This window comes from Nuphar pumila, chromosome 4 (assembly GCF_984573655.1).
Source record: "Nuphar pumila chromosome 4, dmNupPumi1.hap1.1, whole genome shotgun sequence".
Taxonomy (NCBI): domain Eukaryota; kingdom Viridiplantae; phylum Streptophyta; class Magnoliopsida; order Nymphaeales; family Nymphaeaceae; genus Nuphar; species Nuphar pumila.
This window is the reverse complement of record NC_143252.1, coordinates 106657943-106730031: the sequence shown is the minus strand read 5'-3', so window position 1 is coordinate 106730031 and position 72089 is coordinate 106657943. Positions and strand designations below refer to the sequence as shown.

Below are 72089 nucleotides of genomic sequence, written 5' to 3'. Positions count from 1 at the left end.
AAAGTTTTCTTCAGGGCGAGTTCTCTCTTTACATAGAGTGCACCATGTGCCTGTAGTTAGAAGGAATATTTTAAGTGGTTCATGTCTAGTTAGAGAGGGTTATGAGTTCAATTTTAAATGTAATAAAGTTATTATTTTGCATTCTAGAACATTTGTTGGCAAGGGGTATTTAGATTATAGTTTGATTAAACTTCGTGTTGAACATGTTTGCAGTAATAAATTAGCGAATGATATTTCTTTTGATTCATTATCTAATGTTGCTTACAATATAGAATCATCTGAATTGTGGCAAAATAGAGTGGGTCAGGTGAATTTTAATTTTGTAAAACGCATGATGAACTTGAAGATGATTCCTGAACATTCCATAGATAAAACTAAAAAGTATAAAATTTGTGTTCAAGCAAAACAATGTAGAAAACCATTCCATACAATTATTAGAGATTTTGAAATATTGGATTTGGTGCACACATATATCTGTGAGTTTAATGGAGTGTTAACTAGAAATTATAAAAAGTACTTTATCACTTTTATAGATGATGGCACTAAATATTGTTATGTGTATCTGCTAAAATCAAAAGATGAAGCTTTTGATAAATTTTTTATTTTTAAGAATGAAGCAAAAACACAAACTGGTAGAAAACTTCAAAGATTGAGGTCTGATAGAGGAGAAGAATATACATCTAACAAACTTGATGAATATTGCAAATCCGTTGGCATAGTTCATGAGTTTACCACTCCATATTCTCTTCAATGTAATGAGATTGCAGAAAGAAAGAATAAAACCCTAACTAACATGATAAATGCTTTACTTGAAAGTTCTGGATTATCTAACTATATGTGGGGGGATGCTCTGAATACGGCTTATCATATTCTGAATAGAGTTTCCAAGAAGCATAAGGATAATAGCTCATTTGAATTCTAGAAAAATAAGAAATCTAGCTTAAAATACTTCAAAGTATGGGGGTGCCTTGCAAAGGTTCTAGTCCCAGAGCACAACAAGAAGAAGCTGGGTCCTAAAACCATAGATGTTATCTTTTTGGGTTACGTAGAGAACAACTATGCCTATAAGTTCTTAGTAATTAAGTCTGAGATATCTGGCATAGATATAAACTATATTGTTGAACTTCGAGAAGCTACATTATTTGAGGATGTATTTCCCATGAAGTTGGTGTACCTCAGAATCTTACTTTTTTAGATATACCTTCAACTTCTGGTTTCATTCCTAAACATGTGAAAATGATGACAAATGTGAGGGTTGAGTCATCTTGTTCTCACTCTAGACCAAATGAGTTACAGGAAGTGGTTGAACCAAGAAAGCGCAAGAGGCCACAGATTACCAAGGATTTGAAAAGTAATTATATCACTTACCTGATCGAAGATGATCCTCTCACTTTTTGAGATGCAATGGCTTCACCTGAAGCAAGGCATTGAAAAGAAGCCATAAAGAGTGAAATGGACTCCATTGTCTCTAATAGAACTTGAGAACTGGTTGACCTCCCTCGTGGTAGCTCTACTATTGGGTGCAAATGGATCTTTAAGAAGAAGTTAAAACCAGATGAATCCATTGATAAGTACAAGGCTAGACTGGTTGCCAAGGGGTTTAAACAAAAGGAAAAAATATATTATTTTGACACATATTCTCTGGTTACTCGGATGACCACAATTAGGGTGCTTATTGCACTGGCCTCCATTTATGATCTCTCAGTCCATCAAATGGACGTGAAGACTGCCTTTTTGCATGGCGATCTTGAAAAAGTGATTTATATGGATCAAGCTAAGGGTTTTGTGGCTCCTGGTAATGACAATAAAGTTTATAGACTTGTTAAGTTATTATATGAACTAAAACAAGCCCCTAAACAATGGCATAAAAAATTTGATAAAGTTATTTTATCATTTGGCTTTGTTGTGAATGAATATGATAAATGCGTTTATTGCAAAGTTAAAAGTGATGCATGTATCATTTTATGCTTGTACGTAGATGACATTCTATTGTTTGGTTCCAATATAAGAATTGTGAATGAGACGAAGTCATTTCTTATTAGTAAATTTGATATGAAGGATATGAGTATTGCAAATATGATCTTAGCTTAAAGCTGACTCGTTCAGCTGATGAAATAGTTATTTCTCAATCTCACTTTGTTGATAAAGTATTTGACAAATTTGGCTATGACAAAGGAAGATTTGTAGCAACTCCATATGACCCCTCTACTCCTCTTTATAAGAATACGACTAATGTTCATATGTCTTAATTAAGGTATTCTCAGATTATTGAAAGTTTGATATATCTTGCAAATTGTACGAGGCCAGATATTTTATTCTCTGTGACAAAATTAAGTAGATACACAAGTTCAAATCGCACTTATTGGAAGGCATTGGACATGGTACCTAGGTACCTGAAAAGAATTATTTCTTTGAGTTTGCATTACAAGAGATTCTCTGTCGTTCTTGAGAGATATAGTGATGTGAGCTAGATAGCTATGAACTCTGAAAGTTGTGGCGTAACAGGGTATGTATTTACCTTGGGTGGCGACGCAGTCGCATGGAGATCAGTAAAGCAAACCATCTTATCACGGTCTACTTTTAAGGCTGAGCTCTGTGCATTAGATATCACAGGAATGGAAGCTGAATGGTTAAAGAGACTTCTAGAGAAACTTCTTTTAATAGACAAACCAATTCCTGCAATATCTGTGCATTGTGACAATATAACCATAATTGCAAAGATTAAAAGTACAAAATATAATAAAAAATAGAGAAGACACATCCAAGTCAGAATAAAATTTGTAAGGGAACTAGTATTTCAGTTAGTGGTTGTTGTGGACTATGTTGGATCCAAAGAGAACACAACTGATCTATTAACAAAATGACTAAATAAGCCATTAGTCCTGAAATCTAGATAGGGGATGAGACTGAAACTCATTAGTAGTTCATCTACAGTGGCAACCCAACCTATCAGAGTGGAGATCCCACAAAGTAGGTTCAATGAGATAATAACAAGTTGTAGGGTGAACTGAATAACACATTCTTAATGTGATACTATGTATTTGTGTCGTTTTCCCTGATTACTCTGAAAAAGTGCTATAACTGCCAGTAAAGAAAGAGTTAAAACTCTGAATGGGTTCAAAGCCTTCTAGGCAAGATGTTAGCAGTGCATCTCTGGAGAAGCCTACTTGTGTGAGTGTGAGTGTGAGTGTGAGTGTGAGTGTGAGTGTGTGACTGCAGTTGAAGGAATTGGGTTATTCCTGAAGTCACTCATGAAACAGGATTCGGGCGTATGGCCATTAACGCGCCGCCCATAAAGATTACAACCAGAACCTTTATCATGTTGTTGCTAATGGATACACCTAAACCAAAGGTTCAAGTTCAAGACTTTAGTTTACTTCATTCCTATGGGGATAAAGTTAGTCAACTAAGGTAGTGGTTCAAATCGGAAGGTACCATTATTGAAAGTATGATATGTCTTGCTGTAGATTACTCCATCTTGCATTTTTGTTTCCTCCTATTTTTATTCTTTGAATTTATGGGGGAATGTTGGATGTAAGAATAGATGAGGAGTTAATTCAAAAGAGAAAACAATTTGGGGACCACTCTTTTATGGAATATTTTTGAACTTTAATGATGTGGAATAGTCCCATATTGAAGAATCTCAAAAATGTTGTGGGGTTTATAACCTACATGAAGATTCTATCACTTATTACAAAGAACAAGGAGATATGATGGCTACCACACACATGTGCGCGCGCCCGCTACGCCGTGCCGAGCCAGGTCGGGCTCGGGCTCGGGCTCGGGTTCGGGTTTAGGTAATTGCCCCTTTAGGGCCATATCCATTTTAAGTCTGATGTTCTTTTTGTCCCACATTTATTGTTTTTATTTAGATTAAATTATGGGGAAAGAGAAATGGTAACAGATCATTCCGTTGATGGGTCACGTTACTTCGTAAATGGTAACAGGTCTCTTTCACGTTTTAGTACTCGTTCAGGAGTTATAAAACATGGTTAGAGGGTTGCGGTTACACATATACAGACGCAAGTGACTCTCGAGTTTTTGCTCCTCTCTCTCTCCCTGCCCTGTTCTTTCTTGTTGTCCTGTGGGTGTTTCTCAGAAATGAGAGTTCTGCAGTAGTCGTTCGTTGATGTTGTCTTCAAAGGGTGATCTACCATCACAGTGCACCGATCCAGATCATCGAGGCTATTGTATCCTAAGGAAATGACGTCAAACCTTTTTTGCACCGTATGTGAGGGCAAATATTCTCTAAAGAGAGTATTTTTATATGCCTTAGCCTGCATAATATTAACATGATTTTTTTGTTGTTCTTATTCTGTTTTGTGTATATGTTTGATTTGTTGCCTTGGATTTTGGTTTAAAACCGAACATGACATGCTTGAACCCTATTACGATTTGAATCAAATGTATTACATGTATGTCATGTTGTATTGTAATTTGATGTACATCATGATATTGGTTTTGATTCTAACACTATGAACATGCTTATCATGCCTGATCAATCTTGGACTCAGATTGTTGGATGCCACTCATTAGAATCGAATCCGTTATGGCTAAGCCAAGTAGGGAGGAAGGGAAAATCGTTTTTCATATTCCTCAAGGTTTATATGGTAATCATATGAAGTATTGGATATCTTTGTTTCATTCTTTTGAGTTCTGTTATTAAAAAAAAAAAAGAGCTGATTATATGTCAAATTCTTTGGTACGAGTCAAAACCATCCAAAATTTCATCAAATTCATTGGTCCCAAGTGTGTAAACCTTGTTTAGAGGGTGAGTTTGGCATCAAGTCTACGATAATGAGCAAAATCTTTCTTGTCTAGCCAAATTAGGATGGTCTGTTCTGTCATTGAGTAGTCCAATCCTTGGGTCTCTCTCATCCACCAAAACTACTTGCAAAAATTCTATATTTGGTACCCAGATTTTTGTGCGTCTGGATCTTATGGATGGAAAAGTTTAGGACGTGTCAAGGTAGTGACTCTTAAGGTACGTTTGTGTGTCACGGAAAATGGCTGTTTTTCGTGGAAATGCATCGACTGGCATGCATTTCCACAGGGCCCACCATGACAACACAAACAGCGAAAATGGCCTCTTTCCACAAAAAACCCTCGTATGGCATGCCAAAATACACGCTCGATGTGGGTTTTCTGCAGAAACGGTTCCTGTGAGGGGGGGGGGGGGGCAGGGTGTCCGATTCCGTTTCTGCGGCAACGGTTTCCACTGAAGGGGGTGACATGCAAACGCCCCCTAAAGTGTCATTGGTACGTAGGAAAATGGTTGTCATATCTGATTCTGGTTACATCCTTGGTTGTCCAACCAACCTCTCGTAGAGTCTCTAGATATTCCAATCACTAAGTCTCTTATTAGGTATACTGTCCGCGTAGTGGATATCTTTGGTTCTGAGTCAGGTCTTGACCACTTCGCTTTTCAGGTTCTTTCTAATGCAGGATTCCAACCTGAAGTTATAAGCCTTGACAGGGACCCATATCCATCGATCCATACCCATTTCATAATTGGCACATCTTTCCACATTAGGATTTGTTTTTCTTTCCTAGGTAAATAGTTATGCATGCCATGCAGCCCATCAGGCCAACCCGATCTGAATCACATTGGGCCCAGTTTGGGTCCAGGTTTTAGGCCCTAACTCATTTGGAATTGAGCCAAACTCCAACCCACAGGTCGACCCGAGTTGACATGCAGGCTACCAGGCTGACCTAACTGGCCAACTGTGAAAAACAAAGGCTACGTGATTCCAACTCCAATTTGATTTTTTTGTGATGTGATTCAGACTCACATGAGACTCCTTTGATTTTGATTCTTATTTAATTGAGAAATCAAGTCTCATTTGTAAAGGAAAATGAGAATAAATTTCTCACCACTTATTTTCTGATGTTTGTTTAGACAATGCTTATGAGATTAATTCTCTCATTTGCATAAGAGTCCAAATCTCATGAGACTCAACCAAACATGACATAAATGTTTGGTTACATCTCATAAGATTTGGGAATCTCACCGGCACATCTGAACAAAGAACAAAAGATGAGTGGGTGAGAAACCTACTCTCATTTGCCTTCCCAAATAAGTCATTTTCATGTTTACTTGAGAATCAAAATAGCAAGTGGCCCCTTGTGATTCTGAATCATATGACTCCAAATCAAATTTGATATGTATATGCTGAATGGGTTTTTTTTGGACTTTTTGTTTTATTTCTACGTTCTGACCGTATAGATGTGATCTACGTGCTTGCTTCTTTTATATGGATCAGCCCTTGAAACATTCAATAAGACACATGGGTGGGTGAAAATATTTGTGCAATCGTATTGCACCTGAATTTTCACGGTACGCCTAACCTAGGGATGGCAGTGGGGCGGGGCGGGGCGGGGCGGGGGACAAGGTTTCCACCCCCGCCCCGCCTCAAAATTTTATCCTCCACCCCCGCCCCGCCTCCGCGGCGGGGATGGATTTTATCCTCCACCCCCGCCTTCATCCCCGTTTCATGTCCTCCACCCCCGCCCCGTCCCCGTCCCCGTCCCCGCCCCGTCCCCGTCCCCGCCCCGCCCCCGCCCCGTCCCCGTCCCGACCCCGCCCCCGTCCCCGACCCCGCGGGATGAGCGTGCTCGTCACCGGCGCCGCTGGCTTTGTCGGCACCCACGTCTCGCTCGCCCTCCGGAAGCGCGGTGACGGTGTCGTCGGCCTCGACAACTTCAACGACTACTACGACCCCTCGCTCAAGAAGGCCCGCCGTCGAATCCTCGGCGACCACGGCGTCTTCGTCATCGCCGGCGACATCAACGACGCCCGGCTCCTGGCCAAGCTCTTCGACCTCGTCGCCTTCACCCACGTGATGCACCTCGCCGCCCAGGCCGGAGTCCGGTACGCTATCGAGAACCCGGCGTCCTACGTGCACAGTAACGTCGCCCGGCTCCAGGGTTAGGAAATTAGGGAAGGGAGTTAGGGTTAGTAAACAGTTCATCTGAGTTGGGGGCGGGGATGGGGCGGGGCCGGGACGGGGATGGGCCGGGGGCGGGGCGGGGATGGGCCGGGGCGGGGATGGGGCGGGGCGGGGCGGGGCGGGGCGGGGGAACGTGCCAGTCCATCCCCGCCTCCACCCCCGGACGGGGATGGATTTTAACCTTCATCCCCGCCTCCATCCCCGTTTCATACCCTTCATCCCCGGTCCAAACGGGGCGAGGCGGGGCGGGGCCCCGCTTTCCCCCGGTCCACTGCCATCCCTAGCCTAACCCCAACTTTCTTCGTAAAAAAAAAATCAGTCATTTTAAAGGGTAATTCAGTCATTTTAAAAGCATACGGCACGCAGAATGCGTTGTGGGCACGTCATACGTTTGTCGTTTTCTGGACCGTGTGGACTCAGACGAGCCAATCACGCTCCCCACGCTCTTCACGCTAAGACAATCATCTCCTCGACTACTTCTACAATGATGAATATGTCCTAGAATAGTTCACACTGACCATCATGTCCCTGACTGATTTCGGGAATTACCGATTAAGTTCCCCGTGTGCGAATGCAAACAGCATTCAGCGTTTCAGCGGTATTTTAGTCATTTTGAATATTACTTAATATGGAATTATGCGCCGCTCTTAACATACCCAAGTTTGGTTAACTTTTCAACCTTGGGAGTTAAATAACTTTAGGCTTGAATGCACTCAGCGATGTCAAGGGTCCAGATTTAGGTCATATATCCGGATCAGTTTAATCCAATCCAGTAATTAAAGTAATAAACAATAACTCGATTTGAATTCGATTTAGAGTTTTTATATGAATATAGTAATCTAGTACTTGTAAAGACATATCCGATTAATCCATATCAAATTGTGTATGGTCCAGCAACGCCTACATCCCAACCGAATCCGACCCGTTTATGTGGCTTTTTTATGCAATTGGATATTAAAGGGGATCACAGGATCCTGCTGAATGATAGTGATGGGAAAACCCGGGAAATTAAAATCTAAAAAATTAAATAAAATTTATTTCATTTGAATCTGCTCATGTGTTCCCATACAATGGATTCAATGCCTGCACCTACAATGTTATTATGAATGAAATGTGGGTCCCACCTTGCACCCACAGCACCGGTTTCTTAGTTTGATGGTGAATGCTGCAACAGGACCTTTGTGACAGTCGGGGATGCAAACGGTTCGGATTTGGATCAGATGTCAATGCCATATTCGACTAATCCGATGTTGGTTAAATGGATTCAAATTCGAATTCAAACTCTGATGGTGAAAAACTCATACCAGATCCACTTTCATGCATGTAAACGGATTCTGATATTCATCAGATTCGGTAACAAAAGAACAAAACCATATCCGCACTTAAGAAAAGAAATTAAAGTCAAAGATAGTGTTGGTTTCTTTTCATAAAATATCCAACCCCAAAAACTAGGTACACCCCTTTATTAATTTTTTTTCTGGTAAGATTGTTTTTTGGTCCATGACTCCATAGTAACCTTTATAAACAACTTTATTTCTAATTTTGTTTTTTATTTAAAAACAAAAATTAGGTTGGGTATGTCAGTCAAGTACTTGATAACCTGCTTGACTCGATGCTGTTGGTATTAGTTGGTCCACGAGTTACATAGGATCAGAACGGGTTCTCACTAGGAATGTCAGCAGGCCTGGTTTACCTGGACCCGACCCAAACCAAACCCTCTAGGGTCTAGGTATGATGATAAATAATAAGACCCGATTAAGACCCGAGCCCGGACTTAAAGGTCCGATTAATACATGGACCTGAGTATAGTTTGTGAAATTTTATACCAGACCTCGGACCCGACCCGAGTTCCGATTAAGACCCACAAATTTTCAATGTAAAAATGATATAAAATATAGTTTTACTGGGTATGGACCGGGTCTCATTCAAGTAGTTCTTAACGGGTTCAAGTATAGTTTTTCTTATAGTGGACCCTAATAAATCCAGGTCCAGACCTGATACCATACCCAAAACCGGGTCCAAGTCTGGTACCACCCGGCTCCCAACCAAACCCGATCCGTTGACACCCCTAGTTTTGCAATCAGGTTCACAGCATTATATGAGTCAAGTGATTGACGGCTGTTGAAAAAGGCACTAGGGATTAGGTGGTGTCAACGGGTCAAGTTTACCTATACCTGACCCGAACCAAACCCTATAGTGTCGTGTATGGTGATAAATAATAAGACCCGATTAAGACCTGGTCTGGACCTGGAGGTCTGATTAATACATGGATCTAGGTATAGTTTGTAAAATTTTATACTAGATCTAAAGACCCGACCCGAGTTCCGATTAAGACCTGCAAATTTTCAATATAAAAATGATAGAAAAATATGGTTTTACCGGGTATGGTTCGGATCTCATCCATGTAGTTCTTATCGGGTTCAAATATGTTTTTTCTTATAGTGGATCCAATTAGACCCGAGTCCAGACCCGATACCATACCCAAAAATCTGGTCTAAGTCTGGTTTCACCTGGGTCCAAATCAAACCCGACCTGTTGACAACCCCTACTTGGGATGTAAACTGTTTGGATTCGGGCTGGATGTAGCTAATACTAAATTTAATTAATTTAATATTGTCTAACCCGTCTCAGATTCAGATGGGAAAAGCTAACACTGAATCCCGAAAAAATGCATGTAATCAGATTTGGATATCTATTAGAATCGAAAACCTTAGGAGTGGGTCATGAAATCCTTAAGCCAAACAGAATCGATCTAATTATTAATTGGATTCACTTTTTTAACCAAATCCGACTAATTGAACTCAGAATCTGGTCAGATATTGGATATATGAGATGCCCCATGGTAGGTATCCAACATAGACAAATATCACGCATCTTTTCAAAATTTCTCGATTTTATCACGAGATGTTAAAAAAACCATACATAACCCCAACAAAACCATGATCTTTTTAAAATATCATGTTTCTGTCATGATATTAGCACATTATTCATGTGATGTTTGTATTTTTATATATCTTTTCATATTAAAATTTTTCATTCTATTTTTTATATATTTTTAAAATTTGAATGCAGCGGTATTTTCCTGAGAAGAACAATTTTGTAAAATTTATTCTGATTTTTTTTTGTCAAGAAAATATTGATAACAAGATTTATGACTATGGTTTCAAACACAATCAAGAGGGTCTCAGCTTGTGTGGCAAGGGCAGTTAGTGCATGTCACCTTGTATTGGGAGGTTGCAAGTTTGAATCCCTATGGTATAGTTGTATGTCTGCCTAACCCCAACTTTCTCTGTCAGAAAAAAAAAATGGTTTCAAACACCAAATGCAGGGATGTCTCTACCTACCTCTTGCAACCACCCTTAATCATGCTATTATTTCTTACTTTCGTTAGCTTTACTTTTTCCACTTCATACTATATATATTTTTAAAATTTCTCTTTCCTGTTTTCTACCTTAATATAAATCCTAAAAATTTGCAGATCCCACTATAATTATAAACAATTCTTGTCAAACTAAGTAAAATCTTTGTTTTTGTCCTTTTGCTTTTTTTGTATTTGTTTTTGTATGTTTGGTATAATTTTGTATTGTTTTTGTAACATATACTTCACTGTGCCTCTCCAATCCATTTCGTTTTTTTTGTAACTATGGTTGGGCACCATAAATTTGACAAACTTTGAAAGCTTAGTCTTTCTTCATACTTGGTCAAAACCCAAATTCTTTCTATCCTGCTAGTTAGTTGATGGTTGCAACTACTTATAAAAAAACAAAAAACCCTAGGATAAATTTGGATATTATATTGTTCTTGGAAATGCATTTTCCCAGCATATCCCATTAAAATCCCCTATTGGTGAAGGACTTGAAAAATCTGCATCTTGCTTAAGGAATTTTGGTCATTCACATGATAGGCTTAGTGGGAATACTCATGCCTTGACTTAGGGTATTTTGTATTATATGCCAAAAGTCAATGACGAATATGTCGTCCTTTTTTCTCATTTTCCAATGCAGTCATGACCGAGAAATTAGAATATTGGTTTTGTCTTAATATATTAAAATGCAAAGTCAAATTCTAAACCACATGCACCACGAGTTGAATGAACACGTTTTCCTTTAATAAAAAAGAATAAGATTATAACGTATCTTAGTCAAATATAAAATTCATTTGGATGTACAAGCCTAGATTTGTCACATATTTGGAAACTAGGGGTAATGGGAGAACATGTTTTTTTTCGTATCTATATGACATAGGTTTTTCACCGTTAATTATTTCATTTTACTAACGTATTATTTTCTTTTTTTTACCAAAGGAGAATCCTCTTGTCTGCTAGGAGCCTACAACCATAGTATAGTATAGGGATGGCAAAACCTGACACGACCCCCCAACCCGCCTCTTAGGCGAGTTCGGGTTTGGAAAAAACAAACCAGTTTAATAAACGGGTCGACCCGCCTAACCTGTTTATTAAACGGGTCGGGTTCGTGTTAGGGGTATGCCAACCCGCCAACCCGGCTGACCCGTTTAATAAATGGGTTAGGCGGGTGGGTCAACCCGCCAACCCGTCGACCCACCAACCTGACCCACGAACCTGAGAACCCGTTTACCCGACCCAACACATTTATTAAATGGGTTGGCGGGTTGTGTCGGGTTACCCGTTTATTAAACGGGCCGGGTTTGTGTTTGCCACAGCTGACCCGTTTAATAAACGGGTCGGGTTTGGGTTGAGGTATGCTGACCCACGAACCCATCGGGTCGACCCGCCAACCCAACACGATTGCCATCCCTAGTATAGTATGCCCCGCCTGCTAACGTCAAGCCTCAATGTTTTACGGTTTTTCAGTCAAACAACAAGTAGGAGCAGCATGAGCATAGCATGCAATTTTTAAGCAAGCTTTGCACGGTGGACGTTTATTAAGTCAAAGCCAATTTCAAGCTTTGTCAGCCCTTTGAAAGAGGATTTGAGCTTAGGTCAGTTATTCATATTAGGGTTTATGTGAGATATATACACTAATAATTTTTAGATGTTAAATTGGAACCCCTCTTTTTTTTCTAACCCCATCTCACATCAATAACTCCACCTCTTTCTTTTATAGGCAACTTTGGACAAGTTTCCTTTGCAGTAATCTATCTTTTGAGGCATAAGATTATTCTTTCGATGTCTAAGACGTCTACCTTGTATTGGGACGTCACAAGTTCGAACCCCAAATGGTATAGTTGTATAACTGGTAGGGGTCTGACTAATCCTAACTTTTTTTGTCAAAAAAAATTGTATTTTTTTTTTTTTACTATAGACATGTTTACATGCACTTGGTGTAGGTTGGTCCAAGATTCAACCTAAGAAGAACTATTAACGGAACGAGCCTAGACCTGCCTAGTTGGTCCAGTAGGCATATTTGGTTGGTTGAGTAGACCATTTTTGATAAATATTTAGATAAATCCTATTTATGGTAAAAAAAAAGACTGAAAGATCTGAAAAGATTTCTTTCAGGCCTCTTTCGCAAGGTGGGAGCTTTGTGCACTAGTCAGTGGGCAAGGAAGGCCTCAAGGGTTTTACAAACCAGAGACCTGTCAATGTGCGGCCAGTGATTGCGGGGTTTTCCTTTTCGTAATTTTAAAAACAGAAGACAAATTCCCTTTAAATGTTTTTTTTTTTTTTGACATAGAAAGCTGGGGTTAGGCGGACCGCTACCAGTTTATTGAAAAAAACAGAATTGAAAGAAATTTACCAAGAATTTGTATATGAGACATTTTTATACATTTGAAACGAGAATGTGATTTCGTTTCACATTGTTGCTCACATCATATGGAATCACACCAAATGTGTGTAAACAATTCAGATTCGATTAATTTACACACAAATTCACATGTTTTCAAACTAGTGTGAAAATGACTGTATGGGTATCATATAGGGTGTGTTTGCATTGCGAGACAAAGACACCGGATGCGCCAGTCGCACCCATGGGGGTGCGACTGGCGCATCCCGCCAAATGCAATTGTACAGGACACAGTGTGTATTGTTCGTTCATATCAAACACGAGACACAGCACGAGCAGGGGCAGGTATGTTCGCCTCCCGGGCGCATACCCTGCATCAAACGTGACCTTACAGATTGCAAATTTTCACATGTTTGTGAATGTATGTGAAATGTTGCCTTGTGGATATCAAATTCTCACAATTGGGTGAAGTCTCGGGCATGCATGACTGGTAGGGAATGACAGTGGACCAGGGGAAAATGGGGCCCTGCCCTACCTCACCCCGTTTGGACCGGAGATGAAGGACATGAAATGAGGATGGAGGCGGGGATGAAGGTTAAAATTAAAACCCATGTGGGGATAGACTTATGCTTTCTCCCGCCCGACCCCATCCCCAATCCTTCTATAAGGATGGCAATGAACCGAGGGAAAACAGGGCCACACCCCGCCTCTCCCCGTTTGGACTAGGGATGGAAGACATGAAACGGGGATGGAGGTCCGGATTTTGAGACAGGGCCGGGGTGAAGACCTTGTCCCCCGCCCCCACCTCCACCCCACCCCCACCCCGGTCACTGCCATCCCTAATGACTGGATCCAACTTCCCATACGACTTAGAGCCCAATCAAGGACCCAGTACTCAGATCTCGACCTACACTCATCTGGTTCGGACAGTTTATTGTCCTAATTTGAAGTCTTGTAAAATATTGACAATCATGTCCTTTTATGACTGGTTTGACTTCAAAGGACAGTTCAGTCATTTTTCACATGGGGGGGGGGGGGGGTGTAGGTTGGGATATCTGAACCAAAACCGGTTCTTAGACTGATCCGAATCATCATTCGTGGTCTAGGTCAACCCAAACCTGATTGCCAGACCCTGCTGAAGCCTAGTAAGCGGGACCTAACAGGATCGAGTCCGACTCGCTCTGAACTAGTTGTACTAAACCTCTCCGCCGCCGTCCCGGATCAGTTCTCTAAACTAGTGACTGGGGTATACAAACAAACGTGAGAAATCTCATTCTCGAGAGAATCTGTGGATTTTTTTTGCGATATATATAATTTTTATAGATGATATCAAAATATTAAAAAGTGTTTTATCACATTAATAGCATGATAAAAACCTGATGCTTTTAAAAAATAAAAGATATTTTAAAATTATCACAATTTTTTTGATATTATACTAGCTTATGAAAAGTATCACAACAAAATCATGATATTTTCACAATATCGTTGATGCATAAATACAAACCATAGTCAACAATTTAACAAATATTTTGAAAATATATTGGAATATTATTGGTATTTTAGGTAAGTCAAATTATTGGTAAAATATCACAATATGTTTGAAATAGCATTAGAACACCCTATATTATTGTCATATTTTTATGATATTAAAAAATTTATTTTTATATTTCAAACTTTTTGCATTTTAAAACTTTTTAAACTTTTTCTTCAATTTTTTTGAAGAAAATAATAGAAAACTTATAACATTTCATTTTATTGCGAATATATTTTTTCTTAGATTTTTTTAAAAATACTTTTTGAAAATCTTCAAAAATCTCTGATGATACGAACTACCCTTTCGTTCCACCTCAGGTCATATTCTTCAGAGCACAAGACACTGAGTTGGTTGATGTTACTGAAGTGGGTCGAGCCAACCGTCACTGGGTCAGGTTCACTAAACCCTAAAACCAAACCGAGTCGTGTCCTCAAAATCGAGTCACTTACCAGCCGCAAAACAAAAGCACATAGAGACGTGTACACATTGCAATTCCCCAAACTACCCCCGTTATTATCAGAGATTCACACGCAGAAAAGAGAGAGAGAGAGAGAGAGGCTTGTTGCATTCTCTTTTTTATTTAGTTATTTGTTTATTTAAAAAATTATTTACCTTTGAATTTTGAGTGGGGAAGGGTAGTGGTGGGGAGGATGCCGTGAGTACATGCTTACTTTGATTCGATTCTTGAATGTCTCTAAGAAGAGTATTTAATCGCTCATGCTAGCGAATTTAAGGCAGGTTTTGAGTCTTTAGGGGAATTGCAGGCGATGGGTGGATAGATAGTGCCGCTGCAGTCGTGGTTATCTGGCTTGGTTCATTCTGTATTGGGAGGAAACGGTTCCAGGATGGGTTGTTTCCCTTGCTTCGAGTCGAAGAACGAGGAGTTCGACGCCAAGAATGGTGAGGCGGTCAGGAAGGAGCGACCACTATCCATAGCGTCTCACGTTTCGAGGATTTCTGCAGGTTGGTATGATTCAATTCGAATCTTTCGGCGGAAAAAATGGTGGAATTTTGTTGGTGTTGGGATTAGATGGGTTTTGGATGAGAATTTTGTGTTTTTAGGTGGAATTTTGTTGTTGGGTGGGATTGTAATTGATTGATTTCTGGTTGGTTTTCGTTTTTCTTGGGTATGATCTAACGTTTTCGATTTCGTGTCTTAGGTGGAATTTTTTGTTTGTGGGTAGGATTAAAACTGATTGATTTCTGTTTTTTTTTTTTAAGTTTTGGTCTGATCTGATGCTTTTGAGATTCGATTGAATGACAATTTTGTGCTTAGTGGTGCGATTGGATGTGCAGTTTGCACAACGAATTGCAGTAATTCCTCTGGGATTGGTTTGGATGAGTTGCATGGCTGTTTTGTGCGGTCATGGTGGTTTTTTTGGTGTGAGATGGCAATGAGCAGTGGTATTGAAATGCGTTTCTTCGTGATCGGTTTGTGAATCTGTGTTAGTTTTTGTTTGTGGATTAAAGGGACTGAGAAGCTCAAGCCGAGTGCCGGCCCTGTTCCAGCGAAGCAAATTTCTGCACCCAAGGATGCCCCTGAAGCGAAAATTGCAGCGACCACCTTCACTTTCGGCGAGCTTTCGGCCGCCACAAAGAATTTCAGACAGGATTGCCTCTTAGGGGAAGGCGGATTCGGGCCGGTTTATAAAGGTCGCTTAGAAAGTACAGGCCAGGTATTTGCTGAATCCAATCGGCATTTGATCGCGATCGAATATGTTTTTCCCATTTGATTTAATATTTTCTTGGTGATTTTACATATTTTTTCAGATGAAGTTATAATATGGTTGTTTGGTTTAGATTATTTTCATTGTATGATTTCCTTAAAGGTGGGGTGATGTTATTTGTAACATCAGGTTGTTGCTGTAAAACAATTGGACAGAAATGGCCTCCAAGGGAACAGGGAGTTTCTAGTGGAGGTTCTCATGCTTAGCCTTTTGGATCATCCTAATCTTGTCAATTTGATCGGCTACTGTGCCGAGGGGGACCAACGCCTTCTTGTGTATGAATACCTGCCGTTGGGGTCATTGGAAGATCATCTGCATGGTATGATTGCAATCTTCTTCATAAGCTTCATCAATGAATAAATTTGGTGTTTCTTTTCTTTTGGATCTGGTTCTTCAATGTGGTTTGATCTGTTATAATTTTGTTTCTTGATATTCTCAGTGGGGAGAAAAAGCAAATATTTGAATAATTTTCACTGGCAGTGTGGATTTTTTTCGCATGAACGGCATTCAACAAAATTCTCATACTAAAAAACTATTATTTCTTTTCTTGGTTGATCAAGTCTCTAGATCAGTGATATCGTGTTTATTTTATGATGTTCTAGCTGTCATCCTGTAATGGATGGTATTCCTTTTGTTTTTTGTGTACCCATGCTGAGTCTCCTTAGATGTGCTATCTCTATATGAATTTAAGGGAGTATTTGCATGCCAAGAGGCTGTCTCGTGGTTTACCTCAGAAAGTCCTCATCAGATGCATAAGAATTTCTGTCATGGTAGTCTGAGACATGGCTGATGGAATTATATTATCTTAATATGGTTAACTGGTGTCATTCCTTTGATATCTTGATAAAAATATCATTTCAGAGTTTAAGTTTTAGTATATATATATATGTAGTTGTCATCATGGATATGAAGTATTATAAGATGTTCTCCCCATGTTTTAAATCCATCCTTAGTATGGAGTTAGAAATGTTGTACAATCTCTAATTCTAAAGTTGACCATGAAATGGTGCAAGCCTTTTTTTTAATTACAATAACTTCTCTTATTAATTCTTAAAAGGTCAAATACACATAGATTTGTAATGAAATGGTGGTCTTCCACAAATATACGAAAAACTCATAAAGGGTGTCTATTGGAGACACTACAAGCACAACCCATAAAAGGGTATAAATGGAAGAAAACTTTAAAAATAATAATATTTTATTTCATACACAAAATGCTTAAGAAGCATTGTTACATTGTTGAAGGGGATCACCCCTATTTATACTAAATGTGAGAGAAGGAGAGCTCATTTTTGAGCTCTCCTTAGAGTCGTTGGACCCTAGTCCAACGGATCTAGATATAGCCGTTGGACTAGGGTCCAACGACTGTATCTTAGTCAAGTTCCAACTAGGAACTTGACTACTTTATAAATCTAGTTTAAATTGAACTAGATATTAAAAACAAAAATAAAGAAAAGTAAAAATAAAAAAAGAAAATATATATATATATATATATGTTACATTTTACATTTTAACACTCCCCTTCAAACTTACGATACAATGAGAGAAAGTTTGTCTAAGAGGAAGTGAAATCTGGGAGCAGTGAGAGGCTTGGTGAAAAAGTGTGCTAATTGATACTCTGATGTAACATATGGCAGATCAATAGTTTTATGTAAATATTCCTCTCCGACATAGTGACAGTCTATCTTAATACGTCTCTCTGACATAGTGACAGTCTATCTTAATACATTTGGTGCGCTCATGAAATGTCCGGTTGCTTGCAATATAAATCGCACTCTTGTTGTCACAACACATTCTTAAAGCTTGTGTTGTTTTAGCTCCCATGTCAGCTAGCAGTCGCCTGAGCCAAACAACTTCCATTGTAGTGGTCGTCATGGCTCTATATTCAACTTCGATGGAGGAAAGAGAGACCTTATGTTGCTTTTTGCACCTTCACAAAATTAAGGACTCACCTAAGAAAACACAAAAAGTAGTGGTTGAGTGTCTATTATTAGGATCACCTTAAATCTAATGACGATGATGCAAACAAGAAGAGGCCTCGTGAAAGAGAGGTATTTAAGTATCTAATAATATACAAAATTGCTCCCATATGCACAAAGGTGGGAGCATGCTGAAACTGACTAGCTGTGTGTACAACGTGTGCTATATCTGACCTAATAATGAAAAGATAGGAAAGTGCTCTGATAAGCTATCTATAAAGAGCGGGATCATCAAAAAGCTCTCCATCATCAATTCTCATTTTAACATTGACAACTTCTGAATTGTCCACCTTATCATCTGTAATGCCAGACCTGGAAACAATATCAAAGGCAAATTTAGATTGAGATATCAAATACCCACGAGGGGAATAAACAACTTCAGTTCCTAAAAAATATCTTAATAAGCCTAAGTTAGTCATTTCAAAGTGAGTTTTAAGAAGAGTTTTGATATTTGCAACTCTTTGTTTATCGTCTCTGGTGATGATCATGTCATCCACATAAAGAAGAACTATAACCCTTGCATTAGAATTCTTAATAAACAAAGCAGTGTCAGTCAAACAAGATTAAAAACCAATATCAAGCATCACATGACTAAACCTATCATACCAAGCTTTTGGTGCTTGTTAAGCCCATAAAAAGTTTTTTCTAAACGAAGAGCTTTGCCCTTAGGAATATTCATACCAGGATGGGGTTTCATGTATACTTCTTCAACTAGATTTCCATTGAGAAATGCATTTTTGACATCCATATGAAATATGGGTCATTTCCTAATGGAAGCCAAGGTTATTAATGTTCTGACAGTGGTCATACGAGCAACAGGGGCAAAAGTTTCTTCATAATCGATGTCATATTCCTGGGCATACCCTTTGACTACTAATCGGGGTTTATACCTTTCAAGAGTTCCATCACTCTTGGTTTTAACTTTGTAAACCCATCGACAACCTATAAGTTTCTTACCTGGTATCCTTTTCTACTGCATCCAATTCAGTCTTCATGACTTCTACCCATTCTATATGATTTTTGGCTTGAGAATACAATGATGGTTCAACATATGATTGTATTAATGCAATAATTGCCTTGTATATGGGTGTAAAGGATTAGTAAGAAACAAATTTTCCTGGAGGTCTAGAAACTCGGGATGACCTCCTAGTTGGCATTTAAGAATACTTTTCTAATGCACATGGAAGCTGACTCTCTTCGTCTTGAATATTGTAGACCAACATCCCTTTGTGTTTGCTCTTCATTATTAGGTTCAAAATCAATGGTACTTTGATCATTGCCAAAGTCACATTCATTGGATTTTAAAGTTAATTCTATTAAGAAGGAATACTCAGTGGCTTAGATTTTTCAAATTCAAAGAAACTTTCTTTCTCTAGAAAAGATACATTTCTTGATATATATAATTTTTTATTTTGAAAATCAAAACACCTATAGCCTTTTTTATTATCGTAATATCCTAAAAAGGCACAAGGAATCACACGAAGAGAGAGTTTGTCATTTTTGTTAGTGAAAATAAAACACTTACATCCAAAGACTCTTAGCTTAAAATAACTAGGAGATAGTTTAACAAGTTTTTCAATTGGAGTTACATTTTTTAAAGAAGAAGATAGCATTCAGTTAATAAGATAGGTAGCAGTTAGGACAACTTCTGCCCCAAATTCTTTTGGAACTTGATTGGCTATTCATAAAGTCTTAGTTGTTTCAATGATGTGTCGATGTTTACGTTCAGCCAATCCATTTTGCTATAGTGTGTGCGGACAAGACCTTTGATGTGTAATGCCATGTAAGCCGAGATAGTATGTGAATTCTTTGGACATAAGTCCTCATAAATTAGTGCAAAAAATAGAAATATCATTTTGAAATTTATTCTTGACCATGTTGTGAAAGGTTTGAAAGTGTGCAAAAACTTCAGATTTATGTTTAAGAAAGTAAATCCAAGTATGCCTAGAAAAGTCATCGACAAAAATGACAATCATATCCACCTTTTGAAAGAACTGTTGCAGGACCCCAAACATCCGAATGTACTAATTCAAGTGGTCTGAAAGAAATAAAGGTTCTATCATGAAATGGTAATCTTTTCATTTTGCCAAGAATACAATCTTTACAAGTGAAACTTTCAAAATTATAAAATTTTCCTAAACTTGAAAAATATTGGATTTTTGCCATATAAGGATGCCCAAGTCTTTTATGCCATAAATCCAACTCTATTTTTTAAACATTATAACAAAAAACATTTTTAGGCAATTCCAAAAAGTCCATGTAATAGAGTCCTCCTTCTCTATGGACTTCCCCAATCAGCTTCCCTGACTGACGATCCTGTACCCAACATCCATGAGAAGAGAATGAGATATTACATCCGTAATCAGATATTTGGGAAATAGATAAGCGATTTAAATTTAGTTTAGGAATATATCTAACTTTTGGAATAAAAAATTTCTTTGCTTTTTCAAAATTTTCTATTCCTTCTATTTCAAGAGAGGTTCCATCAACCGTAAAAACTTTTGACATACTTGACTTATTTTTAAAACATTTGGATAATCTATTGACATTCGAGGTCATATGGAAAGAAGCATCAAAGTTAAGAAGCCAAGGAAAGTTACTTGGATCGGAGAATGATGATACAACTGCTCCAGTTGAGGCTTCAGATAAGGAGGAGGCTCCTTTGAGAAGAGGTTGGAGAATCTTCATTAATTGAGCTATAGATACTGGTGCATCTTGATCTTTTGATTCTGATTCAACAGATGCAACTTTCTTTTCTTCTCTTCGTCTTAGCTCTCTTAACTCTCTTAGTTTAGGACACTGAGGCTTATAGTGCCTTGGTTCATGACAATGGTGGAAAATGTCATTTCTTTTGTCAAAGTCACCATTTTGTCTATTAAAATGAGGTGGCCTATAAGAACGCACATGATTACCCGGTCTAGACACAACTAGAATGAAATCATCTTCAGATTTTGGAGTATTCTTTTTAAGTCTGTTTTCCTCCATAGTCAATTCCTCTATAATATCAAGAATGAAAGAAACTTTTCCTCGATGAAGAAGAGCCGATTTGGTTGATTCAAATTTTGGTCTTAATCCGTTTATAAATTGATAAAAATGTTCCGTATCGAGTTGCTTTTGGCGAAGCTCGATGTCTTCGGAATAATGCCATTTTGGCTCTAGAAGAGCCAATTCCTCCCATATTTTGGATAACTCGTTGTAATATTCTCTAATAGTTTTATCCTTTTGAGTCATTGTCCGAATCTTGTCTTGCAAATTGCTCACATGTGCAAATATTTTTAAGGAAATACATATTTTTAAAATATTCTCGAGCTTTATCGGCATGCTCAAATTTAGCAAGGCTAGAGCATTTTTTAATGTCAACGCTATTAATTAGCCATGACATAATTTTAGTGTGCCCTATTCTTCATTTTTTCCATTTTTTCTAATAGGTCGTCAAAGCCTTATTCTTCTCTCCTTCTATGAGAGGTACTTCTTTGTCATTCTCAACTTTTGTGAGAATTAATTTTGGTTCTGAATCAGAACCATCTACTATACCCCACAACCCTTTTTCCCAAATGTGGTGCTTCATGATTGAAGCCGACATTACATAATTGGTGTCATTTAACTTCATGGGTATGATGGTGATCTTATCATTGCCATTCATCTCTTACAAGGGTGAAAAAAAAAATTAGATGAGAGGAGAAAAAGAGAGAAAGAGAGGGGTAAGAGAGGAGAAGAACGGAAAAGATACAAATTTTTTGAATCCAAGCTTCCTCCAAGTCTTTCTTTCTTCAAAACAAGTCTCTAGAGTCACAAACAAGCGGATAAGACGCCCTTTGCAAATGAGGCACGAAAAACAAGGCAAAGATTCTTCAAGATCCAAGGTCTTCAAGGCTCTGATACCATGTAATGAAATGGTGGTCTTCCACAAATATACTAAAAACTCACAAAGGGTGTCTATTGGAGACACTACACGCACAACCCATAAAAGGGTATAAATGGAAGAACACTCTAAAAATAATAATACTTTATTTCATACACAAAACTCCTTAGAGTCGTTGAACCCTATCCAATGGCTCTAAATATAGCCGTTGGACTAAGGTCCAACAACTATATCTTAGTCAAGTTCCTAGTTGGAACTTGACTACTTTATGAATCTAGTTCAAGTTGAACTAGATATTAAAAACAAAAATAAAGAAAAGAAAAAATAATAAAAAGAAAAAATATATACTAATAATATAATATAATAATATTATTATATATATATGTTACATTTTACATTTTAACAGGATTAGCATATGGTGTATTATTTTTCTTATATTTGTAATTTGACTTGTGAATTTGTGGTACTTTAGTTTCAGTTCTCAGCTTTGATTCTGGAAAATGTGTAGAATTTTCTTTATAGTTTCAGTAGAATTAACAGTTTGTGTAATATTGCTCACCTGTACATTATTTTCAGTGGTTTGCTTTGCTTTTTGGGAAGAAAGTAGATAAAGACAATAGCAAGCCTAGCTTGATTTGTGATATTGTTCACTTTCTAAAGAAGACAGCCAACACAAGCCGTTGCAACCCTAAGTTTGAAACTGTATTGCAGTTTCAGTAAATACTCATAGATACATAGAAGTCTGTGAAATCCTCCTCCAATCTGGCCAGACATGCTGTTCCTGTTACCCCTGCCTGTGTAATTTGCGCCCCTATGCATGTACACGCTTATCTGAACTTTCATCATTTCTGAGAATATGCCGAGTGATTTTATGTACACTGCTGCATATGTTGAGACAACAATTACGTAAAAATGTAAATTTTTTTCACAGAGGTGAGTGATTTGACATATCTTTTTTAAGAAGCAAAGCAAACAAATGGTGGAAAGCATATTCTGTCATTTCTAGCTGAATGTTAGAAGTTATATGTTCTGCTACAAGGTACTAACATTGTTAAAGGGCCCGTTCTACACAAAGAAGAGGTACAAGGGCAAGAATACTTCCATTTGAAATACATAAACAACTCTTCTATGAGCACAACTCTACTTAAGCCTTAACAAATGCTTCCTATGTTTGTATGTTTGTGAAACTAGAACTTGAACATAAATTCAATACTATTCTCATTAGGTGAATGAATAAATTATGCAACTCAAGAGTGTATGTGAGCCACAAAAGAACATAAAATAGAATACCTGATCTATACATACTGGTGACAATACATCATGGGAAATAAGTGGCTAACATGTAACCCCCAATATATGCATGTAACATAGATACAAGGAGACTTTGATGAGTTTAATGCATCAAGGCAATAAAAATCAGAGTTACCGGAAGCTTCTTAGATAGGGGAAGCTTGCTTTCTGGAAACTCGCTTTGGAAGCTCGATATTCTTCGCTTCTGAAACTTGATGAGAACCTCGATTCCTCAACGCTTCTCCTATGCTTTCCACACGCTTCATCTTTTCTTCTTATATGTTCTCTTACTCAACTTTTCATATTTTTTATGTGTTTTCTCTCACTCTTCTCACTCACTTTCATGTGCTTTCTCTAAATTGGTAGTCATCATTTTTAGATTTTGTTAAAAAATTATTTTTTAAAATAAAAAATTATGCAATTTAATTTAGTCACTTTTATTTTTATGTTTCATTTTGATTCCCATTCAATTCTTATATTTCTTTTTTTATTTCTCATTTGCCTGCTTCCTGTACATTTTAAAATGCATCGCTTCTCGCTTTCGCTTCCCGTATCGTTTCCCACTTCCGCTTCCTAGTCTAGCAACCTTGATAAAAATCCATTGTAACAAGACCTCCATTGAATGCTGACTATTTATTGCCAGTGTAAGTATAGTTATTCCACTTGATTATGGACATTAACATTAACCCAATTTGGTAGTTTCCTATTTTTCCTCTATAATAGGTTGATCATGTTAGAAAATAATACATATATGTATATACTTGAATATATATATACTCTTCTTAATACAAGAGTATGTATATGTATAAGTATATGTATATAAATACATATTTAAAGTATATACGTATATTCTTGTAATTTTTATTTTCTTATTTCTGTAATTTCTCATTTTATTTATTTTTCTTTTTCAGTTTTTGTTCCTTTTTTGTACATAGTCAGTAGCTGACTGTGTACAATGTACAACAGTCAGCCACTGACTGTGTACAGAGTCTGTCAAATAAGAGCCGATGGGCTGATTCCCAACAACTCTAATTAAGGGCAATGAGCCCATTGTATATATATATATATATATATATATATATATATATATATATATATATATATATATATATATATATATGAATGAAAGGGTTTTATCCCCTCATTGCAATAACACAGTGCATTTGAAGCACTTGTTCTTTCTTGTGGTGTGAAGCTTTTTAATGCTATTTTGTGTTGGCATATGTTTTGAATATCAAGTTATTTGGAAACTTGATTGTGTGTGAGACTTTTCACATGGTATCAAAGCTTGGTATATGATCAACCGTGCATTGGTGGGTTGCCTCGAAAAGCGTGCTTATTCTCCTTCGTGGTGGTGATTAATTTTTCTCTTCTAATTCACTATGGGTGAATTTTTCCCACACAATACAAGCAACTCCAACTTTATTTCACCATTCAAACTTGAAGTAAGCAACTATAACATTTGGGCGGGACACTTAGAGACATTTATCAAGGGTCAAGGTTTGTGGGGATTCGTAAGAGGTACTATTCTTGAACCTACTCCCAAAATTACATTAGGTGAAAATGGGATTGAGACTAGTCTTGACGAAAGAAACAAAGCCATGGAAGAATATTACAAGAAATTGGATGAATGGAAAATGAAAAACCCAAAAATTCTTTTATGGATGCTAAGTGGAGTTGAGACAAAAATTGTCTCAAATCTATTAAGCTACAAAAAGGCAAATGAAACATGGGAATATCTTAGAGGTATGTTTACCGAAAAAGATAAGGCCTACAAGTATTATCTCAAAGAAAAAGTTAGAAATATCAAATAAGGAGATAAAAATATGAGAGATTACTTTATGGAGTTATCTTCCATATGGACCCAACTTGCCTAATTTGAACCCAAATGAGAAGGTAAGTGTATAGAAATGCGAAGAGTTCAAGTTTAAGAAGATGGACTCTTCGCTTTTCTCTATGGTTTGAGACCCGAGTTTGAACAAACAAGGGCCTCCTTGCTATCATCTTCGTCTCCTCCTCCTATTCATGAGATTCTCACTAAACTTAGTGGAGAAGAAACTAGACTAAATATGAGTAAAAATGTTAGTGTGCTTGCTACTTCTAGCAATGGCCAAGAAGAGGATTGCGCACTTGCCGCATCAAAACCAGGGCATCATATAAAGTCATATAAACCTCCTCATTTTAGTAAGAATATAGGAGAATAAAAAATTATTTGCCATAACTGTAATGAACATAGTCATATTAGGCCTCAATGTCCTAGATACAAATATAGGCCTCAAGAAAAACGTGTTGCTGCTGCACCATCAAAACAAGATGAGGATACTCTGAATCTCAAAGACCTCACCAAATCATTATCCCAACTAACGGAAGCATTGCAACCATTACTCAAAGGATCTACTTCAGGAGCGGCCATTGCATCCTCTTCTACTCCTGATATGTGCTCTTGGCTTATTGATTCAGGAGCTTTTTTCATATGACCCCACATAAGTCTATATTATCTGAATGTCAATCTAATTCGAATGCATCTTTTGTTTCCACTGCCGATGACACTGCCTTGGAAATAGTGGGTGTTGGAACTTTTAAAAATGATTTGTGAAAACATAACAAATTCTACATTCCAAAAATAAGACTTATACCAAAACGTCATCTTAACCTACTTTCAGTTTCTCAAATCTCGGATCATGGATATGATGTCATTTTCTCATCAAGTAAATGTTGGGTGCAGGATCGCCAGTTCGGGAAATTGATTGGGGAAGGTTCTAGGCAAGGAGATCTATATTATATGGATTTTCTTTGTATTCTAAAGAAATCATTCTGTAACACTGCCCAAACAAAAGATATACGGACTTGACATCATAGACTTGGGCATCTAAATATAAGGAAATTAAATTTTGTACCGGTTACCAAGAATCTTTGTAAAGATAATTTTGAATGTAAAGAATGTTTACTCGGTAAAATGATAGCCTTGCCTTATGGTCAAAGAATTTTTTATTTTTCAATGCCTTTTGAATTAGTTCATTCAGATGTGTGGGGTCCTGCTCCTGTTGCTTCTAAAGGATGATTCTCCTACTACGTTGTGTTTATCGATGACTTCACTAGATATTATTGGATTTACTTTCTTAAGTTTAAATCAGATGTATTTGCAATCTTCAAAACATTTCATAACATGATTAAAAATCAATTTGAAAGTAAGATCAAAATTCTTAGAACTGACTCTGGAGGAGAATATTTCTCAAATGAGTTTAAACAATTTTTAGAAAATGAAGGAATTTTACATAAAAAATCATGTCCTATAACCCTATAACAAAACTAAATTTCAGAAAAAAACCCCAGACATATTATGAAAACTAAAAGAACCCTTCTTATTGCTAGAAATGTTCTTAAAAATCTTTGGACTGAAGCTGTATTAATCGCAGTATATCTCATAAACAGGATGTCTTCAAAAATTTTGTCAAATGAGATTCCTTTTGAAAAATTATTCAAATATCAACCTGACTATCAAAGACTGAGAATCTTTGGTTGTAAATGTTATGTTTTAAATGATAAAGGAGATAAACTTGTAAAAGTATCTCCAACAAGATACCAAGAACAATATTATAATATTCTTGGAAACAAAAGTAAGCATACACGCACAACAAGAACACTTGTGCATAAAGAGCACAACACAAACTCACAAATGCGTAAATGCGAATCCAAAAGTCATAAGTTTCACTAAAAGAGCTTGGGCTATAATCCCACAAGCATACAAATACAAGGGAGGAAGCCCTTATTTATGTAATGAAACAAGGTACAATGGAACAATAGGGAAACAAACACAATGCCAACAAAGGGCTTTAATAAACTCACTTAAAGTTGGTCACTAATGGACCAAATACAATCTCAAAAGAGATAAAAATACCAAACAGCATAAGAGGCATACAAGCCTATAAGATGAGAAAAAACTCTAGAGAAAACCCTCAAATGCTTCTAAAAGCATTGAGGAATAACAAGGGAGTGAGGCTCTATTTATAGCGCCTCACTCCAACACATGGGAGGTAGTCCAGCTCTTTGGACTGCCTTCCAACAGTCAATATTATGACTGTTGGGTGGCAGTCCAACATCTAGTTGGACTGCTGCCCAACAGTCGTATTTTGACTGTTGTGCACAACAGTCATATTTTTGTCTGTTGTGCCTAAGCTGTACAGTTTATTTATTATAATGTTAAATTACATTTCAGTCTCTAGTGGACTGTATTATATGATAAAAGACAAAAATACCCTTATCGGGTATTTGGATACAATTTTATTTTTAACACTCCTCCTCAAACTTATGGGGAAATCACCGAAAGTTTGCTAAGAAGATACAAAAATTGAGGTAGTGGAAGAGCTTTGGTGAAGAAGTCTGCAATCTGAAATTCGGACTGAACATATGGCAATGTAATGGTCCCCTTCAAATATTCTTCGCGAACATAGTGACAATCCATCTCAATGTGTTTTGTTCGCTCGTGAAATGTGTGATTGCTGGCTATATAGATGACACTTTTATTATCACAACATAGCTTTGAAGGTTCTGAGACATCAACACCCATATCGGAAAGTAGTGCTCTCATCCACACAACTTCAATGGTTGTGGTAGCCATTGCCCTGTACTCAGCTTCCGTAGAGGATAAAGACACTTTCTGTTGTTTTTTGCATCACCAAGAAATGAGAGAATCACCTAAAAACACACAAAAGCCAGTAGTTGAGTGACAATTATTGGGATCTCCTCCCCAGTCAGAATCAGTGTAAGAAATAAGACTTAAAGATGAGGAAGAGGATAAGAATAGTCCTTTAGATATAATTTTCTTGATATATCGAACTATTCTTAATACTGCACTCATGTGGACGATTGTGGGCGCATGTTGAAATTGACTTGCAGAATGTACAACATGCGCAATATCTGGCCTTGTAATGGACAGGTACATCAACGATCCAATAAGTTGTCGATAAGGGGTTGGATCATCTAATAATACTCCATCTTCAGCTCACATTTTCGCATTTATTACTTCAGGAGTATCAGCATATTTTGTGTCCGTGATTCCTGAACGCTCAACAATATCAGCTGCAAACTTGATTTGAGATAAAATATATCCTCTTGGTGAGTAGGCTACTTCAATTCCTAAAAAGTATCTCAAAAAACAAAGATCAGTCATATCAAAAGATTTTTTAAGCAAAATTTTAATATCTTCAATTTTCTTTTGATCATTCCCTGTGATGATCATATCATCAACATACAAAAGAAAAATGATCAATGAGGTATTTGTAGATCTCACAAAAAGAGCAGTGTCAGTGTAACAAGATTTAAATCCAAGTTTTAATATCGTACCACTGAACCGATCATACCATGCTTTAGGGGCTTGTTTAAGCCCGTATAGGGCTTTTTGAAGACGAAGGACCATGCCTTTTTCAATATACAGACTAGGGGGAGGATCCATATATACTTCTTCATTTAAGTTTCCGTTCAAAAATGCATTTTTAACATCTAACTGATATATCGGCCATTTTCGAATGGATGCTATAGCAACTAGAGTTCTAACTGTAGTCATACGAGCTACTGGGGCAAAGGTTTCTTCATAATCTATACCATATTCTTGAGAATATCCTTTTGCAACAAGTCTTGCTTTATATCTCTCAAGAGACCCGTCACTTTTTGTTTTAATTTTAAATACCCATCTACACCCTATTGTCTTCTTTCCGATAGGAAGAGGTTGAATTGCCCAAGTGTGAGCCTTGTGTAATGCATCTAATTCAATTTTCATGGCTTCAACCCATTCGCTTATATTTTTGGCCTCGTTATAGTTGGATGGTTCATGATAGGAATGAATGGCTAGAAGACATGCCCTGTAGTTTGGTAAGAAGGATTCATATGAGACAAACCTACTCGGAGGCCTATGTGTTCGTTCTGACCTTCTAACACTAGTTTCTTCAGTATTTGTTAATTGATTATATCTGTCAAGGGCACATGGATGCTCCCCAGTATTTCGTCTAGAGTATTGAAGAAGATCTTGAGATGGTTCACTACTTGAGTCATTAATACACTCGAAGGTTTTAATATCATTACTAATACCTTTATTGGGTAACAAATCAAATAAGAAAGCACACTCAGATTCTTTCTTAGGAACTTCAAAATCAAATCCACTGTCATTTTCTAGAAAGGTAACATTTCTAGAAACATAGAGTTTATCATTTGTTTTATTATAACATCGATATCCTTTTTGATTATCAGCATAACCAAGAAAGACACATTTTATGGCTTTAGGAGAGAGTTTGCTATATTTTTCAAGAAGCACGAAGCATTTACAACCAAATACCCTTAGCCTTTTTAAATCAGGAAAAATTTTAAAGAGTTTTTCAATAGGAGACTTGTTTTCCAAAGTTTGAGAAGGCATTCTATTTATCAGATAGACTCTGGTTAGGGCAGCTTCAGCCCAAAATCGCTTTGGAATTTCTTTTGAAATAAGTAGGGTTCTAGTAGTTTCAATGATATGACGGTGTTTTCTTTCAGAAATCCCATTTTGTTGAGGTGTCCTAGGGCATGATTTTTGATGCACAATTCCATGATTTTTTAGATATAATTGAAATTCATTTGAAAGAAACTCTCCCCCAGAGTCGGAGCGGAAGACTTTAATATTTGTTTTAAATTGATTTTTAACTAGATTATGAAAGTTTTTAAAACATGAAAAGACTTCGGATTTGAGTTTTAGAAAGTAAATCCAAGTATGTCTACTAAAATCATCTATAAATGTAACATAGTACGAATAACCACCTTTTGACATAACAGGGGCGGGACCCCACACATCCGAATGCACTAATTCAAAAATTTTATGTGTCACAGAGGTTCTAGACCCAAAAGGTATCATTTGCATTTTTCCAAGTATACAATCTTCACATACAAAATTTTTATCTTTAAAATTTTTTTCCAAAAATGGAAAAAGAGATAATTTGTATATACTTGGGTGTCCTAATCTTTTATGCCAAAGATCTATATTAATGTCTTTGACATGATTACAAAACGAGTATTTTGGTAAACACAGGAAATCCATGTAGTAAAGGTCTCCTCGTCTGTGGCCTTGCCCAATCAGCTTCCCTGACTGGAGATCCTGCACCCAACACGCCTTAGATGAGAAGAATATTTTACAACCATAGTCAACAATTTGAGAGACCGAAAAAAGATTCAAATCCAGTTTGGGAATGACTCTCACTTTTGGAACAAAGAATTTTTTTGAAATATCATCAAGGTTTCCTAAGCTTTTGACTTTTAAAGAGGTACCATCGGCAGTTGACACACATGAAAAATATGATTTAGTGCAATCAGATAATAAAGACTTATTATGAGTCATGTGGAAAGAAGCACCTGAGTCTAGAATCCAAGAGGTCTTACCTGGAGGAGACGAGGAAGAGATGACAACTTCGGATGTAGAAGGTGCAGCCTTAAGAAGTTGTGAGACGGCTTCTGCTATTTGAGCAAGATTTAATTCATTGAAGTTGCCCCCTTTTCTTGATTCTTGAGGTTCTTCACTTAAGGCGGCCACCTTTTTAAATTTGGGACATTCCGGTCTTATATGTCCGGGTTCCTTACAATGATACAAATAATTTTTCCTTTGTATCCTCCCTTGTATCCTCCTCCATTGTGTCCTTCTCCATTGAACTTCTTCTCAAAGTGAGGTGGTTTATATGTTTTCACAAAATTTCCGGGCCTTGCCATGGCAAGGACCTCATCATTAGACTTGTGCATTCCAAGTCTTGTCTCTTCTTGACAAATTTGAGCAAGGGCCTCACTTATAGAAGAAGAAGTGGTCCTATGAAGTAAGGAAGATCTTACTTGCTCAAATTCCGGTCGAAGGCCATAAAGAAAGGAGAAAAGATTTTCTCTTTCGATTTGGGTCCTTCACTTATAGAAGGAGGTTTGTGCATTGTTTGCCTCCCAATCTTCCAATTTATTTTGGAATTCTTCCAAGGCTTTTTCTTTTTCTTCTTCGGACAAGGCTTTGACTTGATCTCCTTCTCTTCTAGTCAATTTGAGTTGTGGTTCACTAGTAGAACCACTAACAAAACCCCACAATTTTTTTTCTTTGATATGATTCTCCATAGCCGTCGCCCACATCAAGTAGTTGTTTTCATTGAGTTTGTAGGTGATGACGGTGGCGAACTCTCTTTCTCCCATAATGAATACTTGAGTTTAGACTAAAGGAGATAGGGAATGATCAATGATCGAAAACACTTCCTTCACGAGATTCTCCTTCTTTCAAGAACCTCGCTCTGATACCATGTAATGAAACAAGGTACAATGGAACAATAGGGAAACAAACACAATGCCAACAAAGGGCTTTAATAAACTCACTTAAAGTTGGTCACTAATGGACCAAATACAATCTCAAAAGAGATAAAAATACCAAACAACACAAGAGGCATACAAGCCTATAAGATGGGAAAAAACTCTAGAGAAAACCCTCAAATGCTTCTAAAAGCATTGGGGAATAACAAGGGAGTGAGGCTCTATTTATAGAGCCTCACTCCAACACATGGGAGGCAGTCCAGCTCTTTGGACTGCCTTCCAACAATAATTATTATGACTGTTGGGTGGCAGTCCAACATCTAGTTGGACTGCTGCCCAGTTGTGCACAACAGTCATATTTTTGACTGTTGTGCACAACAGTCATAAATATGACTGTTGTGCCTAAGCTGTACAGTTTATTTATTATAATGTTAAATTACATTTCAGTTCCTAGTGGATTGTACTATATGATAAAAGACAAAAATACCCTTATCGGGTATTTGGATACAATTTTATTTTTAACAATTTATAGGGCAAGAGAGAGCCTTGGGAGGGGCTCCACACATAGTCGTTGGAGCCCCTCCAATGGTCACATTTAGGGGGTCCAACGGCTAGTGTGTTGCCCCCCTCCCAAGGTAAAGTACATAAAAAAGAAAAAAAAAGGAATTAAGAAAAAGAAAAAAAGGAAATTGTAAAAATAAATTACAATCATATTCAAGAAATTGAATATGCATAAAAAGACTAAACTACCCCTACGACTACTATTAGGAAAAATATATATTATATATATATAATAAGTAGATACATATACATATATATTAATATATGTATTACCTTATATATATATAAAATATATAAAATAGATTACATGGTTGAATACATAATTTAACACCCCCCCTCAAACTTAGGGTAGGATGACTGAGAGTTTGTTAAGGAGGAAATTGAAGCGCGGAGCACACAAAACTTTAGTGAAGAAATCTGTCAATTGATATTCTGACGTGACATATGGAAGGTTAATGATTCTTTTGAGATACGTCTCACGAACATAGTGGCAGTCCATCTTGATGTGTTTAGTCCGCTCATGAAAAGTGTGATTTTTCATAATATAAATTGCACTTTTGTTGTCTCAACACAGCTTGGTGGGCCCTTCTATTGAGATCCCCATGTCTTTTAGCAACTGATGAATCCATACAATTTTCATGGTAGTAGTTGCCATGACACGATATTCAGCTTCAGTTGAAGATAGGAAAACTTTTTGTTGTTTCTTACATCTCCACGAAATCAGTGAGTCTCCTAAGAACACACAAAAAATAATGGTGGAGTGACGGTTATTTGGGTCACCTCCCCAATCAGAATCAGTATAGACCAGAGTTACCGGAAGCGCCCCTACTATCGGGGAAGCGCGCTTCCCTGATACGCGCTTCGGAAGCGCGAAACGCGGCGCTTCCGAAGCGCACGCTTATGACAGGAAGCGCGTCCCCCTTTAATGGGGGACGCGTACCCCATTAAAGGGGACGAGTACCCCATTAAAAGGGTACACGTACCCCATTAGAGGGGTACGCATACCCCATGAAAGGGGTGCACATTTTACCATTTTACCTTTTTTTTTAAAAGAAAGATTTTTTTATTAAGGGTAAAATGGGAAATTTTAAAAAATCGTGAAATAAAAACTCGAAAGGGCTTAGGCTTTTTGTTCACGCCTCTCCTCCTCCCTCTCTCGCTCAGCCGATTTAGCAACATTCTTCGACGACCTTCTCCGACGTCCGACAATCAGTTGAGTGGTTGATTTTCTATCGATTTTTTGGTGATTTTTGGATATTGAGGTTTCTTATGTCCAAATTTGGTTTTTTGTTTAATGTAATCCAATCAGTGAGTGTTTGGGTCTCGGATGGATTGTATTTTGGTCGTTTTGATGTATACCATCAGACATACGTGATTTGGGTTGATATTATTCATGTTTGGCTGAGTTCTCGTGATGCTTATGAAGTGGTACTAGAGGCAGTAACCTGGATTTGGCTTGATGCGCTTATCGGCATTGTGAGGTAAGTTCATCTCATTGTATTGATGGCTTGGATATCATGTATGATATTTGTGGTAGTATGGATGTGATATACTCAGTTTGGATGTGAACTTATTGTTAGTTCTCGCTTACTTTTGGTGCCTATAGTTGAGTATTCATATTTCATATTCATATGAAGCTAGTTGTATGATATTTTATTGGTGTTATCGTGCCGAGTTTTAGATATATTCTGCATATTTTTTCTTGGTGTTCTATTTGTGTGTAGGGACATTAACAACAAATACAATATCTCGAACCTCCAATGCTCAGCCAATTTTACAATGATGAACACTAAATTCATGTATACGATCTGGCAATCAACATAAAAAAAAATTTGGGAATCATATCCCAAAATCAATTCCCTTTCGCTTCTCATTTGAATCCTATGTCGCTTCCTTTTTCGCTTCTTAGGTCGCTTCCGGTTCGTTTCCTATATCGCTTCCGAGACGCTTCCTAGGTCGCTTCCGAGACGCTTCCCGGTTCGCTCCTAAGTCGTCCCGCGCTTCCCGCTTCCTAAAATTTTAGAAGTGCCTCGCTTCCCGCTTCCGCTTCCCGTATCGCTTCCCGCTCCCGCTTCCTCGACTGACAACTCTAGTATAAACAATTAATTTTAAATCTGAAGAAGAGGAAAGAAAAACTCCCTTATTTAGAGTACCATTTGTGTATCTTACGACTTGCAAGATGGCACTCATGTGGACTGAAGTTGGTGCGTGCTGAAACTGGCTTGCAGTATGGACTGCATGAGAGATATCTGGTCTGGTAATACTCAGATACATCAATGATCCAATCAGTTGTCTGCAGGGAGTAGGATCCGAAAGAGGAACACCATCATCAATCTTTATTTTAGCTCCTACTATAGCAGGAGTTTCACAAACCTTTTCATCTGTAATACCTGACCTATCAATGATCTCAAAAGCAAGCGTAGTTTGAGATAAAAAATACCCTCTATGAGAGTATGCTACTTCAATTCTCAAAAAATAAGTTAGAAAACCCAAATCAGACATTTCAAATTTATTTTTTAAGATTGATTTTATACTCTTAACCCCATTAGAGTCACTTCCGGTGGTGAGCATATCATCCACATACAACAACAAAATTACAATCCTTGCATTGAATTTTCTAACAAACAAAGCAGTGTCAGTAAAACAAGAAGAAAATCCATTTTCCAACATTACTGAGTTAAACCTGTCATACCAAGACAAAGGGGCTTGCTTTAGGCCATAGAGTGCTTTCCTAAGACGAAACGCTTTCCCTTTGGGAGTCTCGATTCCAGGTGGGGCATCCATATAAACTTCCTCATTCAAATCACCATTTAGGAAGGCATTCTTAACATCCATTTGATAGATGTTCCAATTGTTAATGAATGCAACAATGATGAGACAACGAACAATGACCATACGAGCTACTAGGGCAAAGGTCTCCTCATAATCAATTCCATATTCTTGACTATACCTCTTTTCAACCAGTCAGGCCTTATATTTTTCGAGGGATCCATCACTCTTAGTCTTAACCTTAAATACCCATCTACATTCTATTGTTTTCTTACCTCTAGGAAGGTCTTAAAATTCCCATGTCTTGGCTCTTTTCAGAGCTTCGAGTTCATTATTCATGGCAGCTATCAACTCAGGACATTTTCGTGCTTCCTCAAAGTTTCTAGGTTCTATATATGAATGAATGGCGCTTAGACATGCTCTATGTTTAGGTGAGAATGAATCATATGAGATGAACCTAGAAAGAGTTTTTCTCTGTCTTTCGGTCCTACGAAGGTTCTTCTCACCTTGAGGAGCAGTTCTACTATCATCATCATATCTTTCAAGGGCACTTCAGAAGGTGTTTCTATCTTTATGGGTATAGGTGATGGGGTCCCTAGGAGGTTCTTCATCAACACTTTGAAGAAATGGGAAAGACACCGGATTGGTTTCCCTGGTTTCATTATCACGGGAGTCATTCAGATTTGTCTCATCATCACTAGTATCATCACTTTCAGTTAACAGATCAAATAAAAAGGAATAATCTATGTTTCTGACATTAGATTCAAGGTTTTCGAAACCACTAAGATTTTTCAAGAAGCTTACATTTCTGGAAACATACAGTTTGTTGTTTTTAATATCATAACATCGAAAACCCTTTTGGGTTTCAGAATAACCAAGAAAGGTGCAAGGAATGGCCTTTGGAGAAAGTTTGTCGTTTTTATTAGTAAGAACAAAACAGTTATATCCAAAAACCCTCAACCTACTATAATCAAGTTCTTTTTCATACAATTTTTCAAATGAGGAAATCTTGTTCAAATTTTTTGATGGAAGTCTATTTATGAGATAGATCGATGCAAGAGCTGCCTTAGCCCAGAGTTTCTTTAGAATATTTTGCGAAATGAGCATGGTTCTAGTTGTTTTAATGATATGCCTATGCTTTCGTTCAACTAACCCATTTTGTTAAAGGGTTTTAGGACAAGATTTTTTATGGAGGATACCATAACTTTTGAGGTAACTCTTGAACTCGTTTAAAAGGTATTCGCCACTGGAGTCAGATCTAAGAATTTTTAAAATTCCATTGAATTGATTAAAAATCATCATATGAAAAGTTTTAAAAATTGAAAATATTTCATGTTTATGTTTAAGAAAATATTGTAATGAAATATGCGGAAAAACTAAGAGTGCATTAAGCACTTACAACATTCCCTAATGAACAAACAAAAGGGCTAACACCCAAACCCACAAGAGACAACACAACATAAAAATATAAAAGTCTCTTATTGAAAAAGAGAGAGAGCTCTCAAGAGTGAAGAATACAAGAGGGGTTCACCCCTATATATACACAAATGAAGGAGAGGGGGGATGGCTATAAGGCCTTAAAAGGAGAGCCACCTAGGGGCTCCCCTTGTAGTCGTTGGGGGCCCCATCGACTTCATGGTGGGGCCCCTTTTGTGTGAGCAAAAAACATAAAAATAAAAAATATAAATTACAAAAATTAAAGGGGAAAATAAATGAAGAATAACAAGTACCCCTATCGGGTACTTGTGAAATGACTAAAATACCCCTATCAGGTATTTTAGACAATTACATATATATATATATAAACATATATATATATATATATATATATGAATTACATGTATTTTAACACACTCCCTCAAGCTTTACGGGGATATAACCGAAAGCTTGTTAAGGAGAAACAAAAAACGAGGAGCAGCAAGGGCCTTAGTGAAGAAGTCCGCCAACTGATACTCAGATGTGACGTAAGGTAGTGCTATGGTTCCTCTCAGGTATTCATCACGTACGTAATGGCAGTCCATCTCAATATGCTTAGTACGCTCATGGAAGGTGTGATTGCTTGCAATATAGATTGCGCTTTTGTTGTCACAACACATCTTCGAAGGAGTAGAGATGACGATGCCCATATCACTGAGGAGACTTCTTAGTCACACAAGCTCCATGGTTGTAGTGGTCATAGCACGATATTCCGCTTCCGTTGAGGACAAGGATACTTTGTGCTGCTTCTTGCATCTCCAAGAAATCATAGAGTCACCTAAGAAAATACAAAATCCCGTAGTTGAGACTCGGTCATTGGGATTTCCTCCCCAATCAGCATCAGTATAAACAATTAAATCAAGTGACGAGGCAGAGGAAAGAAAGACTCCCTTAGTTATGGTGTTTTTGATATATCTGACGATCTTTAAGACCGCACTCATGTGCACGGTTGTAGGATCATGTTGAAACTGACTGACAGAGTGGACGGCATGAGCTATGTCTGGCCGAGTGATGGATAAGTAGGTTAGAGACCCAACAAGTTGCCGGTAGGGAGTAGGATCCTCGAGAGGTGTTCCATCTTCCAACCTTAATTTTGCATTGATGACTTCTGGGGTTTCTGTCTTCTTATCATCGGAGATACCAGATTTGGAACAGATGTCAGCAGCAAGTTTCATCTGAGAGAGAATGTACCCTCGAGGAGAGTACGCTACTTCAATCCCTAAAAAATATCTTAAGAAACCAAGGTCAGACATGTCAAAATTTTCTTTCAAAACCTTCTTAATATCATTAATGCCTTGCTCATCACTTCCAGTGATGATCATATCATCAACATAAAGTAGTAAAATAACTATTGAAGACCCTGCACTTTTCACAAACAAAGCAGTGTCAGTATAACATGAACGAAAATTCAAACTTATCATTACATTACTAAATCTATCATGCCAAGCCTTTGGGGCTTGTTTTAAACCATATAATGCCTTCTTAAGTTTGAGAATTTTATCTTTACCAATACACACTCCTGGAGGAGGATCCATATAAACTTCTTCATTTAATTCGCCATTTAGGAAAACATTCTTAACATCTAGTTGATAGATGGGCCATTTTTTGACTGATGCCACGGCGATAAGAGTCCTAACACTAGTCATCCTAGCTACGGGTGCAAAAGTTTCTTCATAGTCTATACAGTATTTCTGAGTATATCCTTTTGCTACTAATCGGGCTTTATAGCGTTCTAATGAACCATCACTTTTAGTTTTAATTTTGAAGACCCATCTACATCCAATCGATCTCTTTCCAGTGGGTAATGAAGTTATTTCCCATGTTTTTGCCTTTTCAAGGGCACTAAGTTCTAAGTTCATGGCTTCAACCCATTGGGGAATGTTTTTGGCTTCATTATAATGTGAAGGTTCATGAAATGAGTGTAATGCAATTAGACGTGCTCTATATCTTGGAGTTAGAGACTCATAGGAAACAAACCTATTAGGAGGATTGGAGATTCGGCCGGATCTCCTTAAAGAAGTTTCTTCTATGTTGGACCCTTGAGAGTATTTTTCTAAGGCGCTCGTTTGAGCTTGTTGACCACGCCTAACATAGGTTTGGATTGATCTATCACTTTCATCTTCAATATTGTCAAGAGGAACATCCTCTAGGTCATTCAACGACTCATTAGAGATTTCCTCTTCTTGAGGAGTCTCATCTTCTTGGGAAAGAAGATCAAATAAGAAAACATATTCACTTTCGTCAATATCTTTAGTTTTCATAAAACCATTTTCATTTTCCAAAAAGGTTACATCTTTGGATACATAGAGTTTGTTATTTTTCAAGTCAAAACATCTAAAACCCTTTTGATTTTTTCCATATCCTAAGAAAACACATTCAATAGCTTTAGGAGATAATTTGTCTCTTTTATGAGTAAGGACAAAACATTTACACCCGAAAATTCTTAATCTATTGAAATCGGGTGTTCTTTCAAATAGTTTTTCATATGGAGATGTATTTTGTAAGGATGAAGATATCATTCTATTTATCAAGTAAGTTGAGGTTAAGGTCGCTTCAGCCCAAAAACTCTTTGGAATTTCTTTGGAAACAAGGAGTGTCCTAGTGGTTTCCATGATGTGTCTATGCTTTCTTTCGGCTAAATCATTTTGTTGAGGAGTCCTAGGACACGATCTTTGATGACAAATTCCATTTATTTCTAAATAATTTTGAAATTCATTTGATAGATATTCTCCACCTGAATCGGATCTAAGAGTAGAGATATTACTTGAAAATTGATTTTTGACTATCATATGAAATTTTTTGAAGAAGTCAAAGACTTCGGATTTTAAATTGAGAAAGTAGATCCACACATATCTTGTGTAGTCATCAATGAAAGTAACGTAATAAGAGTATCCTCCTTTAGACATGACCGGGGAAGGACCCCAAACGTCGGAATTGACTAACTTAAAGGGCTTTTTGGACACAAAGGTTCGATTTGGAAACGGGGTGGATTTCATTTTGCAAAAAATACAACTCTTGCAAACAAAATGTTTCTCATTACAAAATTTCTTTCCAAATGGAAAGGAGTACATTTTTGAGAAGCTAGGATGTCCAAGTCTTTGATGCCAAATTTCAATATTTTTATCTTGGACATGGTTACAAAAAGAGTTGGTGGGAAGTTTCAAGTTGCTTATGTAATAAAGATCTCCCCTCCTATGGCCTTGCCCAATCTGCTTCCCGGACCGGAGATCCTGTATAGAGCAATCCGTAGTTGAGAAGGAAATTTCACATCCATGATCACATATTTGAGCAACAGAGAGGAGATTTAGATTAAGTTGAGGTACCACTCTCACGTTTGGCACAAAGAAATCTTTAAAAAAATTTAAGGTTCAAAAACTTTTTACTTGTAAAGATGTACCATCGGCGGTTGAAACATAGGAGTTTTTAGAGTTATTATACAAATCGGAAAGTTCATTTTCAAGAGGAGTCATATGAAAGGAAGCTCCAGAATCAAGGATCCAAGAAGACATACCTGGAAGAGAGGAAGAAGCTATGGCTGCACCCGAGGTTGATGAAATCTTGAGTAGAGTTTGTAGTGCTTCCGATAGTTGGGCAAGAGAAAAAGACTCATTCCCTTTGATAGTTTCCTCCTTCTTTTGAGTAGCTTCTTCAACGGAGGCAACCTTGTTTTTAGGTGCTTCATTCAACTTAGGGCAATTAGGTCTTATGTGACCAGGTTCTTGGCAATGATGGCAAATGGCTTTTCTATAGTTGCCATTATAATTATTTTGCCTTCCAAAGTGTGGAGGCTTATAGGTTTTTACATGATTGCCGGGTTTAGATACGGCCAAAACATCATCTCCTCCTTTAATCATGCCAAGACGAGTTTCTTCTTGACATATTTCGGCTATGGCATCTTCCAAGGGAAGAGGCTTAGATCTATGAAGAAGGGAAGATCTAACTTGTTCATATTCGGGTCTAAGCCCGTGTAGAAATTGAAAAAAGTGTTCTTTTTCCATTTGTTCTCTTCTTAGTTCCACATCCACACTAGAAACCCACTTTGGTTCTAGTAAAGATAACTCATCCCATAAGGGTCCAAGAGTGTTATAGTAGTCTCTTACACTCATTTCTCCTTGCTTGATAGTCCGGATTTTTTCTTGAAGAAAGAATTGACGAGCAAGGTCTTTTTGAGTAAACATATCTTTCATAAAGAACCATGCTTCATTAGCCATCCGAAACTTAGCAATGTTGGCGCAAATCTTGAGCTCCACATTGTTCATGAACCAAGCAAGAATCTTCGCATACTTACTTTCCCAATCTTCCACTTTAGATTGGTGATCTTCAATGGCCTTCATGCGAGCATTTCCTTCAAGAGCTTTCTCTTGATCACCATCCATCTTAGTGAGTTGGAGTTGTGGTTCCGGAATGGTGCCCATAACATATCCCCAAAGTTTTTTACCTTTGAGGTTGTTCTCCATGGCGGCGGCCCACATCATGTAGTTGGAGCCATTGAGCATGAAGGAGAGATCAATCTTTTGTTCTCCTTCCATTTAATCACTCACAAGAGAACAAACGAAGAGAGATACAAAAAAGAACAAACGAAGAGAGATACAAAAAAACAATAATATAACTATTCAACTAGCTATATTAAGAAGAAGAGCATACACAAGGCTCTGATACCATGTAATGAAATATACGAAAAAACTAAGAGTGCATTAAGCACTTACAACATTCTCTAATGAACAAACAAAAGGGCTAACACCCAAACCCACAAGAGACAACACAACATAAAAATATAAAAGTCTCTTATTGAAAAAGAGAGAGAGCTCTCAAGAGTGAAGAATACAAGAGGGGTTCACCCCTATATATACACAAATGAAGGAGAGGGGGGATGGCCATAAGGCCTTAAAAGGAGAGCCACCTAGGGGCTCCCCATGTAGTCGTTGGGGGCCCCATCGACTTCATGGTGGGGCCCCTTTTGTGTGAGCAAAAAACATAAAAATAAAAAATATAAATTACAAAAATTAAAGGGGAAAATAAATGAAGAATAACAAGTACCCCTATCGGGTACTTGTGAAATGACTAAAATACCCCTATCGGGTATTTTAGACAATTACATATATATATAAACGCATATATATATATATATATGAATTATATGTATTTTAACAAATATATCCAGCAAAATCTAGTGTAATCGTCCACAAAAATCACATAGTACGAGAATCCTCCTTTAGATATTACAGGAGCCGGACCCCATACATCGGAATGAACAATTTCAAAGGGTTTTGTCATAAACATGGATCTTTGTGAGAAATGTATACTTTTGATTTTTCCAAGAATACATTGATTACATACAAAATCCTCTTTACAAAGATGTTTAATAAAAGGCAAATAAGAGATTTTAATAATGTTGGGATGTCCCAGTCTCTTATGTCATACATGAATATCTTTGTTTTGAGCAACATTACAAAATTGATTCTTGGGAATTTGAAGAAAATCAACATAGTAGAGGTCTCCTCTTCTAAAGCCTTCCCCAATCAATCTTCCGGACCGACGATCCTGTATCTAACATTTGTTAGAGGAGAATTTTCTATTGCAACCATGGTCAAAGAGTTGAAAGACCGAAAGTAAATTTAAACTTAGTTTTGGTATAAGACGAATTTTTGGAATAAAGAAATCTTGTTTTTCAAAATTACCTATTCCTTTAATTTCAAGAGGTGTTCCATCCGCCGTTGAGACAAAAGATGAAAGATAATTTTTAGAAAACTCGGAAAGAGAACAAGCACTCGGGGTCATGTGAAAAGATGCACTGGAATCTAGAAGACAAGATGTCTTACCGGGAGGGGAGGAAGTAGTAATAACAGCTCCGAAAATCCCTCCCTTGAGAAGAGGTTGTAGGGCTTCTACAATTTGTTGAAGAGAAAGGAACCCATTTGACGATGATGGTCGTTCCTCCGGTTGAGATGTCATAGCCGTTGCAAGCAATTTCTTCTATTTTGGGCAAATAGGTTTAATATGCCCCGACTCTTTACAAAAATGATATGTAAGCTTGCTATAGTCTCTTTTTGCTCCTTGACCACTTGAGTTTTGATTCTTGAAGTGAGGGGGCTTGTAGGTCTTTAAATTATTTTCCGGTCTTGATACGACATTAGCACCTTCATTTTCTTCAATGTGAGGAGTAGCAAGAACACTTGGATGGTTCTTGTTAATTCCCATGCGAGTCTCTTCCCCACTAAGTTTAGTAATTACATCTTCAAGAGAAGGAGAAGTTAAAGCAGATAAAAGGGAAGACCGGATTTGTTCAAATTCGGGCCTAAGCCTATTCAAAAAATTGAAGAACCTATCTTCTTCTAATTGTTTGTGGAGAAGCTCTATTGCTTCTCTACTCCATTTTGGTTCGAGCATTGCAAGCTCGTCCCAAATAGAAGAGAGCTCGACAAAGTACTCTCTTATAGACATTTTCCCTTGTTGAAGCGTTAGCGCCCTTTTTTGAAGATAATATTTATGGGATAGATCCCTAGACGTGTACATCTTCTCAAGATATTCCCAATCTTGAGAGGCCTTCTTGAACTTGATGATATTTGCATTGATTCTTGTTTCTACGGAGGAAAAAATCCAAGAGAGGATTTTAAAATTTGTCATTTTCCATTCTTCATGCTTTTTTGAGTACTCTTCAAGAGCTTTGGTTCTTTCTTCTCCATCGAGAATTTTGATTTCACCCCCGTTAACAATGGTAATTTTCGGTTCGGGTTCGGGGATTGTGCCTTGCACATAGACTCTTCCCCTTTATATGAGCCTCCATGTTCCCGGCCCAAACATGATAGTTGGATCTATTTAGCTTAAAGCCGAGAGCAAAATGAGACTTTTTTTCACCCATTAAGGAGTAAAGAGGGAGGAAGAAATACACACCAACACAAGATTTTAAGCTCTTGCACAAGATTCTTCCAAAATATTTGAGAAGCAAGCTCCACCACTTCAATCTTTAAATGTCCGAAGGCATGCTTTTCGAGGCACTCGAAAAACAAATAAATCCACGATCCTTTATCACCAACGTGGCTTTGATACCATGTAAAAGTATCTCCAACAAGATACCAAGAACAATATTATAATATTCTTGAAAACAAAAGTGAGCATACATGCACAACAAGAACACTTGTGCACAAAGAGCACAACACAAACTCACAAATGCACAAATGCGAACCCAAAAGTCATAAGTTTCACTAAAAGAGCTTGGGCTATAATCCCACAAGCATACAAATACAAGGGAGGAAGCCCTTATTTATAGGGCAAGAGAGAGCCTTGGGAGGGGCTCCACACATAGTCGTTGGAGCCCCTCTAACAGTCACAAATGTGACTGTTGGAGGGGGTCCAACGACTAGTGTGTTGCCCCCCCCCCCCCCAAGGTAAAGTACATAAAAAATAAAAAAAGGATTTAAGAAAAAGAAAAAAGGAAATTGTAAAAATAAATTACAATCATATTCAAGAAATTGAATATGCGTAAAAAGACTAAACTACCCCTATGACTACTATTAGGAAAAATATATTATATATATATATATAATAAGTAGATACATATACATATATATTAATATATGTATATGTATTACCTTATATATATATATAATAGATTACATGGTTGAATACATAATTTAACAAAACTAGCCTCTAAGGCTATCCCCTGTGTGTTCATTGGTTACTCTGAAACACAAAAAGGATTTAAATGCTACGATATCAAAAATGATAAACTTCTTGTCTCAAGAAATATTAATTTTATTGAAAATGAAAGTGGATTTGAAGGAAACACGTCACAAGACATAAATTCGGATTATTCTTTCTTGTTTAAACTGTTGTCTAATGATGAAAATAGTTATGTAGAATCTCCTATTGAAGATAGAACAACAGTTGAACCAATAGTATACACTAGAAGAAATCAAAATGCAACAAATGGAAGTGTAAATCAAAGTAACAATGAAGCATTAGAAATTCCTTCAGAACAAACCACCATTCGTAGATTTGAACGAACCTCAAGAATTCTAAATAAATTTGTGTCTTATGGCTCATTGTCTCCTAGACATAGAGCATGTCTTATAGCTATTCATTCATATTTTGAGCCTTCATGTTACAATTAAGCAAAAAATTTACCCGAATGGATAAAAGCTATGCATATAGAATTAGATGCTCTTAAGGAAGCTAACACTTGGGAAATTCTAAATTTACCTATTGGAAAGAAGAATATAGGATGTAGATGGGTTTTTAAAGTAAAAACCAAAAGTGATGGATCATTGGAAAGGCATAAAGGTAGGGTAGTTGCCAAATGATATTCTCAAGAATACGGAGTGGATTACGAAGAAACTTTTGCTCATGTTGCCAGGATGACCACTGTTCGAATGCTTGTAGCTATTTCAGGTATTAAAAATTGGAATATATTTCAAATGGATGTTAAAAATGCATTTTTGAATGAGAATCTTAATGGGGAAGTATACATGGATGTTCCACCTGGATTGATAATTCCTTCAGGTAAAGTACTTAAATTAAAAAAAGTATTGTATGGTCTCAAACAAGCACCTAAAGCTTGGTTTGATACTTTTAACAATGTCATTGCAAGGTATGGTTTTAAACTATGCTACACTGATACAACTTTATTTATCAAGAATTCTTCTACAGGTATTATAATTTTATTTTTATATATTGATGATATGTTGATTATAGGGAGTGACAAATAAGGAATCAAGAAAGTAAAACAATTTTAAAAAAAATCTTTTGAAATGACAGATCTTGGGTTCCTAACATACTTCCTTGGTATAGAAGTATCCTACTCTAACAGAGGGTACATATTGTCACAAACAAAATTTGCTTCAGATATTATTGACAGGTCAGGACTATCGGATGATAAAGTTGTTGACACCCCAGAGACTGTTGGAATGAAAATGCGAGCGGTTGATGGAGTTCCTTTAGACAATCCAACTCCCTTCAGAAAGCTCGTGGGATCTCTTATGTATTTGAGTATTACAAGATCAGACATAGCTCATGCTGTACATATAACCAGTCAATTTCAACATGCTCCAACATCAACTCATATGAGTGCAGCGATGAGAATTATCAAATACATTAGAAGCACAATAAATAAGAGAGTTTTTCTATCCTCTTCTTCCTCCTTAGATCTTATTACATATTTTGATGCTGATTGGGGAGGGGATCCAAATAATAAACACTCAACAACTGGTTTTTGTGTGTTTCTAGGTGAATCTTTGATTTCATGGAGGTGCAAGAAACAACAAAAGGTGTCACTATCATCTACAGAAGTTGAATATAAAGCAATGACAACTACTACTATGGAAATCGTGTGACTCCAACAACTAATTTCATATATGGGAATTCATCTTCAGAATCCTATAAGATTATGCTGTGACAACAAGAGCTTCATATACATTGCTCGAAATCATACGTTTCATGAAAGAACCAAGCATATAGAGATGGATTGTCATTTTGTTCGTGAATAATATTTAAAGAAGATTATTGATCTTCCCTACGTGACATCAGAATATCAACTTGCAGATTTTTTCACCAAGACACTGTGCTTACCAAGATTCAACTTTTTACTTGACAAACTTTCGTTGATGTCACCATAAGCTTGAGGGAGACTGTTAGAAAATAATACATATATGTATATACTTGAATATATATATATACATACTCTTCTTAATATAAGAGTATGTATATGTATATAAATACATATTTAAAGTATATATGTATATTCTTGTAATTTTTATTTTCTTATTTTTGTAATTTCTCATTTTATTTATTTTTCTTTTTCAGTTTTTGTTTCCTTTCTGTACATAGTCAGTAGCTGACTGTGTACAGTGTACAACGGTCAACCACTGACTGTGAGCCGTTGGGCTGATTCCCAACAACTTTAATTAGAGCTGTTGGGAATAGCCCAACGACTCTTTCAAAGTGTAATGCATTATAAATAAGGGCAATGAACCCATTTATATATATATATATATATATATATATATATATATATATATATATATATATATGAAAGGGTTTTATCCCCTCATTGCAATAACACAGTGCATTTGAAGCACTTCTTCTTTCTTGTGGTGTGAAGCTTTTAATGCTATTTTGTGTTGGCATATGTTTTGAATATCAAGTTATTTGGAAACTTGATTGTGTGTGACTTTTCACAGATCATACTTATCCACATTGAGGGGCTAAATCTTGGGCTGCACGTAATCAGCACTTCAATAGATTGATCCAAACACTTCCCTTATTTTGGAGTTCATCTTATGGTGATTTTGGATTTTTTTTTTGCTTAGGAGGTTGATCTTGAAAAGAAGTCGTTTTTGGTTCTCTAATCTAAGTCGGGTCTGGACCCGATTTCTGTAATGGATCGGATCCAGATCCAAAGTGATGAATGTGTGTTGTAAATATGTATATTATTAGAGGGTATTTTACTACCCTAAAAAAAGGTTATGTATTAGTTATATATTAAACCTTTAATAGAATGAGAAACACGCTGAAATCAATAGACGTGTTTTGCAGCCCCTTCTTCTTCTCGTTTTTCTCTTTCCTGCACAGGTGAATGTAGAGGTCTTCACTCTCCAACATGGTATCATAGCAGCGTTGAATGCTGGGCCTGAGATTGTCTTCCAGAAAGATCGCTCCTATCCAACTCCAACTCTGCGTGCGTGTTTCTTCCTGGTAACCCGACCTCTGCGTGCGTGAACTCTGCGTGCGTGTCCCTATTCGCCTTCGGCCCTGGTAAGAGCTCGACTTCCTTTCAGATCCGATAAGCCGACCTCTGGGTACGTCTCCTCCTTCCTTTCAAATCTGGTAACCTCTCAGCGTGCCTTTTAAATCTGGTAAACCTCTTCAGCCATTTTTCTTTCTGTTTTGTCGAGACGTGCCATTATCCTCTTCAGAACTGATTGTTCTATAATCAGTTAACTGCCCCAGAGGTGTTCACTTAAATCTGCGTATTTAGTCGTTAAGATTAATGCTTGTGGTGTTTCCTCTTTTCTTTTTGAGTTATTAATTGTCCTATTTTCATGTTTATCAGATCTGAAACCACTTCCACGTTTTGATATTCATTATTGAAGTGCTTTAAGTCTGAATACTATACATTCAAAGATCAATATTGTGCTGCCACAATTTGCAATATTCTGTTTCACCTTTTTCATATTCCTCTGTGCGATTTTCAAGTTGTGTCTCGAAAACTGTTTAATCAGTTACCCATCTGGTCATACCCGAGTTTAATAAGCCTGTTTAAAAAAAAAAGGCTCGGGTGACTGAATTTTTTGTTTGATTCAGATTTTTCTCTTCATCTTCTTTTACCAATGGACTCAACCTTCCCACAGTCAGGCCTTTCCTCCAACTTCCTTAGCCAATTGGTCTCTGAAAGGCCGAACAATTCCAACTTCTTGACTTGGAAAAGGCAGATTGTTCCTTTTATAAGGAGCCAGGATCTCTCTGGTCATTTGGATGGATCAGTCGCAATCCCTCCAGAATTCACCTTGCAAGAAAAGACAGACGATAAAGGGGGCACAATCCATCGTTCTTCTCAAAAATCCAGATTATGTCGCCTGAATGAAAAAGGATCAAGCATTAGTGGCATACATCACATCAACACTCTCACAGGAAGTTCTTGTTGTCATTCCCGATGATTATTCAGCCAAAGAGTTGTGGGACAAGTTAGTGCAGACATATTCACAGATCTCTGAAGCAAGAATTGTGTTTCTCAAGCGAGAATTTCAAATGTTGAAGAAAGATTCGATGTCTATTATGGAGTACCTGAATAAAATGAAAGGCATTACAGATCAACTAGCTATTGTGGGATGTCTCGTCAGTGATAAAGACAAAGTGCAGTAGACCTTGAGTGGATTAGGGCCGGACTATCATGTTCTGGTGACATCCTTGTTGTGTCTCCCAAAACTTCCAAAATTTGAAGATCTTCGTGCAAAACTATTACAGTATGAAATGACCCTAAAAGGGTTCTCTGAGGACACCCATGTTCATTCAGGAACTCAAGATGTGCTGGCCACGGGACTGACTTATGGCAGAGGCAGAGGATGAAATTCTCTTCGAGGAAAGGGAGGACAAGGGAGAAATGTCTTTAGTGGTCATGGTATCCTTCCATCGCCCAATATACAGGGACAAAGACCTATTCCTACCTGCTTCCTATGCAATAAGAAACGACATATTAAGGTAAATTGTTGGTTCAATCCTCAAAATAAGTGAAAAACTCCACAAGCTGAGGCTAAGAAGGACGAAGAAGTAAAAGAGTTGTTATTGGCAGCCTTAGCAGGCTTAAATATGAAACAAAATGATAAAGGCATTTGGTACGTCGATTCCGGAGCAGCGACACACGTCTCAGGTGATGCGGGTAAACTCTTAAATCTTAACCCTTATGTTGGTAAGAGTAGCATAGTCACAGGAGATGGTTCCCATCACTTCATCTCGCATATTGGAAATGCCATTATACCCATGTCCAAGTCTTCTCTTAATCTTTCAAATGTTATTCATGCTCCTAATATCCAGAAGAACATTGTTTCTGTATCAAAACTTGTTGATGATGTTAATGCCTCAGTTGAATTTACTCCCTCTTCTGTTTATGTCAAGGATCTTCGCACGAGGGAGACATTCGTTGAAGGAAAGAGACGAGGCAACATGTACATCTTCCAAGAAGATCCTTCCTTCGTTGTTCATTCTGCTGATTCATCCTTGAAGCCTCAATATTCGTCTTTTGTTCCTTCTAAATATGTGTTTGCCATATCTGAATGTAATAAGTCAACCCTTTGGCATAGTGGTTTGGGTCATTGTGGTCGTCATTTTATTGAAAAACTTGTCTCGAATAATTTCATTCCTAAGTCCAGTCTGAGTTCAGAAGCCAGTGAAATAAAATGTCCTAGTTGTCATTTATGTAAGAGTCATGTTTTGCCTTTCAATTTAATTAATAAGAGAGCTTCAAGGCCTTTTGAGACCATATGTTCTGATGTGTGGGGCCCTGCCCCATTTGCTTCTGTTTCTGGTAGCAAATATTACCTCATCTTCATTGATAGTTATTCCCGCTATACTTGGATATTCTTCATGAAACATAAATCAAAAATTTTTGGATTGCTCCAAAATTTTCATTCCTTTGTCAAAAATCATTTCTCTACCAATATACTCAATTTTCAATGCGATGGAGGAGGGAAATTCTCTTCCAGTGATTTTGTTAGTTTCCTTCAACATAATGGGATAAAGAGAAGAGTGTCTTGCCCACATACACCTCAACAGAATGGAATTGCAGAGAGAAAGCATCGACATATTGTTGAGAGTGCAATGAGCATGCTGCACGGGACTAATTTACCTATCACTCTATGGACAGAAGGTTTCCACTCCACAGTTCATGTGATAAATCGATTTCCCATGACCATTTTAGAAAATAAGTCTCCTTTCTTCTCTTTATTTGGAATACACCCTGACTACCATGATTTACGTGTGTTTGGATGTGTCTGCTATGTTCACGTTGATAACTCATTGAGAAATAAGTTTCAGGACAAAGCATTGAAATGCAGGTTCGTGGGATATGTTGAAGACTATAAGGGGTATAGGTGTTATGATCCATTGAGCAAACACGTCAAAATATCGAGGAATGTCGTTTTTGACGAGATGAACTTTGACAATCAGCCTGTTGATCCAAGTTCTTATACTGCTAGTTCAGGTCCAAGTGTTGAGGTGTACGATCCATGGTTAAATTCAGAACTCTTCTCTAATGCTAGAGAAGATTGTTCTGCAGATTGCAGCCAGAGGGAAATATGTCAGGTGTCATCAAATATATCCCAAACAGAAGAGGTTACCATACAAAACTTGGAGCCAGCAAAGTATAAAGGTATTGTATACACCTGGCGAGAAAAGGAGCAAGAGCCCTCATCCTCTTCTTGTAATAATGATTCTGGTCCTTCTACCTCCGCTCCACATATGTTGGACAACATCAGAAGATCCACGTGGGCCCGACATCCGCTTGACAGGTGGGTTAGTTATAAAAAAATTTCATTGGATTTTCAATTGTTCCTAACATCCATAAATAAAGAGGATGAACCCCTCACCTTTTATCTAGCTGCCAACTCTAGAAGATGGATCAAAGCAATGAATGAAGAGATGAAAGCTTTACATGAATGTGGTACCTGGGAAATTATGCCTAGACCACTAGATAGGAATGTAGTTGGGTCGAGATGGGTATACAAGATAAAATATAAACCAGATGGGAGCATTGAAAGGTATAAAGCTAGACTTGTAGCCAAAGGGTTCACACAATAACAAGGACAAGATTTTGATGAAACCTTCAACCCTGTTATTAAGATGGGAACCATTCGTATTGTGTTGGGTCTTGCCATTGAACATGGATGGACGTTGAGCCAGTTAGATGTTAAAAATGCGTTTTTACATGGGGACCTAAAAGAGGAGGTCTATATGGAACAACCCATCGGGTATGCAGAACGAGATGCCAATCATTATGTATGCAAGTTGAAAAGAGCTTTATATGGATTGAAGCAAGCTTCTCGGTCCTGATTCGAGAGTTTTTCGTTGGAGATACAGAAGCACGGTTTCTCTCGGTCTCTTCTAGATCACTCATTATTCATCTACAATGAAAGAGATGTAACCACTCTTCTGCTAATATACGTCGATGATATTATCATCACAGGGAATTACAGAAGCCATATTGAGGAGGTAAAGAATATATTAAATCAGAGATTCAAAATGAAAGATCTCGGTGATCTACGATATTTTCTTGGAGTAGAAGTTGATAAAACGTGTGATACACTTACTCTTACTCAACACAAATACACGATGGATATTCTCAGTAGAGCAGGCATGAAAGATTGTAAGTCATTGGCAACCCCAAGCATCGTCCATCAAAAATTGAGTTCTAAAGAAGGGGATCTATATAAGGATCTCACTAGATATCGCAGCATTGTGGGCATGTTACAATATCTGACCTTTACCAGACCTGACATAGTCTATTCGGTGAATCAAGTATCTCAGTTTATGCATGAACCTCATACATCGCACATGGAGGCAGTTAAGCGAATACTTCATTATCTAAAGGGTACTGTTGGTGATGGGCTGGTGTATAGGAAAAGTGAATTAAATAAAGGTGGCCATGAAATCATTATATATGCTGATGCTGATTGGGCAGGTGACCCAGATGAACGACGGTCTGTATCTGGTTATTGTAGTTTCATTGGATTCAACATGGTCTCTTGGAGTAGTAGAAAGCAAAAGGCAGTCGCTAGGTCAAGTACAGAGGCTGAGTACAGATCGATGGTTGCTGCGACTGCTAAGGCTACGTGGATAAGACATCTCTTAACAGAGATGGGAGAACCGATTGTTCGTTCACTCCTGGTGTGTGATAGTCAAAGTGCCATCAATATGTCCTTTAACCCCATCTATCACAGTCGAGCAAAGCATATTGAGATTGATCAGCATTTCGTCAGAAAGAAGGTTGAGGAGAAAGAGATTGAACCTGTGTTTGTGCGAACTGAAGAGCAAGTTGCAGATATATTCACCAAAGGACTGACAAAAGACAAATTCTGGTTTCTAAAAGGCAAGTTGTTTATGGTCCAGGACCGTGCACAACTTGAGGGAGGCTGAAAAGAAGTCGTTTTTGGTTCTCTAATCTAAGTCGGGTCTGAACCCGATTTCTGTAATGGATCGGATCCAGATCCAAAGTGATGAATGTGTGTTGTAAATATGTATATTATTAGAGGGTATTTTAGTACCCTAAAAAAAGGTTATGTATTAGTTATATATTAAACCTTTAATAGAATGAGAAACACGCTGAAATCAACAGACGTGTTTTGCAGCCCCTTCTTCTCGTTTTTCTCTTTCCTGCACAGGTGAATGTGGAGGTCTTCACTCTCCAACAGATCTTACTTATCCATATTATGATAGGTTGAATCATAGGTTTATGCTTAGCATGCCACTAATTGGATATATGCAAGGGTCATCTATGTCATGTGGTGGAATTCACACAATTCTGCTTACTGAATCCATTAATCCACAACTTTTGCTGCATTGGAATCATTGCTTTCCTTCCCTTTTTCTTTCAGTGTGATTACATCTACTAAAATATTAAATGTTTTAATTGTTTCAACTGGTGGCTAATAAAATCTAAAATAACAGTAAACAATTGATGCAAACAGTTCCCTTATTATTTATTTATTTATTTATTTTTTTTGGGGGGGGGGGGAGGGAATGGATTTGCTGCTTGCCCTTTGACACCATGTTTTACCTACTGTTTTGTTTCCTCTCTTCAATCTTTTCAGTCGATGGTTCATTTCAGTTGTGCTTATAATCTTTGGGGTTGAATTTAAAGAAGAAATTCCACTTATTTTATTGTGCAAAGCCAAACAGTTGTGCATCTCTAATCTCTTATCATGTAGATCATACAAGACAAAAAGCTGCCTGTTGAACAGTCCATTCATGTCTAACATTTATGGTGGATGCTAACAGCAAGCACTTTATCATTATAGTATACAAATTATAAGTACACAAAACTAACCATGGTGAACTTGGGTTTTAGATGTGTTTTTAGGTACCATCTGAAATATTATCGAATTTTCATTTGGTTTCTACTGTTATGATGATGTTGAAGAGGTGAACATGTTGGGAAAACTGAACTGTTGTTCTGGTAGTGATGGTTGAACTACAATGTTGGCCTTTTTATTTATTGAACAGTTCATGAAACTTCCAATTAAATCATACGTACACATTGAGTTGAGACAGTGTGACCTTGCTGGTACACATTGAGACAGTGTGACCTTGTTTACAGCTTTTAAATGTTGGCTTTTGTATTGAACAGTTCAATTAAACTTCCAATGTGCATTTGCTTGGTTACTAATTTCATATTGGCGTGGGATATATATATATATATATATATAGTCCACTCAATTTTCTGTCTTGTGTTTTATATACTAAGCAAACGTCTTTGTCTATGTAATTATGGTTATATTTACAAATGCTTGTCCTCCACAATTATGGTTGTGTTTAGGGGTGTCAACGGGTCAGGTTTGTTAAAATATATATATATATATATATACACATCCGTATATATATAAGTATATGTATATACATATATGTATATATATATTATTTCTCATTTAGATAAATACCCGATAGGGGTATTCTTGTAAAACCACTTATGTATTTTTCTCTTTTTTATTTTTTCTCTTTTTCCCTTTTTCCTTTTCTTTTTTTTTCCTTTATTTTTCCTTTTTTGAAATGACCACAAGGGGGCCCCACACTTGTAGTCGTTGGGGCTCCAACGGTCAGATTTCTGACCGTTGGGGCTCCCAACGACTACAAGGGAGCCCCCCCCTTGTGGTTCCTTTAGTGCTTCCCTCCTCTATAAATAGAGGAGGTCTTCCCCTCTTAAATGTATGGGTTTATACCCCTCTCTCTTCTCTTCTTCAATAATATCCAACTTATGACTTTAAGTCATTTCCATATTTGAGAGTTTTTGTGTGTGCACATTTGGTGTTTGTGTTCTTGGCTTTAGTGGTCACTCTTTAAGAGTGACATTTGCTCTATTGGTGCTTCCGCCTCTTTTCATTACATGGTATCAGAGCTCGGTTGGTGATTGGGCTTCTCTTTTGTCATCTTGGAACGCGTGCCTCTCAAAGTTTTTTGAAGAAGAGAAGAATAGTTGGTGCCGATGGAACGTGACTCTAAAGTGGAGCTCTCTTTTAAGCTAAATGGGTCCAACTACCTCATGTGGGCCTCCGCGATGGAAAATCACCTAAGAGGTAAGAAACTTTGGGGTTTTGTTATGGGAACTACTCCCGAACCCTCTCTTGTTCTCACCAAAATGGAAAACGAGATTGAGAAGGCTTTAGATGGCGATGAGCGCATCAAAGCCATTAATGAACATCAATCCAAAATTGAGGATTGGGAAAGTAACCATGCCAAACAAAATTTTGGCATGGTTCATGAACAATGTTGATCTTAAAAATTGTGCTAATATTGCCAAATTTAGAAGGGCCAATGAGGCTTGGTTTTTCCTTAAGGGTATGTATACCCAAAAGGATCTTGCTCGACAATTTTTTTGTCAAGAGAAAATCCGTTCTACCAAACAAATGGACATGAGTGTCCGGGACTATTTTAGCTCTCTAACCCCCCTTTGGGATGAGCTTGCTCTTCTTGAGCCTAAGTGGGTTGCTTCTCAAGATATTGAGCTAAGAAGGGAACAAATTGAAAATGAGCACTTTTTTCAATTCCTTCATGGTCTTCGCCCGGAATTTGAACAAGTTAGGGCATCTCTTCTCCATAGAAGCAAAGCCCTACCTATTGAAGACGCCCTTGCCGAGATATGTCAAGAAGAAACTCGGCTTGGTTTGAGCATTAAGAGTGATGATGTTTTAGCCGTTACTAAGCCCGTATCTAATGTTAAAGCATATAGACCTCCCCACTTTAACAAAAATAACTATGGACCTAGAAAGGGGATTATATGCCATTATTGTAATGAACCGGGGCACATAAGACCGGTTTGCCCAAAGCTTAAAGGAAAAGTTGCCGCCGTTGGAGAAGATTCTCCAAAGAAGGAAGATTGCACAAAAGAAGGAGATATCAAAGAAACTCTAAATCACATCTCCGAAGCTCTCCAACATCTACTCAAGGCTTCTCCTTCAACATCCGGGGCCGCCATTGCCTACTCTTCATCTCCTCCAGGTATGTGGATACTAGATTCCGGTGCTTCTTTTCATATGACATCTCATAAAAATTCTCTTTCAAACGTTTTTTCCGATCCTATATCTTCTTGTGTTTCAACCGCCGATGGTACATCATTAAAAATTGAAAGTATTGGATCTCTTAATTTTAAAAACTTTTTTGTTCCTAAAGTAAGAATCGTTCCTAAAATAAATTTAAACCTTTTTTCCGTATCTCAAATTACCGATCATGGATGCCAAGTCTCTTTCTCACCCAAGGATTGCACCGTGCAGGATCTCCAGTCAGGGAAGCTGATTGGGCAAGGCCATAGAAGGGGTGACCTCTATTTTATGGATTTTTTGACTCTTCCATCTAAGCCATCATGCAATCTTGTAAAGGACAAAAGTATTGGAATATGGCATGAGAGACTTGGCCATCCAAATTTTGTAAAAATGTCTCTTTTTCCGTTTTTGAACAATACTTGTAAAGACAATCACATGACTTGTAAAGATTGCATTTTTGGGAAATCTAAAGCTATTCCATTTCCACAAAGAAGTTACTTTACCACTCGGCCATTTGAACTTATTCCTTCCGATGTGTGGGGACCTTCCCCTATTTTGTCTAAAGGTGGTTTTTCGTATTACGTGGTATTTATTGATGATTTTACTCGATTCACATGGATTTACTTCCTAAGTCGTAAATCCGAAGTTTTTTCCTTCTTTAAAGAATTTCATGCAATGGTCAAAAACCAATTTTTGGGAAATCTATCTATTCTTAGATCCGATTCGGGAGGCGAATATATGTCCAATGATTTTCAAACCTATTTGAAAGAAAATGGAATTCTTCACCAACGTTCTTGCCCCAATACTCCACAACAAAATGGCCTTGCGGAAAGAAAGCATAGGCACATAATAGAGACTACAAGAACGTTATTGATCTCAAGAAACATTCCAAAATCTTTCTGGGCCGAGGCGGTTCTAACCTCTGCGTATCTTATCAATAGAACTCCTTCGTCCTCCTTGAAAAATCTTTCTCCTTTTGAAAAACTTTACAACATGTCTCCCGATTATAAAAGACTAAGAATTTTTTGATGCAAATGCTTTGTTTTAACCCACAAGAATGATAAACTCTCCCCTAGGGCTATTGAATGCATTTTTTTGGGATATGGCGAAAAACAAAAAGGATATCGATGTTTTGACATACTTAAAAACAAGCTTTATATTTCTAAAGATGTCACATTTCTTGAAGAGGAAAGTGGTTTTTCGCCCCAACCAAATGAAAATATCGATTATTCATTCTTATTTGACTTATTGCCTAAAGATGATCATATTGATCCTAATGAATTCCTTGGTGAAGATCTTGTTGAACATCCAAGCGATGATCAAAACTTAGAAGAAAATGGTTCAAGACAAATACAAGTCTACTCTAGAAGGAATGAAAGGAATCCTCCTTGTGCCCTTGAAAGATTTTCCCAAAATGAGTCCATCGAAGAGACTTCTCAAAGAAGGTCAAATCGAATTTCTAAAATACCAAATAGGTTTGTTTCTTATGATTCTTTTTCGCCTAATTTTCGAGCATGTCTTCTTGCTCTTCACTCTTTTCATGAACCATCTCATTACAATGATGCTAAGCAATATGCTCATTGGAATGATGCTATGCAACTTGAACTTAATGCCCTCAAAAAGGCACAAACTTGGGAAATCATTGATCCTCCCAATGGCAAGAAACCCATTGGATGTAGATGGGTTTTTAAAGTGAAAACTAAAAGTGATGGTTCATTGAAAAGATATAAGGCTAGGTTGGTAGCCAAAGGATATGCCCAAGAGTATGGGGTAGATTATGATGAAACATTTGCCCCCGTTGCTCGAATGACTAGTGTTCGAGCTCTTATTGCTATAGCCGCAGTTAAAAAATGGCCAATTTTTCAACTTGATGTTAAAAATGCCTTTTTGAATGGTAATTTAAATGAAGAAGTGTATATGGAACCACCTCCAGGTATGGATTTAAATGGAAAAATTTTGAAATTAAAAAAGGCTTTATATGGTCTTAAGCAAGCACCTAAAGCTTGGTATGATAGGTTTAGTAACGTATTAATAAATTTAGGTTTTTCTTCTTGTTATACTGACACTGCTCTTTTTGTGAAGAGAACAGGTGACTCCATTATTATGCTTCTGTTGTATGTTGATGATATGATCATCACTGGGAATGACAAAAAGGGAGTAAATGATGTTAAGACTATGCTAAAAGATACCTTTGATATGTCTGACCTTGGTTATTTACGATATTTCTTAGGTATTGAAGTGGCTTATTCCGAACGTGGATACATCTTATCTCAGATGAAGTTAGCTGCTGAAATTTGTACCAAATCAGGAATATCTGACGAAAAGAAAGTTGAGACTCCAAAAGTTATCAATGCAAAACTTAGACTTGAAGATGGTGTTCTTCTTGAAGATCCAACTCCCTACCGTCAATTAATTGGATCCCTCACTTATCTATCCATCACCCGTCCTGACATAGCTCATGCGGTTCATGCAGCAAGCCAGTTCCAGCACGCACCTACCACAGTTCATATGGCGGCCGTAATGAGAATTGTGCGATATATCAAAAATACCATCTCAAAGAGACTCTTCTTATCCTCTTCCTCATCTCTTGAATTGACTGCTTTTACTGATGCTGATTGGGGAGGCAATCCCAATGATCGTATCTCAATTACGGGTCTTTGTATTTTTTTAGGAGAATCTCTCATCTCGTGGAGATGTAAGAAGCAGCAGAAAGTCTCCTTATCATCTACTGAAGCTGAGTATCGGGCTATGGCGATGACAACTATGAAAATCGTATGGCTCAGAAGTCTCCTTGCCGACATGGGCGTTCTCATTTCCACTCCTACCAAGCTCTGCTGTGACAACAAAAGTGCGATATACATTGCCAGCAATCACACCTTTCATGAACGGACAAAGCATATCGAGATGGATTGCCATTATGTTCGAGACGAATATCTCAGAGGGACTATTTCGTTACCATATGTTACTTCAGAATATCAGCTGGCTGACTTCTTCACCAAAGCGCTTCCAACTCCACGATTTATGTTCCTCCTTAGCAAACTTTCGGTCTTCTCCCCGTAAAGTTTGAGGGGGCGTGTTAAAATATATATATATATATATATATATATACATCCGTATATATATAAGTATATGTATATACATATATGTATATATATATTATTTCTCATTTAGATAAATACCCGATAGGGGTATTCTTGTAAAACCACTTATGTATTTTTCTCTTTTTTATTTTTTCTCTTTTTCCCTTTTTCCTTTTCTTTTTTTTCCCTTTATTTTTCCTTTTTTGAAATGACCACAAGGGGGCCCCACACTTGTAGTCGTTGGGGCTCCAACGGTCAGATTTCTGACCGTTGGGGCTCCCAACGACTACAAGGGAGCCCCCCCCTTGTGGTTCCTTTAGTGCTTCCCTCCTCTATAAATAGAGGAGGTCTTCCCCTCTTAAATGTATGGGTTTATACCCCTCTCTCTTCTCTTCTTCAATAATATCCAACTTATGACTTTAAGTCATTTCCATATTTGAGAGTTTTTGTGTGTGCACATTTGGTGTTTGTGTTCTTGGCTTTAGTGGTCACTCTTTAAGAGTGACATTTGCTCTATTGGTGCTTCCGCCTCTTTTCATTACAAGGTTTACCCGGACCCAAACCATACCAAACCCTATAGGGTCCAGGTATGGTGATAAATAAGAAGACCCGATAAGGATCCGGGTCTGGACCCAAAGGTCCAATTAATACATGGACCCAGGTATAGTTTGTGAAAATTCATACCAGACCCGGGCCCGAGTCGCCCGACCTGAGTTCCGATTAAGACCAGCAAATTTTCAATGTAAAAATGATAAAAAATATTGTTTTACTGGGTATGGCCTGGGTCTGGTTCATGTAGTTCTTATCGGGTACATGTATGGTTTCTCTTAGGGTGGATCCGATTAGATCCGGGTCCGGACCCAATGCCATACCCGAAAATCGGGACCAGGTCTGGTTCCACCTGGGTCCGAACCAAACCTGATCCGTTGACACCCCTTAGTTGTGATGATGATATAGTTTATTGAATACTTTCTGCTATTTGGTGATGTTGCTTTGGCTGTCGATGACAATCTGAGGAATCTGAGCATGCTTTGCTGCCTTTGCCACCTTTGTTTTGTTAGAGTTTAGTAGATAACTTCAGAAGTATCAAATAACCTGGGTATTTATTTGTTCTGTAAATGGTGCTTGATGGAGAAGTTTTTGGCCTTTTTCAGGGTAAAGTAACAGTTGCTACAACTGCTGTGACTCTTGTCTAATTGTTTTAGTGCAGATCTTCCCCCTGATAAAGAACCACTAGACTGGATTACGAGGATGAAAATTGCAGCTGGTGCAGCTAAAGGGTTGGAGTACTTGCATTGTAAAGCAAATCCTCCTGTCATATATAGAGACTTTAAATCGTCCAACATACTATTGGATGAAGGATTCAATCCAAAGCTATCTGATTTTGGTCTTGCAAAACTTGGTCCAACTGGGGATAAGTCCCATGTCTCCACTAGGGTGATGGGAACATATGGTTACTGTGCTCCTGAATATGCCATGACTGGACAACTTACTGTCAAATCTGATGTCTACAGTTTTGGCGTGTTTTTTCTTGAGCTAATTACAGGACGAAAGGCAATTGATCCTAAGAAGTTGCAACCTGAACAGAATCTTGTCCAATGGGTAACCACCTCAATAGTATCTTTTCTTATGTTCTTTTTGCTTGAATTGTTTTCTCAAAAAACACCGTGAAAGTTCACTTTCTGATTTAGTTGAAATGTTTTTTGGTTCTGGATTTTCTTATAGAAAATGATTCATGTAGAGAATTATGAGAAATACTTTTATAATCTCTGAATACATTTTCTGTAATCTGAACCATGAAGAAGAAAAGCTGAACACTGCTTCAGTGAATCTGACGTTTTTATTATTAGTATCAAGAACCAATGCTCGAAATCTGTGTATGGGAACCCTCTGATAGTAAACGGGCCAGATTTAGTTTAAGGTGGCCCTGCTGATAGTTCTGATACCTTCCACACAATATTTTTCTTACACTATGCATATTTGTTGTAATTATAACCCTTCATGGTTTACTCATTTAGAGACCTAACTGTAATATGATCAAAGAAGTGATGATTCGTCTTCAAGTTGCACCTAATGGTTCCTACATGGTATTGAAACCATTGTAAGGTCTCTCTTATCATTTTTGTAACATGCATTAAGTCAGTGACTGAAGATTATGTCCTCTCTCTCTCTCTCTCTCTCTCTCTCTCTCTCTCTCTCTCTCTCTGAAAAGCACAAAAAAGAGATCATGTCCACTATTGATTTAGCATTCTTCTCTCCTGGTTAGTTGCTCTCTTGTTTGCCTAAGGCTGGTTTAGCGATTAATTCTGTTGCTGGAAATTTTTTGCATGTTCTTTGTTATTTACTTCTGAAGTTCCTAACTTCTAATGATCTAATCCCATGATAAATATGCCTTTATACCTGGTAATAACTTCGCTTTAATGTCCTCCATCATTTACTATTATCAGCTGTCAGTGGTTTCTTTTTATTCATTTTGGCGTCACTATAAGCCTCAACTTTCACATATCTAGTATTCCATAGTCAATTTTCTTATGGAATCCTAGGTTTGCAGTATCAACTTGATGAGCATGTATACTTGATATGTTTATTGTAAAACCAAGTGCCTAACGATACCAGTTTTTTCTGTTCCTTTTTTTTCCTTCATCTTTAACTTTGATAACTGGTTCTGATATGTTTTCTCCTTGCAGGCTCGCCCACTGTTCAATGATCGCCGGAAATTTGCAAAAATGGTTGATCCACGATTACAAGGCCAGTTCCCAATGCGAGGCTTGTACCAAGCGCTTGCAGTGGCTGCAATGTGTCTCCAAGAACAGGCAGCGACACGTCCAATGATTGGGGATGTGGTCACAGCTCTATCCTACTTGGCAAACCAAGCTTACGACCCCAATGCTCCTCAAAGCAACAGAGCTGTTAGGGATGAGAGAAGGAGCAGGGGAGTTGGTGCTGCTGGGGATAAAGGAGGAAGGATAGCAAAAAATGAGGGTGGTGCCTCTGCTATTAAGTGGGTATTGGATGAATCAGACAGAGATGATTCTCCCAAAGAGCCCAGAAACCACAACAGGGATTTGGATAGAGAGAGAGCAGTTGCTGAGGCCAAAATGTGGGGAGAAAATTGGAGGGATAAGAAGAGGGTGAGAGCTCAGGGAAACACAGCAAAGACGTCAGAAGAAGGTTGATGATCCAACGAATAATTTGCATGAATAATTTTTCTTGGCTTATCTACCATTTCTATCTGAAGTCGAGGAATTTTGTGAGGCTAGGTTCCCTGTGCGTATAGACACACAGATTTTCAAGTCTACCTGAAGAAAGGATCTGTAGTTTCTCAAGAGTTGTACTGCTTTAGTTTCTTTTCCTCTTGTTTCTTCTCTTGGAAGAGAAAAGCATAGTTAGAGTGTAAAGGTTCATACAAAAGCTGTACTATAATTATGGGTGTTAACCCAATATCTTTTGATGTCTTATTGACACATTTGAAAGCGAGAAAAATTCTCACAGGAAAAGAAAATTTTGCCTATAAAAAGTTTAATTGTGATAACTTTTTTAAATGAAATTTTTTTCATGTATAGCATGAGAAAAATGGAATGAAAAATATGAGAAAAATGAGAGAGAGAAAGGGACCTGGAAATGGTGGTGGATGAGAGGAAGATGAAGATGGAGGAAGCTCTCTTGTGGCAACCCATGGGATGAGATGCGTAGTGAGTGAATGGTTGCCCTAATCAAAATTAATTTTTAATAGAAAAACATTCTCCACCCCTCAGGTGAAGGAATTTTTCTTATTCAAAATCACACTTTTTAGTTAAACTTTCATTTCAAAAATTCTCTTATTTGGAATAATTGAAAAAGTTGTCATTTTCTGTTTCAGTTGCTTTTCTATTTTCATGCAGCTCTCTGCTTTCTTCAGTGTGATGCATCTCTCTCTCTCTCTCTCTCTTATCCATACGCGCACAACTAACATTCTTCTCCAACCTAGGTGTTGAATTTTGATGGACTTTACAACTGAAAGAATAAAGTCCACACAACTCAATTAGTATGTAGTAATTTGCTTTATTTGAGCTGAAAATTAGGTCTATATTGCACTAGCATGATCCCGTTGAAGGCCACAGTTGAGCCACGCTATAAAGTTGAGTGGACCACTGTAACTGTTTTCTAGCCAAATCTTCCCTCATTTAATCACGGATCCAAATTCAGAATAAGAGTAGCAATTCCAATTGAAGAAGTAAATAAATTAAGAAAGAAAACTAAAAGTGAAAAAGACAAACAAAAATGAGAAATGAGAAATTAATCAACCATATCTCTGACGAAAATTGGTTAACATCAGAAAACGGTAACGAACTTGACCAAACAAGATTGCTCTCCCTCTTTTTATTATTAGCTTAAATTCCAACTTTTCCTTTTTAATGAACATATTTTTTGTGCCTTTGATTTTCACTCATATTGTATCAATTAGCTTCTGATGATATATATATATATATAGAGAGAGAGAGAGAGAGAGAGATGTGAGTAATATCAAACAAGCATTTTGTCCGCCGTTACTCGGATGCACGGACGATCAACGGTTCACACACGTTAATTAGTTAAAAAGAAATCACCTTTAGCGATGGTTGCAACCGCCTCTAAAAGTCAATTTTTGCCCAGATCATTAGCGGCGGTCAAAGACTGCAGCTAATGGTCTTAAATTAATGTCAGACATGCATTTAACCACACCTCTAACATTTTTGGTGCGTCTGACTTTAAATAATGGCTACTGATGAAGGTAAGGAACTAATGAGTAGAAATCACTCTTTTCTACAAAAAAAAAAGTTTTTTTTAGATCAAATGTTATTTAAATGGTTTGTTTATTTGGAAACTTATTTTGATTCATGTGATTATGACACATAATTATGTTTTCAAAGGGGTCCAAAAATTAATGACCCCACAATGTGCCAAAATTTCATAACTAGAAAGCACGATCCAAGGCTTGATTCTTAGCAAACAAACCATGCTGAACACACTTACGCGGTTAGATTGAGTTGATACAACTGGCAGATATGATTTCTACCTCATTAGTTCCATACCTTCGTTAGTAGAAACTCTCTCTCTCTCTCTCTCTCTCTCTATATATATATATATATATATATATATATATATATATATATAAAGAGAGAGAGTACTTCCCCTGGCATAGATCATACTAGACAAGGGTCCACCGACAAAAACAAGGTTGATCTTCATATGATACAAGTCAAGAAATAAACAGGGAGCTGAAACTGGGTCTGGTTTTTTCTTTTGAATTTATAACCCCAAGAAACAGCACCCGGAACAAAGACCTGGTCATGCTGGCTCAGCCAGCCATACCTACAGTCGTCGTGCCAGTGCCATAAAATTCCGAGGCTAGGACACTTGCCCCTGGGGCCTATGCTACGCATTGGCTTGCACAGAGGGGTGATGCCCATGAGAATCAAACCTTGACTGCCCATCTAGCAGCCAAGTCCCCACCCCACTACGCCAACCCCCCTTGGCATGGACCTGGGTCTGGTTGTATTAGAAACTAGTAAATCCAGTAAAAAAGGAGGTAAGATTCAGATCAGAACTGGCTTTCTTACTTTGGGAAAATGTGAAATAAATCATATGGGATTCCAGAGGTTCGTTACAAGTCTAACATGAATATGAGAATGCACCAAATTTGGTTCTTATCTGCAAATGTGGGACATGACCAGGTGAATGCTCCGACCTGGTTTCCCATTATAAGAAGCACCTTCCCTTATCAACACACCTGCACATGCACGCATGCTTGCACGCACTAGGGCTGCAAATGGATCAGATGCATTCTAATATCTGATCTGAGTCTGACATGCTATTTTTGGATTCCGATCTTTTAAATAAAATCCAAATTTGCACTTGAATCTGATTTGGATCTGTTCAATCGGATTACTTTCAGATTAGGATCAGTCTTTTAAGTCAGATCTGGAATTGCTCTGAATCAAAATCTGATCCTGTTGCACCTTTTACATGTATAAAGCTTGTTTTTCTTCTATTTTTTTTCTAGATCCAGTATTATCACTTGTATTTTGGATTCAGATTGAACCTTGCCTCATCCGATTAATCGGGTCCATTTACTTTGTGGAGACATGGTCCTATTGTGCACGTAGTTTTCACATTCGATTTGAGGGGAAGAAAAGATTTGGTGACTGCCAACAATCAAACTCATCATGCTGTTGCGTGTAAAGGTAAAGAAGCAACCTTTTGATCCCAAATTGTCCCCCCGAATGTTCTCAGTATTGGTGCTAATCGGCCGATTCGTATAGGCAGAAAATCGATAGGATACTAACCTGAATCGGCTATTTTTTAATAAATATAAAAAAATGCTTAAAATTAATTTGTTAATATTATTTTAATAGTTTTAACATGTGACATGTTTTGATTGACATGGAATATTTTTTAATTATTTTTTAGCCGATTGATTACGATTCACTTGAGAATCGGTATCGGTCAATTCACCTGAATCGTTGGCCAAACGATTCGATTTTGACAGCATTGATCCACCCTTTATGGATAAGATGGTGAACCAAACAATCCATACAGAATGAATTAACACGTCACCCTTTCTTTTCAACTTATGTGTGATAGCTGCCCATGACCTGGCTAGGTGGGTTGGTTTAAGGTGTTTCAAGTTGAAGGACATTGCGAGTTTGATACCCAAAAAGAGATCCAGGGAGCGCTTAAGTGCCCCAGGTATATGACACATCCAATCACATGACCGCATTCAATGTGGGGCCTGCAATATGTTGCTGTGGGCCTCATACAAAGCTGTCATGTGATTGGCTGCGTCATATATCCGGGGCACTAAGTGCGCGCTTACTGGATCCACTCTCATGATACATGGGTGTGTATCCCTTGATGCAAAACTATAAAAAGAAGACATTTGGGTGGGCGGAGGCAAAGTACCGAGAGGTTTTACATCTATGAGGGGCGATTGGCAAAGAGACGGTTGAGGTCCCTAAAAGGGTCGTGTTTGTTAACCCATCCCTAGCCACCTCCATAGGTGGTTTTCTTCATTATTAAAAAAGAAAAGAAAAGTCTGATTAGGGCTATGAATTTAAATAAGATGCATATGAGATTCATATTAGAATTAGGGTTTCTACATTTTCCTTTTTTTAGTATAAATAGTGATTGTATAAGCTCTTCTAGGAGCTTAGATTGATTATTGCTAGTTATAATTATCTTATTTTCATTGATTTTTAATAGAATTTTAATTAAGATAGTTTAGCAAAAGCGCCATTCTACAAATATCGATTTTGCCGTTTTGAAACTAGTTCTCTTCAAAAATATTTTTTTCAAAACCGATTCACCAAAACACCATTTTGGGTTTTTCAAAAAACTTTTTTCATTTAGATCCAATAGTTAATAAGAACTAGATCACCAAACAAATGAGAATTCTTGATACTTTGCAAAAAAAAAAAAATGAAAAAAAAAGTCACAACCAAAGGACAAGGACTTAACAGAAGAGGCTCAATAAAACGAGTTGAAAATTAAACCCAGCAGATCTCTCTTTCAACTTTGGAACAGGAAGTACAACAGGCAGAGCCTAACTAGGTCTCTGATCCTTTCTCCGAGTAAATATCATAAAAAATGGGCTAAAGCTAAGAATAAGTGGCTGATATATAATTGAGAATCCCTTTTATATATTAAGAGTAGGTCTCTCAATAGGTTGACTATGACCTGATTGAGACCTCTATTGGATCCAATAGAACCCGAGTTCAGTACTAATGAAATAGGTCTGCTGATTATTCTGGTCGGACCCACACAGCCTGATTAGTATATGAACCCGATTATGGTTTATGAAAACTTCATACTAACCCAGGTCCGACCAATGTCCTGATTAAACAACAACAACAACAACTACGCCTTCATCCCAAAACAATTGGGGTCAGCGATATGAACCAAAAAAAAATTCATTTTGGGTCTTCCACATGAATCTTTTTCCTCCAATCATTTCTATCCAATGTCATGTCCTCGGTGAGGTTCAAAGCATTCATATCCTTTCCTATCATCTCCATCCAAGTCTTCCTAGGCCTACCCCGACCTCTTTTAACTAATATATTTTTTCATTTCTCCAACCTTCTAACTGGAGCATCATTAGGCCTTCGCCAAATATGTCCAAACCACCGTAAACGATTCTCTCGCATCTTATTTTCAATGGGTGCAATACCTACCTTCTTACGTATCTCCTCGTTCCGAATCTTATCTTTTATTGTATTTCCACACATCCATCTAAGCATCCGCATCTCAGCTACACTCATTTTTTGAATATGATGTCTCTTGGCAGCCCAACATTCCGTACCATATAGTAAAGCGGGTCTAATAGTCGTCCTATAAAACTTTTCCTTCAACCGCAATGGCATTCTACAATCGCACAACACTCCAGTTGCACTTTTCCATTTCATCCACCCAACCTTTATCCTATGATTTACATCTCCATCAATTTTTTTCAATTTTAAAAAATTAACATTTTTCAGGGTCTGATCATCAGGTCTGGTTCATACTATCCATATCTGAACCCATGTATGGCTTTACATATGTTAAGTCTTGTCCAACCCAGTCCTGGTGCCACAACTCAGAGCCTTATCTGGGTTCGTATCCACTGGGTATGGTGAAGGCTCAACCCGTTCACAGCTCTAATTGAGGGTAATGATAAATCAAGTTCCTATCCTCTCATGCACCCATTTTGCAAAATCAATAGCATATTTGGTAATGTTGGTTTTAGAAAAAAATGTGGCACAAGGTGGTGGTCTTTTTTTATTTCCTTTTTTATGAGAAAAAACTTCACCAAGAACTGGGTCACTTAATGGGCCCACCCCTGCGAGGCAAACTTCAGGTGGGGACCATTGACACCCAAACCTAGGGGTGGCAATCAGGTCAGGTTGACGGGTCGGGTTGGCGTGTCAGCATACCTCAACCCGAACCCGACCCGTTTATAAACGGGTCGGCTGTGGCAAACACTAACCCGACCCATTTAATAAACGGGTAACCCGACATGACCCGCCAATCCGTTTAATAAATGGGTTGGGTCGGGAAAACGGGTTGGCAGTTAGCGGGCGGGTTGGCGGACGGGTTGGCAGGTTGACCCGCCCACCTAACCCGTTTATTAAATGGGTCAGCCGGGTAGGCGGGTTGGCATACCCCGAACCCGACCCGTTTAATAAACGGGTTAGGCGGATCGACCCGTTTAATAAACGGGTTGGCTTAAGCCCAACCCGAACCCGCCTAAGAGGCCGGTTGGCGGGTCTTGTCAGGTTTGCCACCCCTACCCAAACCCACTTAAGGAGCCCGCTCGTTAAAGTCACCGGCCACACAGGACCTATCTTTTGAAATTCATAATTTTTACTTATATAATATTGTATAATAAATATTCAATATCAAATTGATTTGAAAAAATACCCATGAATCTTTCTAAAAAAACATGCCTTGAATCTTCTATAACAGGCAGGAAGAGGTGTTGATTTTTTTTTTAAAATATTTTACCTAGTTTTAAAATTCATCTATGTCAACGTATCCCACTACTCACAGGGTTATGACGTGGAGTGAAAGCTTTTGCAATGAAACAGTGGGGCCAAGTAGGGATGTCAACGGGTTGGGTTCGATTAGGACCCAGGTGAAACCAAACCTGGCTTTGATTTTTGGGTATGGTATTGGGTCTGAACCTGTGTCTAATCGGACACACCATAAGTGAAACCGTACCTGGACCAGATAAAAATTACATGAATCAGACCTGGGCCATACCCAGTAAAATAATATTTTTTTAACATTTTTACATTGAAAGTTTGTGGGTCTTAATCAGAACTTGTGTTGAGCCCGAGTCTGGTATAAAATTTCACAAACTATACCTGGCTCCATGTATTAATCAGGCTTTTGAGTATGGACTTGGGTCTTAATTGAGTCTTCTTATTTATCACAATACCCAGACCGTATGAGTCGGGTTTGGGTAAACCCGACCTGTTGACACCCCTAGTGCGAAGGTCCTTTTTTCTTTTTGAGGATCCTACTTGACCAACCAATATCATACATGAGCAGGCTAGGCTTTGTAGGGGCACACTATGGGCCCCACAAAGCATGCTATGAGCCAACTAAAATCTGTGGGTGCCAGCATGGTCAGGTGAGCCATCACCATGGTGACAAATATCAGCATTCTTTTTGAAAAATGCTAAGAAACACAATATCTTGCCTGCCATTTAAAACATTAAATATTGTTGAAAATTTAATCTTACATATTTTAAGCTTTTAAAAAGCTTTTTTTGTTTTTAATTAAATTTTTTATATTTTTTGGTAAAAAAAAAAGAGAAAAATAAAAAATTTCAGTGACGTGAAAAAAAAAGGCTGGTGTTATTTTCCTGCTTTAAACTTTGGTTACTGTGGCCATCACCTTTTTTGTGACATGTGATTGCACCTTATCCGCTTTCACTCTCACGTGCTGCCTGACCAGCTGGGGTGCACTGTGCAAGCGTGACCTGATGGAGAGTGTTTGCACAGTTGCAATCATACTTCCCACATCATACAAGTCTGGTAAACGAGCTGAACGAACCGGACAGAGCATTCTTGGGCTAGGCTAGTTTACCAGTAGATTGAGCTCGTGGCTCAGCTCATGTTTAGCTGACCAAACTCGAGCTCAGTTCACCCCTGAACGATAAGAGCCAAACAAGAGCCGGCTCGTGTAAAAGCATTTCATGTTATTTATACATAAAAAATATATATTTTTATATGTTATACTTAAAATCAAGAGCGGAAACAACAATCTAAACTAGTGTGGGCACAAATTGTAATGCCTGCGATTTTCAGTAATTATTAAATCACTAAAATATGATTTTTATACTTTAATTTGATGAAATTAGAAATCTATCTAAATGCCAACCCTCAAAATCGAAACTACACTATAAGAATCGGCTCACTAACTATAGGAATCGATCACAAAGCCGAGTCATGAGCTGTTAGTTTTGTTTACCAGCCCTACATACAAGTAGGGGTGGCAATCGGGTCGGGTTGGCGTGTCAGCATACCTCAACCCGAACCCGACCCGTTTATTAAACGGGTTGGCTGTGGCAAACACGAACCCAACCCGTTTAATAAACGGGTAACCCGACACGACCCGCCAACCCATTTAATAAATGGGTTGGGTCGGGTAAACGGGTTTTCAGGTTGGCGGGTCAGGTTGGCGGGTCGGGTTGGCGGGTCGGGTTGACGGATCGGGTTGGCAGGTAGTCAGGTTGGCGGGTCGGGTTGGCGGGTCGGGTTGGCGGGTCGACCCACCCGCCTAACCCGTTTATTAAACGGGTCAGCCGGGTTGGCGGGTTGGCATACCCCCAACCCGAACCCGACCTGTTTAATAAACGGGTTACGCGGGTCGACCCGTTTATTGAACGGGTTGGCTTAAGCCCAACCCGAACCCGCCTAAGAGGTGGGTTGGCGGGTCGGGTTGGCGGGTCGTGTCAGAAATTGCCACACCTACATACAAGCAACCAAAAGGGAAAGTAGATTAAAAAAAGCTACCTAAATTATTTGTTATTTATAAAAGCACACTAAAACTTTTCAACTTCCACAATATTCCTTAATAAATTTTATTTACCAGATTAAGGTACAAAATCACCCATTTTTATACTGTTGAACAAGGACTCACCAGGTATTTTAGTTGGTTTATTTGATGAAAATGAAGCATTTTCTTTGAAATAAAGATTGAAATACATTGGTTGGCCTTTGATTATTTTTTTTTTGAAAGGCAAGCTAGGGTTAGGCAGACCTCACCAGTTATTATTCAACATACCACTGGGTTTTGAACCTGCAACGTCTCCGTGCACTGACAGCTCCTACCAACCACTGGGGGATTGGTTGGTCTCTGGTTGATGAAACCCTACCCTGAAGGTCCCCACCGGGGAGTACATTCATCTTCGACCTTGCGATAAGGGATGCCATCAATGGTTTTCGAACGAGAGTAATGATATCTGGTCAACTTGGAGACATTCACAAGTCCAGATGAGAAGAACCCTTGTGGTCAGGTTCTGCGACTTTTTTGTAAATAGGTGATCAGTTGAGAGTTTTTGTAGGGGGGGAGGGGGAAAGGGCGGTGTGGCAGGTTGGATGAGAAGAACCCTTGTGGCCATTATGAATAGTGCATATCAGATCAAAGGTGTCCTTTAGTACTGTTAGGGGTGCCTCGGATGCCGTTTGTCTCAAGATGAATGACATCTCACCTTCAATTTTCCAATGTGCATGAGAGCCATTTAAATGTTGGATTCAAATAAGGACCTAGATGACACTAATCACTAGTGCAATATCATAAATGAACGCCAACTAAAAGTTATAACAAACATTGCCAATTTATTGTTTTCTTGACAATTTTGCTCTGTTCTTTTGTTGAAATCATTTTTCAGGTGACAACTTATATGGTTCTTGATTTTTATAAGTGATAGTTTGTATGGTTTTTAGGGACAAGGTCTCCACCCCCGCCTCGTCTCAAAATTCCTTCCTCCATCCAGCATGGGTTTTGTTTTTAACCTCCATCCCTGTTTCATGTCCTCCATCCTCGATCCAAATGGGACGAGGTGGGGCGGAGCCCCGTTTGTCCCCGGTCCACTGCCATCTCTAAAGGCATTTTAGTTATTTTACCAACAGAGATTAGGGACGGGGTAGGGGCGAGGGAAGGCGTAAGTCCATCCCCACCTTCATCCCTGCACAAGTTTTGATTTTAACCTTCATCTCCGGTCCAAACGAGGTGAAGCGAGGTGGGTCCCCATTTTCCACTGGTCTACTGCCATCCCTAATGGTTTCTTATTTTTTTAAGTGATAACTTAAATGACATACTTTTTTTTAGGTGACTACTTATACGGCACCTGATTTTTTTCAAAGACAACTTAGACAAGTGGTTTGACCAAGGTGCCTAGTTTTTCAAGCAAAAGAGTAAAACCATCAAGAAATAAAAAATCAATTGACCTACTTCATCATTAGTATTTTGTTATTCAATAAAAAATTATTTTCTATATTTTATACTTTATCACCTATGACACATACTACTAATGAGAGCTCTACTTGTCTTGTAGGAGCAATGGTGTGAGTTTTGGAAAATGTTTTTTAAACAATTTTTTTAATTAAAATCAAGTGAAAGTCAAACACCAAAAAAATAAAAATTGGCTCGCATGAGTGATGAAGTTCGGGTCGAACTCAGGGAATGTGAAATACTTTGTATTTAAACACACAATCTAAACTATGTTTTATTGCCTTAAAAAAATAAAAAAATTAATTAACTAAATAAACAAGAGAGTGTTGCCCCTTTAGAGAGCTTAAATAAGTAAATAAATATTTTTATTACATACCCAAATGAATTGAATTGAATAAAATAAAAGCCTATTCTAAAAATAAAAGAAAAGAGTCTTCAATGCTTGAGTCTTTTGAGTCCCCTTATATCTTCTATTGCTTCATTCTTTACTTTTTTTATGCTCTTTCTTATCTCTTGAGGGCTTCCTGAGGGGCTCTGAAGGGGCTTCTTAGGGATCTCAGAGGGTACTTTGAGGGCTCAAAATGGGGCTCACCGCACATCTAAATGCTTCCCTACAAAACACAAAAATAAAATACAATAGTACGAATAAAACAAAACAAAAATCTAATAACTAATTAACAAAAGAAATCAGCAAAAACCAGATTCAAACTAACTAGAAACAAACAAATTAATAACAAGTGACTAATTATGAAGCATTACTAACAACTAATACTAAAAGACAAAATAGTAAAACAGCCTATCTAACAAGAACTAATTTCTCACAAACTATGATTAACTAATTCAAGAAATCAAGAAACTTGTAACAAATTACTAAAAGACAAAACTAAAGAATAACTAAATGACTCTTAACAACCTATATGTTGTACGGATTTTCAACAACCTAAACTATAATGAATAACATATATGAAACATAAAAATTAACCTATGCTAATTGAATAAAAAACAGAGATAACTAACAAGAAATCAATAACTCAACAAGATTACAAGAATCAAGACCTTAACTAACTAATTTCAACATTAACAACTAACAACTAAGAACAAGAAAACTACACTAACTGAATTCAAGAATTGAAACTAATAAACAAATGACTAACTAACTAAAAAAACAA

The 72089-nt window shown here is 37.7% G+C and overlaps 1 protein-coding gene across 1 annotated transcript; it reads left to right on the top strand.

Annotated features, from left to right (window-relative positions):
• The first annotated feature begins 14925 nt into the window (after positions 1-14925).
• Positions 14926-61494, top strand: LOC149840442 (serine/threonine-protein kinase PBS1-like). Its single transcript, XM_090003160.1, has 5 exons — positions 14926-15152; positions 15660-15865; positions 16046-16235; positions 59173-59564; positions 60650-61494. Exons 1-5 carry the CDS (start codon positions 15035-15037, stop codon positions 61136-61138), a joined length of 1395 nt encoding a protein of 464 aa, XP_089859286.1. The 5' UTR covers positions 14926-15034; the 3' UTR covers positions 61139-61494.
• The last annotated feature ends 10595 nt before the right edge of the window (positions 61495-72089 follow it).

Coding starts and splice junctions, on each gene's coding strand:
- LOC149840442 (XM_090003160.1), top strand. CDS start 15,035: ATGGGTTGTTTCCCTTGCTTCGAGTCGAAGAACGAGGAGTTCGACGCC. Junction 15,866..16,045: donor GCTTAGAAAGTACAGGCCAG/GTATTTGCTGAA, acceptor TTGTAACATCAG/GTTGTTGCTGTAAAACAATT. Junction 59,565..60,649: donor AACAGAATCTTGTCCAATGG/GTAACCACCTCA, acceptor TTCTCCTTGCAG/GCTCGCCCACTGTTCAATGA.